Raw genomic sequence first — 72,089 nt, forward strand, 5'->3', positions numbered from 1 at the left:
CTGCGAAGGTTGATGACTGCAGCGAAGCTGTTTAGCACACGACACAGGGGTGACACAAAATTATGAACAAAGGTACGAACATATTTATTGTCCTGATCGTGACGCTAGGTACGCACACTTATGCGCGTATCATCTCTGTTATTAAATGCGTCCGTCATGTAAGACAATTAACTGCTCATACCCCCTTAAGCAATGGCTCATACCCCCTAAATGCGGCCTCCCCATTACGACGACCGAAGAAAAGTGAAATTCTACGCTGCAATCATGAGCGCCAACGGAGCCATCTGTGGAAGAAGACGACGACGACGTTTATGATAGACATGTTCGGTTGGGTGATTCCCAACGACGATACGCCTATTCTCACCGTGGGGGCAACATTCGCTACAGCAGACCCACCATCGTCACCGCTGCGCTGTCTTCCATCTTCACTGTAATGGAAGGGCTCTGAATTTTTTTTGTGTGTGTGTCTGTGTGCGTAAATAAACGTTTAGTTAGGCTCACGAGCGAAAGTGTCAACCCACCTGCGAGCTCGGTATCAATGCAGAACAGCGAGAGCACCTCTGGATGCTGGCCGGGTGGACCGACTTGGAAGTGCACTAAATCGACCAACACTGCGTGGCTTCGTTTACTTCCATTAATGATATTCCTTGCAAACGATTTGTGAGCATAGCAACAACTAAGGCAACACAAGTTCGCCGACGAATAGTTCACAACGGTACATTTGAGAAATAGTGAATGCTCGCCATTGTCTCTAAAAAAGTATTTCTTCCTTCCCTTCTTAAAGAACAAAGTCCGATTTCAAGAGCAGCTGTTCAGCGAATCATGTTTACCCTTCAGTGCGAAACGCAGAACTGGCTGCCCATTCATGCCTTGCTCAAGCTTTAAATTATAGATCTTGTCGGCTGTTACATTTGCTACAAAAGACAGGTGCAAAATGCCTGATACAAGACTGCTAAATGGTATTATCTTTATAAAGATGCGCACCATGGTTTTGACTTGCGTCAGGCTGTCAAGCGCTGAGTCGATCGTTTTTTTTAGCTACAGACGCAGGCGCAATGCTACCGTCAGCAGAGCACACGCCTACGTAAACTGCTACGCTTCATGTGGAATTATTGCTTTCATTTGTCTGTTCCCATTGTCCATCAGGGCACGCTTACCATAGTTCTCCAAAACTTCTGTTTATATTCTATGTTATATTAGACTTTATAAAAGTATTACTATGTCAACAACCATCTTGCTTTCCAGTTACCTTAGTCGTTGTGGATGGACAATCCAAGCACGATTGCCTGGCCCAGTCGCAAAACATACTGCCGACTCTGTTCAAATAGCCTTTAGGCAACTTTGCGACTAAAGAACGATATAAAAGGCTGGATGTAAATTGGCAGTCTGGATAAGCCCAATGCAACTTAATGATATATATAAACTTTGCTGGAAATTCCACCTAATTCATTTCCTACAAATAAAAAAAATGCTTCCAAGAGAAATCTCATAATTTCACTAAAAAAACGGTTGCCCGAAAGCGGTTGTTACATCAGGTTCTTCAACAACCAGGCATGCTTTTAAACTCTCTACGCTAGTAAATTGTGTCATCCGTTATATTGTGAAACATTATATTGTAAATTTGCGTTTGTGGGTTTTATCTATTCCTTGTGGTAATTAGGTGCACTTCTAGAAAACTTAGAACCAGATGGCGAAGCGGTTAAAAGCTTCAAAAAATGTTGAACTTGTGGAACATTTGTACAGGAACGCTTCCTTTTATAAGTCACTGTATACGACATTGTATGCATAAGTGCCCTGTATAATTTAAATAATGAAACTAAGTAATTATATCTTGATTACAACAGTTTGCAATACTAGGTTTTACCAATCGCAATGTTCAACATGTTACATGCAAGGCCGTGTATAATACCGCACAACTCTTATCAAATAAGCTCTTTGTGACTTTTAACTGGTTCCGACATATTGTGGGTGTTTGAAGCAACACAAGAACTAAAGATGGCCACAACGAGGCAAACATTTGTTAAAGCCTTTTTTGATCGTTCTTATACGCATTGACGTCATATTTAGGAGTATAACAAATGTTCCAACAAAACAAACACACACAACTCTGCTAAGAGTGAAATGAAATAAAATGTTCCCTAAGTCCATCAGGCACGGACAACATTGTCTTGTATCTGAGTGAGTGATTCATTCGAATGACAGTAAAAATGTTGGCAACTGTTGTCCGCGGCTTCTCTACAAACAATAGATTATCGATTGAGCAAAGGATGAGAAAGTCAGGTGATATGAAAATAAACTAAGAATGTTCCGACAATAAGTACAATTTGTAAACATGCTAAACAATATAACAGTCCAACCTCTTCATCTTTACTGTCATTAAGCTTGTTTCTTTCGGTCTCTCTCTCTCTCATACAGACCGAGTATCTATGTGCCTAATCCCATGTTCTTAGAATATTGAACAGTGACAATGATGTCAATGTTTGTTCCGCATGGCCAACATAAGCACTAGAAGCCTTACAAGCATGCGCGCCTTCTTGGTAGCAAAGTGCTTTCGAAACCACACTACCCTCTGCAAGTAGCATGAATGCACAACCGAGTGCTTATTTCACCCTTCGAAACTGTGTCGCGGATGTGTGTTCAGAATACAGCTGTGAATGTGGTTTCTGTGCAGCCAGGTTCGACTATGAGCTAAAGAAGAATGTGGCATTTAGCAAAAGGAAGCACTAATGGGTTCCTTAAACAATTTCACATTCATGATATTAAAAGATATATCAGGAACGTTCCAGCAAACGCTTTAGCAAATGCTTTTTTTTACACATTCTCGCTATTTCTCAAACGTGAAGTCCACACTTTAATGAACATGCGGTTCTCTTAGCATGCGTTATATGGTGGTAAGTTTAAAGAGCCAATACAACAGGCATGTTTCGTATTCCTGTTAGGCGATAGTGCGAAAGAGATTGCTGGCAATGAAGTTATGCTGGATAATTTTTTCCTAATAGCAGATTTCACGTGAAAATACATAGAATACGGAAAACAGTATTTCCTCAAACGTTACTTTATTAAAAATACCGACTTGAGGCGTGTTGGAATCTGCACAGCAGTCATAAATATTGTGTGATGTTTCTGAAAGAGAAAGAAAACATATTTTTCAGTTGTCAGACAGCTGCAGATAGGATTGAGAAATTGCGTAACTTTCAATATTTTCAGAACATTCAGACTTGGTCCCCAAGATTTCACAACCAATGATAATATTCTTTTGCGGAGGCTGAAATAATAAATCGTGAATGCGTCTTAGGTGTGTGGCACTTGCACTACACTTACCTTTATTGTGGTAATTAAAAATCTTCGCGTATATCGCCGGCAACTTTGCAAAATAGACGCCAAAATTATATGATCCCCGATAGATTCAAATTTACCTCTAGGGACCATATATGCCGGATTTTTGCACTCTATGTTAGTGAACACGGCCGTACTTGCTCAATACCTATGATTCGGTGTTGGACAAAGCTAATTTGTTCATCATTCCCTGCTACCACCAACTCTAGCATGAGTTCTTGAATTTATTGGGATCCAGAATAACACCGTTCAAAGCTTTCCAAAAGACGTGTTCTGGTAGCACAGTTTTTGCAAGTTTTTTGATACTGTAGTTATTAACTGAAGAATATATATAAGCTATTACTCTCGCCAGTGGTTTGAGCAATTGAGGGAGCAGAAAACGGAACTTGTCTACTTACACTTCTTCTTACGGAGGAGAAGGTTGGCGTAGTTGAATGGAGTGCCAAGGCCATAGCCGTAGTTCAGACCATAGGCGCCAAGACCGTAGCCATAGCCAAAGTGACCGAGGCCATAGCCGAGGTTTCCAACGCCATATCCGTAGACTGGAGTAGCGGCCACGAGGGGGGCAGCATGGACGGTGGCGACGGCCGGAACAGCGTGGACGGTGGCGACGGCTGGAACAGCGTGGACGGTCTCGGAGACGGTGGTGACCTTGGTCAGTGCTGGAGCAGCAGCAACCACAGGAACAGCGTGGGCAACAGTAGCGACGGCTGGGGCAGCAGCCACGACTGGAGTGGCGTGGGCAACGGTGGCGACAGCTGGAGCAGCGTGGTAAGTGTCAACACGGGTCACAGCCGGGGCGGCAGCAACGACTGGAGCGGCATGAGCCACAGTAGCAACGGCTGGGGCGGCTTGGTACGTGTCAACGCGGGCCACGGCTGGGGCGGCATGGTAAGTGTCAACGCGGGCCACGGCTGGGGCGGCATGGTAAGTGTCAACGCGGGTCACGGCTGGGGCGGCAGCCACAACTGGGGTAGCAGCCTGGACGGTAGCGAACTTGGTCAGAGTTGGGACAGCAGCGTAGGAAGCCACGGCTGGAGCGGCCGCGTAGGTCACAGCTGGGGCAGCCTGGATGGTGTCAACCTTTGTCACAGCTGGGGCAGCAGCGTAGGTGACAGCTGGGGCAGACTGGATGGTGTCAACCTTAGTCACGGCTGGGGCAGCAGCGTAGGATACAGCTTGGCTAGTCTGGACGGTGTCAACCTTAGTCACAGCTGGGGCGGCCTGGACAGTGGCTACCTTAGCGACAGCTGGAGCAGTTTGGTAGGTGTCCACCTTGGTGACGGTGGCGGCTGGGGCCGCAGCGACAGTGGCGACAGCTGGAGCAGCATGGTAGGTGTCAACGCGGGTGACAGCTGGGGCGGAAGCAACCACCGGAGCGACGGCGGCCACAGCCGGGGCAGAGTGGTAGGTGTCCACGCGAGTCACGGCCGGAGCAGCAACGTAGGAGGCTCCCAGGGCGATACCCTGGCCCAGGCCGACGCCGGGTGCGACGACAGCGTGGCTGAAGGCACTGGCGACTAGGGCCAGGATAAGGCTGGCACGGAACTGCAGGAGTAGGGGAACAACGTCGATTCATTTTGTTGCTCTTTAAGATTCCCAAAAAGACGCGCAAAGAAGTGTGCAACTCAATAAGTGCCAGACTCGTGTATTGGTTCTTGGCGTAGTACAACGATCTATCCTGAGATAACAGATCGCCGTTGTGAGACAATTAGCTTCCCTCACGGTATTCTGTACTGACATAGCACTGCGCTTTATATCTCGACCTGTGATAAAGCCATTCGTAAACATATTATGGTTGCTGCATTACATTTATTTTTACCTCGCAAAAACATTACGTCCAACGGTAATAAAAATTGTTACTAATCGTGGAGTACGCAGTTAATTTCGCGCTAAGCTGTCCATACTCCCAGTCGGCATTTCAAATAATTAAATATTAGCTCGCTAATCTACCTTCCTTACTAAGTTTCGAGGTTCATTGTAGCCATAAAGGTGATTGAGTAGACTAGTAAATGGCACTGTATACTCACGGCGACCATAGTTGCTGCAAGTTCCTGGCCTGTGGAGGTGAAATTGAACTGCTGAAGTGCATGTGGATCGAGAGGCTTTTTATACTCCTCTGCCACCAAGATGTAACGCCTACAAGAGATCCAAAAAGAAGAAAAACAATTCAAGATAGGAACCTGAGTCCGGATGTCTTGCCACTCGTTCAAACGCAGAAAGAAAAGTATCTAGTCTGCATGTAAAACGATTTCCCAATCTACTTCCTTTCGCAAACACATAGAAAAGAAAAGACTAGATTTGAGGGCTGTGTACAATTATGTAAAGTCTCCTGCTGTGCCTCAGAAACGTGCCTTCAATTCAAATAAATCTCGGGGTAGTCCCGCTGTCCTAGTTACGCTAAAGCTCTTCGTGTTTTACTGAATTTATGGGTGGGGTTACCGGGTAGATGAAAACCTAACGTCGCATTAGTTTCGAGATCAGCTTCGAACGCAGCTTGGAGGCATAACTTGCAGCGAATACGAGAGCAAATATTTGCATTTTACTGAGTACTGGACTTACCTTTTCGTAGTCATACTTATGATTAGTCCATGCCCACGGCTCATTATTAGGCACTACGGCTCATGCATGTATATGCTCATTTTCGTATGGCCACTAGTGCGAGTAGCTCAATCAATTCTTTACTTTATTACTCGATCATTCTGTGGACTGCCTTGCACTCTCACTGAAGAGCTCTGTCATAGTTCACACATTCAAGAAGTGTCGAGCCATTACCCTATTTCTCCACTGGAATGGCAGCAATCAAATCACTTTGGTCTACTGAGCTTTCCAATGTTGTGGTTCATTACTCATCACATGGATATACGACACTAATCCTTTCCTCATCTATTCAATCTTTGATTACTTTACATTCCAACGAAACTTGTCTGCATATCCGACGAACCGCTTTGGAGACATTCTTTGTCTCCCGTACGGCGTCACCTGCAGACGTGCTTCGACTACGTATCGCGCGCTCACGCGCTGCGTGCATCACTCAAGCTAGCGGCGCCTTTGCCAGTTTTTTTCATTTATGATTTTCATCGACTCGTTGCGTTTAAATGCACAGCCGACCGAAAATCCCCTTCGCGGACGTCCGTTTCCATAAAAATTCAGCTCGCCTTCTTTGTTTTTAGTGAAAGGCGCCCTTGAAATCTTGCAGTACTGGTCGGATGACTCACCTTGTAATCGATTAGGTCTCAAGTATTGTTCTCTGAACCTGCAATCGCTAACCCGCCCTTTATTCTAGGCTTCACGTCTCTTTCTTTACACTGTAGCCTGACCGTTTGACCACTTAGTTCTCCTATCCGTGGAACCATATATTTGCAGTATTGAAGGATATTGTAGTTTCCAACAATGCAATGCAAGTTTATTGAAGTATTTTCTCGTGGCTAAACAGAATGACACTACTAACTGATACCACATGAAATTGTAAGTCATTCCTTACCCTGTGCCCGTGAATTCTCTGATCTCAAATTAAGCATGTTGCTTATATGTAAGCGGTGTGTATTGCAATTTCTCTAGGCAACAATTTTTCGCAGTAGCATACAACAGCTTTCCCATAAGAAAATCTTTTCATGCCAGAAAGCAAAAACCCAGCTTCATGCATTATTTCTGGCGGTTTGCCTTGGTGGTTTTCGTGTTACAACCAGTACAGGCACTGATAAATTTTAGTGGAGGATTTTCTAATAATTTTAACAAACAAGTCATTTTTTGGCATGCATTTAAGCTCGTGTAGGTGAGCATGCTTTAATACTGCCTCTATTGGAAAACAGTGACAGCGCCCAGGAGTCGAACCTGTGACCTAGAAGGTCACAGCCACTGTGGCACCGCGACGGCTCCTTTCATACAGTTACAATCTTATCAAAAGTCATTATTAGAAGTGGTATTTTCTAACCAAAGTTTCTTTCGCCAGAAGTTTTGCTTCATGTTAGTTATTGTAGCTTTCGGGAAGTAGAAACACTGGTGCTTCATATATAGGAATGCCGGCTTGATGTATACTGATAAAGCCATTCATCCTAGCGGTTCCACCTGATGAGGTGCACATCATAGACGTAGATATCTCACGTGTGCAGGATCAGGCTCTTTTCATATTCCCGTGACACTCAATTTTTACCCGCCTTTATATTTTATAAGGGTGTTTTATTGTTTCGCCGTGCAAACATCATTTCCAGGATAAACACACAGTTGACCTTCTGGCGACGAGCGACCGCGTAGACCGGTGAAGTCTCGGCCTTCCGAGGGAGAGAACAGACCGACACCGAGCTCCTAGAGTAGCATTTTTTTATCTGTCTCGGAACGCTAGCCCGTGCCGGTGCGTACCAGCCGCACCAGCCCCCCGCGTAGGCGCGAGCGTCTGCGTAATTCTGATGCAACGCCGATGCTGCTGCCGCTACAACCTATTAGAAAACCTGTCTTCGAAGTACTCGAATTCCTATAATCAACTTTCTAGAAAGAATTGCAATATTTGAAACAGAACTGAAAAAAAAGGGCCGAGACCATCGGGAAATAATTGTCGCAGTGGAGCGATAACATTGTTCAATATGTAAACCTGCTATGATGCCCAATAATAGTCTTTAATGCAAGCATGTGTCACTACCTCAACATAACGACAGCATGGCGATGACGGAATAACGCCGACGGCACAATGAACATGTGACAACGACTTAATGACGATGATGACGGGACGAGGGCGAAATGAAGACTGCGGTATGACTGCAACGAAATGACCGCAATAGAAAGACAATGATGAGGTGACGACGACGGAAAGACTACAGGGGCAAACACTACTGCGAAATGACAATAGAACCATGACGATGGCTCAACGACGACCGAATGACAAGGTAAAAACGGCGACAACGCCAATGACGATGGCGTGACCTAGTTATTTGGCTTTCCTAATTCGTTAACGCTTCTATTCTTCAACTGCTTTAGTTTTGAACACATCAATGCTCACTCCACCTGCGACCATAGGGCGGCCCAAGAAAACGGGGGGATGCTCTGCATGAAAGCTATCGCTTGAGTACGAAGGTTCCTACTTAGGCAGGAACCACTTCACCAAAGTGCGACCGAGCGAATCAAAGACTGACTGCCTTCATAGCTACAATGCAGTACACGAGGGACAACTAGCGCCAAGTTAAAATAAGTGAAGCCGGTGACAAGAATTGTTTTTTTCTCTCGAGAATAACGACTTTTGAAGGTTTCGCTTCGTAATCTTCGGTTGAAATTCTGTAGTACTGTTGCACTGTCCCGTGGAGTATCAGGGCTATGGGCTACAGTCGTTGGAACCTCCTTTTTCTCGCTTCCTTGTTGCGAAGGCACTGTTCCAAAGTGCCGCCATGCCACATGTATTGTGCACTGCTGTCGTTTAATTATCTTGGTTTGCCTGTCATTGCTTTGCTTGAAAGCTGAGACAGCTACGCATATTATTCGTATGTTACAATAATTCTGTTTACCTTTATGCCCTAATTTTTATTATGGCTGTATATACCCGACTGTCTGTTATTGATTTCTTGCCGTCTTTTGAGGGATCATTAACATTTTCAAAGCAGTTACATAGTAGGTTTACGTGAACGCTCCTCCCTTTCACTGTAATCAAAAATACGGTGCATTGAACAGAAATTTTGCCGAGACAGTCGGCGATTATCTCTGTGGCAGTGAGAAAACAAAGACCAATTGAAAAGCAATATTTTTTGCGACTATTTTAATTATTTCCTATCTTAACACCAAGACCAATTTCTCACTTATAAAACTGATAAAACTCCAATTTCGATAATGAAAATTTTAAAAATTGAGTTGAACATCCGTGTGATATTCTTTGGCTCACTCCTTTGTTTTCCCACAATTTATTTTTTTGCCATACTTGCTACACTGTATGACCCATTACTTTATTCGATTAATGATCAGTTTATTTCACATTTTCATATGTCATTTTTATTCCCTAATGCCACCCGATTCTTCGGCTATCCAAAACAATGACTATGTGCCCTTTTTGTGGAGATTATGCATCATTGTCATCAGCTGAAATGCAAAAAAAGGTAATAGCGTAATCAAGTGTCATGGTGTAACAAATTCGTCCACAGCCGCGAAAGCTTTTTCTTAACGTTCTCGATATTGCGACGTTGGAGGGTGTGAGGGGTGCAAAATTGGTCAACAGGAAAAGCAGCTTTACAGTAACTGCGCAAATGATGTGCTTGTGATGACTGTGACTGCTTAGCCGTATAAAAGTAACTGTATTGTTTTCATATATACGGGATTCTTGAGTGCAATTTTTTGGCCTAACGCAATCTAATTCATCAATTTATTCAGCCGGACCGGAGCTCAATTACTAAGGAAACATTTCTGCGCTGGTTTCATACAAAAAGAGTGTCAAGCAAACGGTTCACATTGAAGGCAAGGCTATCCGTCTTAGTTGTATTACCCCTCTGCATAATTCTTATTACTCTGACAAATTCACTCCTGTTTTTTTATCGATAAACGCTGGATGATTGCGGAGCCGTACGTTTTCACGCATGTGTAGATATCACGCAGAGAGTTTACTTCTTCAGCTGCTGGGTCGAAGATAGTTGCAGCAGCATTCAAGCATTGAATTGAATTGCGATTGCTGAATTGAATTACTTGCGATTGCTGAAGAGTAAACAGTGGTGCAATCTTACGTGCAATCTTGTTTCGTGCCGCTTATTCACTGTGTTTTCTATTGCGCTTGTCCTTCTCTCCCACAGAGAACTTGTGCGTCTCCCATTATTATAGAAGGGCTTGCGTTCCTTCATTTCTCCCAACCCATCGTACGACTCGATATTATTATTCTATATTATCATTATGCCTTTTGTTTTCTCCCCACAAAATGGCGCTTATTGTATACCCCTTGCCAACGGGGACACGATTAATTTTTTCTCACGTCTACGATGAAACGTTGCTAGCGCTTTGTGTAAATGTTTCTCTCCCGCATGCTACTTTGTTGGTTAACAAAAAAAAGTAATTTTAAACTGCAGAATTATAGGTCTTAATTTTGTAAACTGCTGCTTGGTTATTGAATACTTGGGATTAGAAAAACGTATTGACAAAATGACATGGTATTGGAATAAGCCTTTCCAGGTGTTCTTTTTTTTTTCAAGAAATGAAGGGTTGTGAAGCATGGTAAAAGTGCTTCTGCATGGTTCCGACAGTTTTTCTTTCACAGCTTTTATTTCATGCATTTCTTATTGGAACCAATGCAGTATTTTGAAACATTACGCCACGTCAACTAGGAGGGAATCTAACCAACCAGGATGTTGAAAATCTTGCTTTCTGTGCTTAGCAACAAAGAAAGTTCTTTCTCAATAGCTGTGTTCAAGTGTTCTCTGTTCCCAACTGAAATGTCGAATAATGAAAAGTGCAGGTGTAAAAAGAAGTTATATGTCTTGAATGTTCTTTTTCAGTTTAGCGCTGCCCAAATATCGACGAACAGCATAAGATTGATCTACCTACGAGAAAATGGAGTTTTAATCTTCGTATTTTGGTAAGCTTTGGCTTATGGTGCGTCCAGCGTCTTCCCCCAACCATGTTTCCAGGTTTCTTAGACAGATGAGGCAGTGGTTTTTCAAGCGAAGTTTGTATAGCTCTCGCCTGCGCCGGCGATGGATGATATGGATGGATGAAAAATTTTATTAGGGACCTTTATGGCATGTACACGCTCGAGCCGCCCATCGCCGCAAGCCGCACCGCACGTTGGCGGTTCAGTGGCGGCGGGCGGTTGGAGCAAGCGGGCACAAAATTCGATTCACGCTGGGACCGCTCGAGCGGTGCCGTACGCATGCGACCTCTGGCTGGCAGAACAGATAACCAGCGACTGGCAACATGCAACAGCGCGGTCGCAGCGTTTGTGTGCTGGCGACCAGCAAAAGTTTGGCCCTAGCCAGGATTTTGTTATTACGTTTGTTCTCTTATTAGTTAATTTTCGGATTATTTAGCTCGAGCGGTTCGCATGTGCCGGCATCCATACTCCGATTTGGGGACGCGACGTCTGCTGAGAGCTGACAACCGAGAGGCGCGGCATAGATGTTCCAAGTCGGCAACTATCGTCAACAGCAGACGACACTGGCATATTTTTGTTGACGTGGGTTCAAGCTTTCGTGTCACGGCGAAAACGCGACTCTTGCACTGTCACACTCTGTTCTGCGACTGCATGTGTGGCGTTGGCGCGGTGACCGACCTTTAGAACACTGTGCCGTGATCTTACCTGCACCTTTTTTTTTCGTTTTCTTTTTTTTTTGATTCATTGCTACCGCATAATGGTTTAACAACATACAATCGCTATGTACTCGGTTGTGTGCGGCGCGATGGCGCCTTTTTTGCAGATATGCTAGCGAAAGCTTGCAAGACCGCGCGTGCACGTGAACACACTCGTTTTTAGCCAATGAACTAGGGATTTGTCGCAGCAACAGCGTAGCACGTACGCTGAAGCGCCGCAGCGTTATACATGGTGTTCATTTTCAAGTATTAGAGATTTTTTATAAATCGTCTGTGGCAGGTAGCATAATTATTATCATTGAGTTGGGTTATTCGATGAGGCGGACATTAGTAACACGAGAAATCGAAACACAGATTGAGCTAATTAACAAAAATTTACAAATGAACTTCTTAGTTAATTACTTTATGACACATATTGCAATTTACGAATTGGAGCCGGTGAGCTTGTAAAGCGTATCCACTTAGGACGAATTTCCAGAATGACGCCAGTTTGGAGATATGCGCCATCAAACTCGGCGTAAGAATGCATTGTTGTTCCACTTATTTTTTACCAAAATGCTGTTTTATACATTGAAGCACCAAAGTAACTGAAACGCCAATGTATTTCGTCCCACACTTTGGGAAATAGTATCTCGAAAACGAGACTTCATTAAGCATCACTATGGCTTGGGTGCCTCTTTGTGCATTGTACAAGGAGTAAAGGTGGGCGAATGTAAATGTTTTCAAATACGTATTAAATAAATTATTATGTATCAAATATTCAATACTTATACGACGACACATGTACCTGTAGTAGCAATATTTATTCCATATAATTAAATTAGGTACCACACATTAACTCGTGTAAGAAGAGAGCTAAATATTGGAGACAAAGGATGAGTTTTAAATGCAGAACTACTAATTGTTACGTGAAAAAAATCGACATAAATAGTCTATCAACAACTTTAGAGCCTGGCTGCAAAGAAGCTTTCCAAGAAAGAATGGCTGCTGAATGGCTAGCTTTCAAAAACGTGCAATATATTGTTCCCAAGAAGACATCAAAGTTGTAGAAAAAAAAAGAAAAGCTGATGAAGGACCTACGTGTCGTAGACATATGTAAAACTACTCGTTGCAAGGAAAACAGCACAGACTTGTAGCATAAAAGATCAGTCTGCTAGATATAGAGATGTGTGGTCACCTTTCGTGTGAAAAAACGCTTATGGGAAAGTTTTGTTGCCAATATGACTGAAATATACTTTCGTCAACGTGCTTGCCTTTGGGAGGCTATACACTTGTTCACATACAAGTACCTGCCGCGTATTCATTTTTAACGAAGTTCAATTAATATAATGACACGAGAGCCTCCTCTGATCAGAAAAAAATAAGAGTTGTGTGGTCATATATAGATAACATTTAGAATATCAAGGTACCTTTTCCCACATTATGCAAGTACTCATGAAACACAAGACTGCAAGAAACAGCATGCAAAATCCATAACTGATTATGTATATGACATTTCCATTTCATGTCACAAAGTGTTCCACAGGGCAGATAGGATGTGACATCTGTGATTCAGAGATACGTCATTGTACCAGTGCACAAATATTGTACAACTGATAATTTTGGGAATAAAGAAATAACAAGCATTGATTCCCAGTATGTCACCATGCCACGTGTATCTTAAAAAGGACTATCATTTATATGTCAAGCTTGCACCATCATGTTTATGTGACCATACATGTGTACCCCATCTGTAATGAACCGTTGCTTTAAGTTATGACCACTGTCATGTAATTCCTGTACATTAATTGTGGTTTTGCGCAATACACCTAGAAAACTTTTGAGCGGCATTGCAGTACTTTTCCTTGTATGTGCACATCGGCTTTCTGTCACAACACCCACTTCGCGTCCATGATAAATGCTGCAGTCAAGCAAAATAGAGTTTCAGACTAAGGTACGTAAACTGCTTTCATTCCAGAAAACCCAAACCAAGGTTTAGGTTCTTGAGGGCACAAGTTACTTGCGTCCTTTGATCTAAGGCTGTTTTCTGCATGCAATGAATTTTAGGATGTCTGCTGTGCAAATCAATGTTAACCTGATAAAAGGCATGGCGAGCCATAACTTGAATTTGTGATACTAGTTACTACTGGGGCCAGATTAACCTATGGGCTAAGGGGGCTGCAGCTCCAGGCCAGGGTGCCCTGTGAGAAAAATGTTTCCTTGAATTAAACTTTATTTCTTGCGTACAGTACAGAGTAAAACATAATGTGAACAAATACATTGGAATCCCTAGCTCAAGGCTAGTTGCGATCCATAAGAAAACTATGCAGAGGAAGCAAAGCAATTAGTTTAGCACAGACACATGTACTTAAACTCAGCAATAATATGCACTTTACATTAGAAGAATTAGAGTATACAATACAAAGAATCTTCAAAATGCAAACGGTATCATTGAACATCTACAAGTAAAGGAAAATGCACTAGAAAAAATAAAAATGAAGCGGTGAATGTATTAATAAACATACGAAAGAAGATCACGAAAATGCAGTTTTAATTATCTCTAAAAATTAGCGGCATTTCTAACTTATGTGGGCTGAACGTTCCTCTCGACTACTCCAACACTTCAAGTTCTCCGTTTACCACACACATTACAGGCCTTTGGAACCAGAAAATTTTGTTTTAGTGCACTGTGTGTACAGCGTCCTGATTCGGTAAAGTTGGTAGCAGAGAGTGGGTAGTCAGTAACGATCGATGCTATTATTAACCATTACAAAAATTTAGTAATGAAGTAAACGGTAAAATGTGTACGTGTTGAAAGAGCGGTGTTGTGTTAGCATTTTAATGTGAGGAAGTCATAAAGTGGACAGCCCTCTTTTGAAGTTTTACAAATAGCTCAATGTATGAATGTCCCCGAGATGTAACACAGTACCACAGATGGCTATGGAACAAGCTGAAATAAATTTCTCGAAGGGTTTCTGTATCAAAACAATTTCGGCACTTGAGGAGAATATAACAAGCCTTGCTGAGATTTTTGCAAAGCTTGTAAATGTGAGATTTACATAGAAACGACTCATCTAATTTGTACAACCCCTTGATGGGCCCCTCAGCAATTTAAGAGGACCGTTCGCCAGGGCCCTGTGGAAAATTTTAGTTATACTATAAAAGTTAGGAAGTGTCTTCCAATGGGTATAATACCACAAGAATTCTTTAAAACGGTATAGTAGCAGCCGAAATTGAAGCAAAGAATCTGTAGTGCAAGAAGGTGACCTGCTGTTCGTGTACAGAGGCATTCTTTCTTTGCCCGACCAGCAACGCAAAGGACCTTTCTCTCTTGCGTACTCCCATATAAGAAACGAGGGTTCACCTCCTACTCTATTTTTTTGCAAAACACCTGATGCACCTTTCTTCCATTTAAAAATAAATTTAGATCATGACAATGGCATATACATCCATGTTAGATTGACAAGTGGAACTACAATGAGTTTGTTGACATGATGGCAGATAATTAATGTAAGGAGATGAATCGTTGCGAAGGTGCATGAAGCTAAATATTGTTCCCTCGTCAATTCCACGCCTTACGTCTCTCATGTTGCCTAGCTTTCTGTTGTCCTTTGGTGAGGCTACAAGGTGACGTTCACAAAAGATTCACAGATGTTAGGCCCTTCTCGCATGCCCATCTTGTACTATGAGTTACTGTGGCGGTTAGCACTGGTAACATTAGTAGCCACCCTAACCGTGATTACGCAGCAACATGACACCACCCATGCAGCCCAGACCACCCACTTCAATCCAATACCAATTTGCACTTTTACTAGCTGTACGGCCTGAAAGCAAGAAATAAATGGTAAAATCCATCACTGCTTAGTCTCATCTCACACTGAGCACAAAGCATTAGGCATTTTTTGTTGTTCTTATTGAGATCAGCTGTTTGTTTTGACACTGCTAGGACTACACATGCCGTAAAAGTGTTTCGATTTCTATTTAGCAGATGGCACCACAGCAGTAGCGATGATGATGCATTGACGATGCAGAACGCTACGAAGGTTTCATTGTTCGCTACATCATTAATTTCCTACTCTGCTCTAGTATGGTACATGATGACAGTGGTGAGAAAACGCCAAATATGCGCTGAGCAGATGGCGCGGTGCATGTGAACATTCATCAGTGGGTTCGCTTTTACTAAAACTGGCTAAGGAGGCTGCATTGAACTGCTCAGATAGCGTGTCGATGAAGCGAAGCCCCACAGTAGCCTTCATGGAAACGCAGCTTATATAGTTACAACACAGGAACATTTGTTGCATCACTACACCAACAGTGGTGGATGTATCGAATGGATGGCAAGCAGACACTGAGCAGCTGACTCAGCGCAGATGAACACATCTTGAGGGGCATTCAACCTTCCTATTGGCTAAGAAGCCCTGTAGCTGCCCCAGTGGTGCAAGGACCTACTGAGATGCAGTATAACTCGCAAAGCACATTGTTCAGCATCAAAGGTTGGGCAGTGGCAGAGAAGGTGCGTTGCTGTGGCGTCACATCCGCAAAAAATAGCATGCGGCGCATTTGCATTGTTTACATTACAGCACATGACACCTAGCACAAAATTAATAATTGCAATACATGCAGCAGTGATATAACTTTTAAGCTGTTCCCTAGCCTCTCCTCTTCGTAAAGAGTAAAATGTGCAGAGACAACAACACTGCAAACAAATAACACGTGTACAAAGCAAGGAAAGCTGGTTTGATACAATACCTACACTGAGATGCAAAGAGCACGAACGACCAGCAGTGCTTCTGCAGTGTTTACTTCAGAGCACATGCATAAAAAGCACCCTAAATAGCTTGTAGTGTGTATCCAACTCAGCAGTTGCTTAGCTACAAGAAAGTTCGGCTAAGGAGAAAGAGGTTTCATTATTTTTCAATGTATGTGTACAAATACGGTTTGTTCCTGCCTCCTTGACTTTTGGGTCTAATGTTCTGTACAAACCGTTCTGTATGCATGGTTCACTTCAGAGCATATGCACATCGCACAAAACGAAATCTTATACGCCGAGCACCACTGCGACACATTGCACGTATACGTAGCAGTACCCTTCACTTCGTGAAGTAAGAACCCCAGCACTCAAACGTTCTGTACGTGTTCACGATCACCAAGGCGCATCGCAGCCCCCAAAACAGCTCACATGAAGCCAGGCACAAACAGCACATTCAGCACATTAAGAATGGCTGCGATGACGCGACAACAAAGCTCATCGCTATAGGTCGTATCTTCACTTCTTAAAAACAAAACACAGCACTGCACAATGCACATACACGTACGCGCTTCGCAGCGATGAAGCGCGCGCACAAAACACCTAGGCACACCATACGCTGAGGTGGGCGATCGCACTCGTTTTCATCCAGGCGCGTACTGAATGCATGTGTCATGCTTAGAATGCGCGTGTATGTGATGGTCTTCGCGTTTCTACTGCGGGTACTGCACACGCGAAATACGGCCCAACAAACAAGAAATCGCCGGTTTCATTGCTTCCGAACTTCGCGTAAACACAACACATTTCCGTCTGTTGCCGTTGACAATAGCACGCACTGAAGAGGTCAGGCAGGGTACAGCGGATTGCTGCGTTCGACGACTATGTCTGCGAGTGCTCGATAACTCTTGCAATGATCCCCAAAAAACCACAAAAACAAACTGCCACAGCAGCCTAGGCGCCTAGGCCTCACGCTTCGCTTCACTTCGAACCAGCGCCATGTTTGTGCGGTCGCCGCATACATGCTGCATGCTCGCAAAAGTTCACGACCGCCTCTCGTGACGTCAGAGCAGCCATTTTAAGCGGAACGCGCGAGGGCGGTGCGGCTTGCGGCGATGGGCAGGCTCGAGCGTGTAACAGGTCATTAGGGCGCGCGAAAGCCCTCAGCGGGACCGCTCCCACATTGGGACAGAGAGGCCAAGCCTCTCCAGCCGCGTCGCGGGCCCTGTCCCGCTAAAACACCGGCTCCAGGGGCGGCTGGCCGGCGCCGGAGCGTGAGTCATTAGGCACGGTGCCAGCTACGTAGGCGCGCGCTCACGCCACTTGCGCAACCAATCATAGCCGTTTCGCTTTCGCAGGGGAAGGAAAGAACAGGAAAGGGTTTCGCGCATGTGGCGCCCGCTTCGTTTCAGTTCAGTTTAGTCTCAGAAAACCGATGGGATGACCGCGCATTGTGCGTACCCCCGAACAACAGGCAGCTCTCGCCGAGTGCCTAAGGGAGACGTCGACGGGCCGATCCTATGGTGCGAGCCGCTGAAGCTGCGGCACTCCGCCAACGCCAAGCAGATCACCTGACCTTCCCTTGGTCACGGTCAAGTTACACGCAAGAAACATAAGCGTGAAACCCAAGGTGCACCCAGGACAAGCTTCGCTTGCCCCCATTTTCCGGTAGGGAAAGGTCCGACGACTTTTATGGATGTCCGACGTTTTAATTTCTTTATATTTCATGTTCGGATACCTCAAGCACAAGCACGATGAAGAGCTTAATAGGCGGTGGCCTCTCGTCACGGCTTATTATGTCTGTGTTGTGGTGCAACGTACCTGTTTCCGCGTCGTCCGCGAAGATGAACGTGCTCATCATAGCTGTAACTGCCGCATCTTCTTCCATAGCGTTGGTGTACGCTTTCACAGCAAGAAAAACACATTCCATTTGGTGCTCCTCGATGCGAAACTACGAAAGACATGTGCTTATAGCAAATAGAGCAATGCTGCAATTACATTTCGCAACCGATCCGCTAAGGATTGATGGAAATCCGCTCGTGAGGCAGCCATTTCACAATTTCGAAGTTAACAAAGTTGAAACTGCAGTCCACAAATTAGCAGAATAGTTAACTTACTAAAGCAGAGAAGCGCAACTCTTTCTACATTATTTAGGTTCACAGACAGCTTGTCAAGGCGCCTTCAGTTTTTGTTCGCGATGCAGGTGCTATGACGCTTTTCGTACTGTTTGCTTTGTCACTCAAAGCACTGCTTTCTTCACGCATCTTTGGGCGACCCTGCTTGGCAGACTCCTAATAAAGAGCTTAAAAACTGGTAGCACGAGTTACGGTGCGTATAAGACGTCGTGATTCAGCATACGTTTAAAAGCATTTTTGGCTGTGTCAGTATAACAAACACCTTCATGCTGCTTCGTCTACTTAAAGTAGTAAACGCTGTATAGATCGTGTTACACGCAAACATGTTCGAGAATACACGTAAAGTAGCTCACTTCAGTGGTAATCAGTGCCAACACTCATGAGGGGTGAATTTTCTGACGGAGCATGCGGGGCTTGTTTGTTGTCAATGCGTTCTACATTAAGGGTTAGAGAGTTGCTTTTTAGGAACACCGAAATCAACAAAAATGATTCGGCATAAAGCTGAACATTTTTCAATCGGTGGTTAATATTACAAGTATCAAAATTATCGCAAGTGGCAGTTTTCTTTAGCGTTGCATTAAAATCTCAAATTGCTGGGCTGGGTGCCTGAATTGGATGCCAACTCACCAGATTTTTTTTCTTATTTTTTTCTGTGCTGGTTTCCCTGACGTAGCGAAAGAATGTTCACCTTCCAGATCTGACAGAGCAAGATGACTGGAAGTAGTACAACTGCCGCACTGCCACACGCATTGGACAGCCAGGTTACGCTTTTTCGTAAGTTTTTTCGCAGCGTTCTTTGATGCGTGACATAGCACATGGTAAAACGGCAGAATAAACGTATTCTAGAAGCAGTGCAATAAGCGTACTTATACGAGTGACCGGGTGGTGCATTAGAGCTGGATGATAAGCATCCCTAAGGATGCGTTGGTTGCTCTCATTCGCCGCTATCAGATCTAATTGGTGAAAATGTTTTCTCGAAAAAATTAAGAGAGAAAAGAAAGCAAACTTAAAGCCGCAAGAACCCACGCCCTGTGGGAATCGATGTTATGCGAAGCAGTGTGCGGGGAGCTTACTAAGTTACCGAAACGACCATGAGACCACCAAGACGTGGGCGGCTCTTTCATGACCTACATGACACGCATGTCATGACATTCATGTCATGAGTCCTCAGAAGTCCCTTTCGCGACGCCTAAGAGACCTTAAGGCAATAGCCTTAGTCATGCTCATGATTATGACTTCGACCATCAACTATTAGCCTTTTCCTTCACTTCGTAGCCACGTCTAAACTCATTTTTGTGCTTTTTTGAGTGTTAATCTTTTATTGCTGAGTCATTGTGATTTTTGCTAAGTCATGCTCATTACTTTGACTTCTACCATGATCCTTTAGTGTTTCCTTCACTTGGTACCCACGTCAGAACCCATTTCAGTGGTTTTTAGTGTTAATCTTTTTCCGTTGAGTTATTGTCATTTTTGCTGAGTCACGCTCAAGACCATACCTTCTACCATCATCTTTTAGTGTTAACTTTCCTTAGTGCCCACGTCCGTACTCAGTTCAGTGTTTTTGACTGTTAATGTTTTTAACTGGGTCACTGTCATTTAGGCGGCTGTTTCATGAGATAAGTTCCACACATGTCATGATATTCATGTCATGACCCATTATTTATTTTCGTCGTATACTCTTGTCATAGTAGGATAATTTTGGTAAATATCAAGTTAACGAAGCGACCATGAGAGCACAAAGACGTAGGCGGCTAGATAGATAGATAGATAGATAGATAGATAGATAGATAGATAGATAGATAGATAGATAGATAGATAGATAGATAGATAGAGATAGATAGATAGATAGATACTGTCAAAATTGCAAATGTTCGCTAAGAAATGCTTCGCATTTAATGAAACGAAATCAACCAAGGAAAAAAATTCACAGCCCTTCCCCTGTCGAGAAAATGGGGATAAGTGAAGCTTGTGGCAGGACGACGCTGCTGCAGGCATTCCGCTTCGTTTGCCCTAAACTCAGGGTCGGCGGCTCTTCGCTGACGTTTGGCCTCAACATCGCGCTCCCGCAACTCGGGGTCTGCGGCTCTTCGCTCACTCTTCGCCTGGGCTTCGGAAGTCCTCAAGCTAGGATCGGAAAACAAGCTTAGCTCACCCCCCTTTTCTCGACAGGAGAAGGGCGGTTGATTTTGTCTCTTTCGGTCCTATGCGTGTGTCAAGGATTGTTCAAGGGCGCGTTACAGGTCCCTGAACTCACACACGTATATGCCATACAGCTTGGATCCTTCGTGCACTATCACCAGGATCGGCCCACATGACAGGTGTATGTGCCATTGAGCTTGGACCCTTTCTGCACTATCAACGAGATCGGCCTACTTTTCAGCGTGACAGCACCACCACCACCACCGCCGCCGTTGACACTTGTGAGTGTCGGCGAATATTGGATACATTATTTCCCAAAGTGTGGGACGAAATACATTGCCGTTCCAGTTACTCCTGTGCTTCATTGTATAAAACAGCATTTTGGCAAAAAGATTACTGGAAGAACAGTGCATCTTTAGGCGAGTTTGATGGCCCATATCTTCAAACTGGTGTCATTCTGGAAATTTATTCCAAGTGGATACGCATGACAAGCTCACCGGCTACAATTCATAAATTGGGATATGTCATAAAGTAATTAACTCAGTAGAATATTAGGGCATTTTTGTTAATTATTTGGATATGTGTTTACATTTCTCTTGCTACTAATGTACGCCTCTTCCAATAACCCTGCTCAACGATAAGCATTATGCTACCTGCCACAGGCGATTTCAAAAATTCCGCAAAACTTAAAAATGAACACACTGTATTAGCGAGCCCTCCGTCACGTTAGCCATGATTGTCGTTGAAAATCATTCTGGCGCGTACTTCTACGTCTTGTTTGTGGAGGTTCCTAGCACGTAAACGTGATGACGGCAAGGTATGCGTAGGTGGTGAGCCGCTCTGTAAGCATTTTGAGCACTGCATAATGAAGGAAGTACGAAGCTTCACGGAAAGCGGTTTTGGAAGAGGGTACTCCTTATGGATTCGCCATTCTATCATATCTTTAAGGCGATACAGATAGCTTTAGACACTTGGATTTTGATATAGGATTGGGAACATATGGTCATAATATTTTTACAACCAACACTTCCTCCTTAACATGAAGATGACAATAAACGACTTCTGTTTAAAAGTGTAGTCAGTGACACTGCAAATTTCTTTGGTCATAATATATACAACAAACTTGATGAATACAGATATTCCTTTGCTCTATGAAAGTTTGCAGTCTGTCTCAATAACCGAAGTATTTTCTAGAATATTGGTAGAAAATTGTTTTTTCCTACATACATAAATTTAGATGTTTAACTAAAGTACCTTTTCCCGTGTTGTGCTCTGGAGAACAAATACGTATATCACCACAAAAAGTACTAGGTAGCGAATATGCATGCTGTAGCTCCTTATGTCTTCGGATTTGTTATCAAGTGCTTCTCCAGTAAAATTACGTAATGAATAGATTGCGCTCACCATGTGCTCAAGATTACCAGGGGAAAAGCTGCTAGAGAAGATGGAATAACAGTCGATTTAATCAAAGATGAAGGAGATATCATGCTTGAAAAGCTTGCGGCCCTTACCACGCAATGCCTCATGACTTCAAGTGTACCAGAAAGCTGGAAGAACGCCAACATTATACTCATCCATAAAAAGGGAGCCGTTAAAGAATTGAAGAAATATAGGCCCATTATCTTTCTTTCAGTAGTGTATAAAATGTTTACCAAGATAATTTCCAATGGAATCAGGGCAACACTTGACTTCAGCCAACCAAGAGACCAGGCTGGCTTCAGGAAGGTATATTCTACGATGAATCATATTCATGTGATTAATCACGTAAGAGAAAAATCTGTGTAGTACAATCAATCTCTCTATATGGCTTTCATAGATTATGAAAAAGCATTTGATTCAGTAGAGATACCAGCAGTCATAGAGGCATTGCGTAATCAAGGGGTACAGAAATCATACGTGAATGTCTTGACAAATATCAACAAGGATTGCACAGCAACCTTGGTACTCCGCAAGAAAAGCACAAAGATACCTATCAGGAAAGGGGTCAGGCAAAGAGACACAATCTCTCCAATGATATTCACTGCGTGCTTAGAAGAAGTGTTCGAGCTCTTAGACTGGGACATCTTAGGAGTGAGGATTCACGGCGAATATCTCAGCAACCTTCGGTTTGCAGATGACATTGCCCTATTCAGCAACTTTGAGGACGAATTATAGCAAATGATTGAGGATCTTAACCGAGAAAGTGTACGGGTGGGGTTGAAGATTAATATGTAGAAGACAAACCTAATGTTGAATAGCCTGGCAAGGGAACAAGAGTTTAGGATCGCCAGTCAGCCTCTATAGTCTATAAAGGAGTACGTTTACCTAGGTCAATTACTCATAGGAGACCCTGATCATGAGAATGAAATTTATAATTGCATAAAATTGGGCTGGAGTGCATACGGTAGGCATTACCAAATCCTGACTGGGAGATTACCACTGTCGTTGAAAAGAAAAGTGTACAATCATTGCATTCTACCAGCGTTAACACTTGGAACAGAAACTTGGAGGTCAACAAACAAGCTGGAGAACAAGTTAAGGACCGCAGAAAGAGCGATGGAACGAAAAATGTTAGGCCTAGCGTTAACAGACAGGAAGAGAGCGGTGTGGATCAGAGAACAAACGGTGATAGCCGATATTATAGTTGACATTAAGCGGAAAAAATGGAGCTGGGCACGCCATGTAATGCGTAGTATGGATAACCGGTGGACCATTAGAGTTACAGAATGGGTACAAAGGAAGAGAAGCGCAGTCGAGGACGGTAGAAAACTAGTTGGGGTGATGAAGTTAGCAAATTTGCAGGCGCAAGTTGGAATCAGCTAGCCCAAGACCAGGTAAATTGGAGACCACAGGGAGAGGCCTTCGTCCTGCAGTGGTCATAAATATAGGTTGATAATGACGATGTTGATGACCATGAGCTCAACTTAGTGAAATGTTTTTATTGTAGCAAGCACAGGGTCTCCTAAGGATCCCTCTTTAAGCTTCACTTCCACTTCGCTCAATACTCTAATCTCTACCACATTGCCCCTCCCTATTTTATGCTTATTTCTTCCTCCTCTGCATTCGTATAGGATCATCATCATCATCAGCAGCAGCAGCAGCCTATATTTATGTCCACTGCAGGACGAAGGCCTCTCCCTGCGATCTCCAATTACCCCTGTCTTGCGCTAGCGTATTCCAACTTGCGCCTGCGAATTTCCTAACCTCATCATCCCACCTGACTTTCTGCCGTCCTCGACTGCGCTTCCCTTCTCTTGGTATCCATTCTGTAACCCTAATGGTCCACCGGTTATCCATCCTACGCATTACATGTCCTGCCAAGCTCCATTTCTTCCGCTTAATGTCAACTAGAATATCGTCTACCCCCGTTTGTTCACTGATCCACACCGCTCTCTTCCTGTCTCTTAACGTTACTCCTAAGATTTTTCGTTCCATCGCTCTTTGTGCGGTCCTTAACTTGTTCTCGCGCTTCTTTCTTAACCTCCAAGTTTCTGCCCCGTATGTTAGCACCGGTAGAATGCAATGATTGTACACTTTTCTTTTCAACGACAGTGGTAAGCTCCCAGTCAGGATTTGGCAATGCCTGCCGTATGCACTCCAACCCAATTTTATTCTTCTGTAAATTTCTTTCTCATGATCAGGGTCCCCTCTGAGTAATTGACCTAGATAAACATATTCCTTTACAGACTCTAGAGGTTGACTGGCGATCCTGAATTCTTGTTCCCTTGCCAGGCTATTGAACATTATCTTTGTCTTCTGCATATTCATCTTCAACCCAATTCTTGCACTTTCTCGATGAAGGTCCTCAATCGTTTGTTGTAATTCCTCTCCATTGTTGCTCAATAGGACAATGTCATCTGCAAACCGAAGGTTGCGGAGATATAGGATATCTGCTTATAGCGTATGCGTATAAGATATTCTGCTTCAAATTATTGTTTGCTGCTTTTCTGTTTCTTTATTATATTTTCACAAGGTGCGCAGCACGCCGAAGGAACATTGTAGAAAAGACCTGAGGCCTCCTTCTATGACGACGTGAGTCAACTTGTAAAACAAGGTTAACCCCCGAGTTATCGTTCTTGTTGCACAAAAACTTGTGTTCAATTTCGTATCCCTACGCCGTGTTGTTGCCCCATAGTCTAGAGTGAAAGCCTTAGTGCACTCGACCATATGTATCATGACTAGCCGTTTATGTAACGATTAAATGCTAGCTACGTACCGCTTGGCTTTCCCCGGTGGCTCGTGCGAAGCCGCCCTTTCGCTATGGCCAGGATGCAACACTTCGCGTGATTCAAAATTGATAATAGACTCGAAGCGAAAAACTCGGGCAGCTTACGATAAAATTGGGCCACATGTTAGTACAGCGAGCACCAAGTTAGTACAGTATAAATATCTAGTTATTGAGCTCGCAATCTAGGCCCGTATCTCTGCTCTCAAAGTCCCGGAATCAGTCAAGTATAGTTAATGTTAATTGACCAAATGACGACACATTTACTATCGCTAGCATTTTAGGCGTTTATTTTCAATGGGATCTTTTGCAGCTTCTGAAAAAAAATGCAGGAAAGTTGAAAAGCTGAGTGGGTGCTGCTATCCTAAGCGCACAAAACGTATCTGATACAGTGATCGCTGGCAATACGACGCTAGCGCTGTTTCCGCGTTTCTCCCTTAAACGCAAACAAAGTCATTGCCAATAGACACTAAACTTTACAATTATAGCCTTTGTTGCCAAAAGACTGTTGTGGCTTTTCGAAGGAACACAGCTTCAACAACTTCCTGTTTTCTCATACGTTATCAACACTTTATGCTCTCTGTGTCTTCTTTGAACACGGCTGTCGCAAACTTGAGTTGTTGTCTTTAATATTTAAAAAAGCATGTCGCGTGTCAGGCTGCAAGGTAAAGTTGGGGACCCTGTGACTCAGGAAATGTTGAGCACTCATGGTTGGGGCGGACTGCCCTGTGTCCTGAGGGCAGCCTGGTGCTGGAATCACGAGAGGCGTTATAAAGCTGAATTTATATGGAATCCGAGAGGGAAGGATGTCGCCATACCAGCCGTTGCATATTTGAAATCATGTCCAAGCTAGAAACTCTATCTGTGAACTGATAAAAAATAGCAATCTGAGCCAATTTTCTCGGCACACACTGAAAGCACGCACTAGAGTGGAGCAGCGCCAGAAGGTCGCCGCTTCAAATAGCTGAGCGGCCAAGATGCCTATCGCTTATTCGCCCATGCTACATACCTTCCTTTCTTTATTGCTGCCCTCCGGTCACCCCTGAAACGCGGGGAAAATATCGCTAAGCGAAGGTTCTAGTACATGCGACCAAACACTAGAGAAAAAATGAGCACTTCGGGATTACTGATGAACCTTTGTCTCGTGCTTCGTTGACTTTTCTGCCTTCTTTTCACGACGCAGTCCAAAAAGCCAGTCTCCCAAGTATAGAGGTTAGATAACGGTAAGACTGAGTGGACCTCATTGGAATGACCGCACTGAGACCCAACTTTATTTTCAGTTCAGCATGTTATACTGTAAGGCTGTCTAATTAAAGCAGCTCGGAAATAAAAATAATCCACGACAGAAACAGGTGATATATTTTGCCCTGATAAACGCCATCATGGTTCTTTTTTTTCTGAAGGAATTCCGGGCAGCGCCTCCTTTAATTTTCTCCTCATGGAAAACAAGAAAGAGACGCTGGCCTCACTCTAGGTCAGGAGACCGTTTCCCAAAACGCATATGTTTTCTTTGTCCGCCACTAATAGTAAATTGTAGGAGCAAATTATTTCCTGACGGGGTTCGTGTGTTTGTCTTTGCTGTTAATATTTTTGTGTCAAGGACGCAGTGGGTTAACATTGGGAAACTGAATCAGTTCGAGTGCTCAGCAATGTCGGTGTTTCGCTTCAATTATCGTCACCCTCTATAGTGTATTCTATGTCCAGTGCAGGTCGAATCCTTTCTCGTCGATCTCCAGTTACCCCAGTCACACACCAGCTGACCGCATCGTATGCCTGCAAACTACCGTTCTCTGTCATCCTCGACAGCACTTCCCTTCTCTTCGCACATATTTCACACCTTTATTAGACCATCGGTTATCTGCCCTGCGCAATGCATAGACTGCCCAACTCCGTTTCTGCCGCTTAATATCCTCTAGGCTATCGGCTACCTGGGCTTTTTCGATAACCCAAACCAGCCTCTTTCTATCGCTTTATTTTTCTTGTATCATTTTTCGTTCCATCGCTCTTTGCTTGATTATATGTGTCATGTCCTTGGCCTCACTGTTAGCGTCCTCATCAAAGAGATAAAGAGTTCGGTAACAACAATAAAGAAACGAATCTTCCTAACTAGTTTACGCATCCTTGTTCTTGTCATAACATAATATAGAGCGCGAGTTGACATTTGAATAAGACATTGCTTCATATTTGATGCAACGGAAATGGTTACGAATCACGCGCACTAGCGTGGAGAGAATCACCAAAAGCTGGTTTTACACTTAGGTAAACATAACAAGAGAGCCTGGCTAAGGCACCATACGCGCATATAGGCTCAATAAAATGTCGTAGCCCATTAAAGTATTACACTGCCCGAACAACGCGTGAACCTGTATGATATATAGATATCTACAAACCAATGTTTACAACCTGAGTACTTGTTGACAAATGTTTCCTGCATTTATTTTAAGAGGAAGCTTGAGCTCGGGGACAACTCCGATGCGCCTATTCAAGCACATGTAAAATGCAGAAACACATTTATCCGACAACCGCTCTACCGATTTAAGTCAAATGTGTTGCTTTTGAAAGACAAAGTTCAATTTCAGTGAATGTGAAATGCAGTGTTCTGATTTGTGTGATGCAATTGTTTACAAAAATTGCAGAAAAGTTGGTACGTAAGAAAAATAGTGCCATGCAGATCACAAACCCGTGACTCAGGACCAAATAAAAAAAAGCAAAGATATGGCAGTTCTGTAAATTTTATATGTTAGAAATAAAAGCAGCCGTGTTTTATACATGAATTTATAGCTTCTGTGACTTTGGTAGAATGCTTACAAGGGTTTTGCAAAATTTGAGCTCCCACATCTGCGGTACATTTCAGTCATGTATATTACACCATTTTTTCCGCTGTAATTATATGAACACGCGTACTTAGCTTTCACCAGTGACTGCTTTTTCCGGGCTAACAAAGGTTAAGCGTCATCGCTTGGCGCAGGACGCACATGCATGTATCGGAATTTTCTGGAATGTTATCGATGCTTCTATCCGTTGTCCGTTGTCACCGGCGCTTATGTAATCTGATTGTATGAATGACGCGATTTGTGTAGTACTTTCTGGAAAACATGCGGGCACCAGGAATTGCTTTGGAACCCTCAATGACTGATGCATAAGAGCCGACGCGATTGACCCACAGATAGATGCCGACGATCGCCGGCTGTGTTCGCCACTATCGTGGTGCTTCAAGTGTCACTTGCCTTGTGGGCACAATTTCGCCCAATGAAAAGTTAGTTTCATCATTCACAATTTTGCTACAGTGTCATTGACCGCCACTACCACATTACAATATCATTAGATGCATTTAAAAAATTGTGATATTATTTGTCAATGCCGAGTTACAGGGTTATAAACATACATCATAGTTGCCTTCTTTTTATACTTTTGCAATTTTCAAGTCTTCTTCAAATACAATTGTTGGCTAAAATGAAAAATCTGCTGATGGATTCACTAGATTTTAGCTTTTTCCTTTAAATGCAACAAATATCATCAATTTAGGTACAGTGATCGCCAAAAAAAAAAGACGAGTTCCTTGATCCTACGCATAGGTAGCAATCCCCGATCTAAGATGTCCAGTATAAGCCAAGTCGGAATGCTCCGTGAAATAAACCACGCACCATCGTACCGCAAGCCTATCGCTCGCACGTTTATTGCTCTAATCGCTGACAGCCGCCTCTTATCCACTGGCAAGTTAGAAATGAGCGTGTTACGGGAATTAAAGTTAAATTATGGGGTTTTATGTCCCAAAACCACGATTGGATTATGAGGCACGCCGTAGTGGGGGCTCCCGAATAATTTGGACCATCTTGGGTTCCTAAACGTGCACCTAAATCTAAGTACACGGGGGTTCTCGCATTTCGTCCCCAACGAAATGCTGCCGCCATGGCCGGGATTCTATCCCGCGACCTCGTGCTTAGCAGCCGAACACCATAGTCACTAAGCAACCACGGCGGGTGTATTACAGGAATGCCTTTGTCTAGTGCAGCTCACGTTTCGCTCTGACACTTTCCACAAGTGGGAGGGAGATGGTCTTAAAAAACGGGTCCCAAGGAAAGCTAGAACAAATCGACAATGATCGCTCCAAAATTATGCAGTTATTGCGGCGCTGAGCAAGTCTCGAGTAAGTCTCGAGCAAGTCTGGATGCATTCATTGGGTTCATATGTAAAGCCGAAAAGTCACAGGGTCCCTAATGTTTTCTATAGCGCGACTTGAAGGCGAAAACCCAAATGCCGACACCTTAATTAGCCAGTTTAATTACAACCTTGAATTTGCCGAGTCATCCACTTTAATCACTTTGTCATCCCTTCTAATACACTTTCACTCCTCTTAAATCATCTGTCATCCTTCTTAATTCGTTTTGATTCCTCTTAATTAACTTTGATTCCACGTAAATCGCATTGATTCATCTCATTTCAGTTTGATTCCTCCTAAATCGCTTCGTCCTGCTTTCTAAATTGATTTGAATTTGTGAATTTGCTTTGATTACTCATAATTATTTTCGATTCCTTTTAATTCACTTTGATTCCATGCACTTTAATGGCGTTGAGTCATGTTAATTCAGTTTGATTCCTCTTAATTCGCTTTGTCATCCACGCATGCCCAATCATGCTTTGGCTTGCTTTAACGGCCTTTAACTCGCTGGAGAGCTCACTAATGTTGTTTATACGATAGGTGCGGACGGCCTGTTTTCGCTCAAGGACGTTGAAGGTCGAATGAACGATGCGACATATAAAGCTTTCGCCTTAATAAATAACAGTGGCATAAGGCACTGGTAAGCATATAGTATACATATACATAAATATATGCGGAGCCACACGGCGACGCCGACGGCGATAATTCACTTGAAGTGTTCATACAACTGCTTTGTCAATAAAAAAAGAATATTCAATACATGTATACAATACAAGGGAGTCACAGGTGCGAACTAGGAAGCGATTAGGCTAAAGCCAACATTTAGACAAGAGCGCGCGTCTGTGTCAAGTTCGGCTGCAAATAATGTTTGTCAAAAAGTTGGTTTCAGTCACAGGTTTCTATTATTGACCGATTGTTATCACATTGTAATATTTGTGTAACTCGCCGGGGATGCTTTGTGGATATGGTGTTGGGCTGCTTAGCACGATGTCGAGGGATCGAATCCCGGCCACGGTGGCTGCATTTCGATGAGGGCGCCATGCGAAAACACCTCTGTTCATAGATTTAGGTGCGCGTTAAAGAACCCCTGGTGGTCCAAATTATTCTCGAGTCCCCCACTCCGGCATGCCTCACTATCAAATAGCGGTTTTGGCACGTAAAACCTCATAACTTAAAATACTTGTGTACACACTGGAAGGTTGCGAAGTGCCGTCTAGGTATTGGTTCCTCGTAATAATTTTTCGAAAATGCTAAATATAACACGAGGAAATGTAACGTCTCCATCACGCCCAGGGGGTGATCTTCACTGCCAGCATGACACTCTCCCCCTTTGCCTGGACTAGCGTCCACGAGCGACCTTCCTTCCGTGACGTCTCTTATAGAGGAGCTAATGTACCATCCACGTTGATGGAGGGAGCCCCGCTGGCGTCGTTTTTTATTGCAATCGTAACTATACGGATGCTCAAGGTGCATTCACGACATCGTGCTGTCTTGCTATCGAAGGCACATGCGCCGCTAACGTGCGGAACAATGGAGGGTCTCAGTGATGCGGAGTGTGTTAGGCTGCAAAAAAGATGAATGAAAGCGGACGCTCCATCAACACCCCAACACAACGATCAGCTCCAAGCAGTCTCTTCTTTCCTATCTCTGTCACCTTTCCTTCTCTTCACTCCCATCTTCATCCTGCTGACCAATGTTACGGCGTCAGCTGCGCTAGACAGTTGTCGTGAGGTAAGCAGCATTTACTTTTTGAAGGCGAAGCTTTTCTTTGCAAACTTCGCCGGGTTTCGGGCCTGTGGGTCTGTGGCCTGGCTGTTCCCAACTGGCTGTTCCAGTTACTTTCTTAAAAAACGTCGTTTTAAGGCGAAAGCTTTTAATCGTTCATACTCACGGCGTCCAGCCGTCTGTACGTCCATGCCCTGCAACAGGGCCAGCTGTGGCTTCTCCCCCTCACACTCTCTCAGCAATCACGTGATGGCACAGCGGCGGGCGCGGCAGCGCTCCTTTGTCAGACGTATCGCTGTAGCAGTCAAGTTAGTCGGATGGCTCCCAAGCGGCCCGGTGATGATTCCACGGCAAGCGGTTCGGAGAAGCGCGCCGAGAATGTGTATTCCCCCGATACCAAACGCGAGAAAAAGAATGAGCGAATGCGCATGCTGTGGTAGTCATTCGAATTGGCAAAGGCTTTCGCAGAGCACACTCTAGAATTCACAAAGTGTCCTTCAATTTTATGCATTGAAGCACAAAAGTAACTCGAACATCAATGCACTTCTCCGCAAAGTTCTGGAATTAATATCTCGAAACTGGTGTCATCCTGAAAGTTCATTGCAAGTGGATCCGCCTTGTGAGCTCCAGGGCTAGAACTTCTAAATTGCAATATGGGTCATAAGGTAACTAGTTAAAATTATTTTGTGTATCTTTGTTGATTAGTCGAGCATGCATTTCAATTTTTTGTGCAAGTAATGTCCGCCTGTGCGAGTAGACCAGCTGACAGAAGCCCGCGTAATACACGCAAAGTGCCTCGAGCGGCCAGTCGAGCGGCAATTCTGCGTGTATTCACGAGCTTCTTTCACACTCGGAAAAACGCATTTATGTAGCACGTATTGAGCAACAGAGAGCTGTATCGTGGGTTTTTCATGTTACTCTACAACTTTCTCATTGACACTTTGATAATTAGGACAGTACTTCTCGAGTTAGATAATTAATTACAATTACCTAATTAAATCTCAGTAACGAAAAAATTAGTGGCGCCTACTCCGCTGTACTGGAAAAAATACGCACTAGGTTTGCTTCGCGTAACGCCGTTACTCTTTTTTTTTAATCGTGCTGCATGATAGCTGGGACACCCTGCATATATTAAACCGGCAGTAGCATGCTAACCCTTTTGTTCAGCCAACCCCTCCAACAACCATTATTACAATTTCTCTCACGAGCACGCACGCATTTTCATATACTGATTCATATACAGGGTTTCCTTATGATACATTCTTTAAATACGCAAGTTGAGTGCACCGTGGTTGAGCTATGCGGTGTGAATGGCACGTGATGGCAGTGCGCGTTCAAGAGATTATTGTCTTAGGCTAGCAATCTGGAATAACGCAGCATCAACATTCTGAGCAGTTTAGCTCAAAGGAATGACATGAAAAATGTCATATTTTATGCTCACTACTGTAATAGCAACACAACTAGGACGACGCTAGACAGCGCTTACTCCCAAACGCGCTTTCTTTGAGATGGGCCATTTTAGATAATTTTGGATTTGTGTTTCGTCATCGTACGTGTATGGCAGTGTCTCTATAAACGTTATAGGTGGCTACACTCCGCTCTCGACCTCACTCGGGGTTAGTTTTATCCGATATTGCGCTCGCATTCGATATTATGTTCATCGGTATAGGCGTCGAATGGGGGTGTTTTACGTTCAAGCGCGTGGTGGGCTACCTGCATCATGAGCTCTGTGAATCTTCGAAAAAAAAAAGAAAGAAAGCAGCCAATTTAATTATTTATTCAAGTTCCATGTGCATCTTTGAACCTTATTATTCGGGCTAATGCAAGACCTCGTGTGGCGTTCCACAAAGCCATGTCTCAATAGGCCCCCTTTAAATACTGTGTTTGCATGATAATAACGGGATATTTTTTTCGAAACTTCCAGCCGCAGAACGCACCTCGTGTTATTTATTTATTTATTTATTTATTTATTTATTTATTTATTTATTTATTTATTTACATACTGTCAATCCCAATAGAGATTATAACAGTAGGGCAAAAGGAGACAGGGATTTAGTACAAGGCAAATAAAGAACAAAAAAAAAAACAACAGCAAGCAAACATGGTGCAACTAGACGTCGTGCAGTCTACAGGTGCAAGTTATACCGCAAGTTCTACAAAGGTAAATTGTACACACAAAATGACAAAAAGACATTGGCACTTGAGGTAAATGAGAACAAAGGCAAAACTATAAAACTGTTTTAAAATTGTGACACTGGCTAATCGCTTTCGATTAGTTTAGAGAAATGGGCTAAGGATGTGCTACTGGTAATGGAGGGGGTCAAGTTATTCCATTCTCTGATCGCCAGGGGAAAAAACGAGAGTTTGAGGGCATCTGTGTGGAATCTGTAAGAATCAAGTGTATGGAAGTGTTTTTGGGCGGGTAGTTCTTGCTTCGGATTGCTTAATATAACGGGACTTGTCTATATTTATGTGGTTGTGTAACAGTTGGTGCATTACCTTTAAACGTGCCAACTTCGCCCGGTTTTTTATGGTTAGCAATCCGGCCTTCTTAAGTAGTTCTGTAAGTGAATCTGTTCGGCTAAATTTGTTAAAGATGACCCTAAGCGCTTTTCTTTGAACTCCTTCGAGCTTGTTGGTTAGTTTTTTTGTGTACGGAAACCAAGCAGTGTTTGCGTATTCCAGGATGGGTCTGATAAGTGTATTGTAGGCCAGTGACTTTGTGTCGGGTGGTGCTAGCTGCATTCGTCTTTTTAGAAAAAGCAGTCTTTTTAGTGCAGATGATGTGATGTATTGAATATGAGAATCCCATCGTAGGTCTTGTGACAATATGACACTGCTCCTTAACTTTAGACAGGGTGGTTGAATTAAGGGTATAATTAAAGTCGGATGAATGTTTTTTTTCTAGTTATGGATAACAGTGCGGACTTTCTTTCATTGATATGCATGTTGGCGTTCATGACTTGCACAATCGTAATATATATTTTTTTCCGGAGAGACGGAAAGTCCCCATTCAAGATGTTTTTGTGGTTGAATTTTGCGTTCATATATGGTAAATGAAGTGCAACATAGATGTATTGTTGTAGATTCGAATGTACAGGTTTTATTGACAATAAATACTTCAATAGAAGCAATCTTCCATACTTGAGTGCGGTGTCGGTTATGTCCAGGTGACCAGTCTCTGTAGCATAAGAAGAAAAAAGCAGTGTTACTCAATTAGGCTCTGCCACAACAAATTAACTTCCATGCGGAAATAACGGCGAACACCAATTGATCTTACTGCCACTAAGACAGAATCAGCTAAAGTGCTAGGTTATCATACTTACACTTCCTCTTGCGGAGGAGGGTGGCGTAGTAGCTGACGGGAGTGCCAAGACCGTAGCCGTAGTTCAGACCGTAGGCACCAAGACCATAGCCGAAACCGTAGTGGCCGGCGCCATAGCCGAGAGTGCTGACGCCGTATCCGTAGACTGGGGTGGCGTGAGCGACGGTGGCAACAGCTGGGACGGCGTGAGCGACGGTGGCAACAGCTGGGACAGCGTGGGCAACAGTGGCAACGGCTGGGGCATGGTGCACGGTAGTGGTGGTCACAGCCGGGGCGGCGTGGTAGGTTGCGACGGCTGGAGTGGCAACAGCGGTGGCAACTGGGGCGGCGACGACTGGAGCGGCGTGGTAAGTGGCCACTGGGGCAGCAGCGTAGGTGGCGACAGGGGCAGCAGCATAGGTGGCGACTGGGGCAGCAGCGTAGGTGGCGACTGGAGCATGGTAGGTGGTGGCAACCTTGGTTACGGCTGGGGCAGCGGCGTAAGCGACAGCTGGAGCAGCGGCGACCACTGGGGCGGCATGGGCAACAGTGGCGACAGCTGGGGCGTGGTAAGTGGTGGTGGCGACAGCTGGAGCAGCAGCGATGACTGGAGTGGCGTGAGCGACGGTGGCGACGGCTGGGGCGTGGTAGGTGGCGACGGCTGGAGCGGCCAGGTAGGAAGCTCCGTAGCCATAGCCAAGACCATAGCCGAGGCCATAGCCCAAACCATAGCCGAGGCCGGTGTAGCCAGCGAGGGCGCTGGTGGCCAGGGTGAGGATAAGGCACGCACGGATCTGTACATTCAGAAGAGAGGTAGGGGTAGTCGTTGTGAACGCGCATAATTTAACTGTGTAATACGTCCTCTATACAGTGTTTATTCCCGAATCTGGAAGACTACTTTTCTGGATTGTGGGGGCTATCCCGCCTAAATCTTATTACTGAAATCTGCGATAAAATCTTTTGCACTCAGCATCAATTTCAACAGACAAATTCTTATTCCTGTTATACATATTAATATACGATGACGGCAATCCATGCGATGTTGTGCATTTCACTTAAGAAAACTTCTCTTGTTCTACATGGTTCTACATGGTTCTCTGGTTCCACATGTTGTAGACTTTCAAGCTGAAGTTTTGGTTTGTGTAACAGCAGAGTGGGTGGAAGGGGCAAATGCCGGCAATGCCTGAAGGGATCCTTTGACGGTAACTTTAGACTTAATGAAACTGAGGAAATGCGTTTTTATAGCATACCAAAAGTGTTGAAACAAATTTGCTTCTCTGAGTGCTTTTAACTTTTCCTGCCATGCGTTACGGCATTCAATGCAGGACGCGCGATTCATCTTGTTTGTTCGACATATTGTAGGGCAGGGTAGCGCGGGAAATGACTTAGGATGTTACACATTGATGCGTCGCCAGTGAAATGAAGACATAATACTAGAATAACATTCCTAGCAACGGAACAAATGCCAGATATTCGGTGATTACTGCACGTTGTACTATATATTGCTGATGGGGCCAGCGTGAAGCCATAGGCATGTGGACTCTCGAGAAATCACCTTCTACGTATTTTTTTAACATCGAACAGCTTTCAGACAAGAAAACTGCGAAAATGATATAACCGTGTGCGTAAGGCATTAAAGTCGACCAATTTCTAAGGAAGTGCATTAGTGTTACGATGTCCACTTGGTGTTTACACATGGTTTAGATTAAGCAGGATACACGTACAAATATATTGAAACTATAAGTGCTTCATTCAGCGCCAAAACATTTGGCGAGTTCATTCTTACATTTTATTGGAGCCACTAAAGCACGCAGTAGTCTTATGCAGATGACAGACAACCTAAAGCAATCGTTCTGCTTTTGTTTTACGTATTCTAATGCCAATATTTATGTATACACCTCAATTCTAATACGCATACCACAAAAACATTAAACTGTTTCTCTTCTTGCAGGTTCAAAAACATCAACATCTTTACTCTATATTCTAATCTGCAATCTAGTATTTACTGACCTAGGGAGGTTTACTGCTGAGGGTATGGGACACATCTGTGCTGTCTCTGTCCCCCTTGAAAAAGGTTTGCAAGAGAACTTGCAAACCTCTATTTGTCTAAGGAAAAATATTCGCAATGAAGTAACGTTATACCTCTCGCAACCAGTAGACAAAAGCTTTGCGCAACTTCTAATATAACTTTTTTTTTGCGCACGCTCAAAAAAAAACACATTTGTTGCTTTTTTTACCCACCTATTTGTGCAACAGCTTTTGTTTCCCGTGATTTCATGGATAGCGTTTATGTGGGCCCAAAGTGATGGCACCTGATTCCGTAAGTGTGTTCCTCCTGATTGGAAAATGGTTGCCACCTGTCATTTATGTAAATAACGGCATGACTGCGGCACCACCACTCGGGTGATCGTCTTCTGATGGCTGCTTTTCCGTATATGTGAATTTCAGAGAACACGGACTCTTGAAAATCTTATTTTGAGTTTCTTACTTACTTTGACCTTACAATTCCACAGTGGTAACGATCGCCAAAAAAAGGAAAGAAAAAGCTGTTTCCTCCATGATAAATAAAATTAGGCGTTAATTAGTGCCACGGACAACGGACGGGTCGGTACGAAAAGAATCAGCAAATAACTTGGTGTCGCACACAAAAAGAGTCTATTCCGTTTTTTTTTTTTTTGCCGTAATTAGGGCGCATTTGGAACTCTAATGCTCTAATGTACTTGAATCCTTGGCGGGCGTGGGGGAGTGGGAAAGAAATGAGACGCTAAAGCGGAGCAGCTGCCGGCATGCTTTTGCAAGGCTAGATCCTCCTGTAGCTAGGGCTATCATCTTCCTCCACATTGGTACGAGGTCTTAGGCTATGTTTTGTGGCTGGCCGACGTCTACAAATATGCAGTTTTTCCATGCTGTTCACTATCTTTCCACGTGCTGTCTTTTGTAACTGAAGAGCATTTCCTCCCAATTGTATCTCACTGTGATCTGCTCGCTACTCTTGCAGTACATCCACTCCACATTGTCGCGCATTTCCTTTCAAAACCGAGTAATTTCCCGAGGATGCGGTACTCACCATTACTTCGCTAGCTTCCGTCCGGACGTGGATGAGACTGCAGCTGAATCCGCAACAGGCGCACAATGCTTTTTATACGGTAGCTTTCGAGAAAGGAGGGCCAGCAGGTGCCATAACTCTCCCCCTCCCCCCCTCCGCCTGTCCACCCCTGCCTTGCGCAATGCGTTAGAGAACCAATTCGAACACTTTGAGGTGGTACCCAGCACCCTGGCGACAACGGCTTTCGCAATCGATGTGACGTACATCGGACCTTGCTTTCTGCATGGCCTGAAGTCACCTGGTGTCGCGAACGGCGCCCGCGGTGACAGGTACCGCTAGGTACACGCTTCTCGATAAGAACAATGTCTCCAAGATTCATATTTATTTTCTTGCGGTGTCGAGACTTCTTCAGCGTCACCTTGTACTGAACTCGTGAGAATGTAAATCAATCTTTCACGATACGTGCTTCCAATAGGTATTGGAGGGGAAAGTTGCTTTGTGCAGTGCTTCACTGAATAAGAAACGAGCGGATAGGGCAACATTTTTTCGTGATTCGTGTTGTCACGAGAACTGCAAGCAGCTGTTCAGCGAGAAACGGAAATAAAAGGAGGCGCCGAATTAAAATTCGTGTCCTGTTAAAGCCACCCGTCTCAGCCTCAGGCAGTCTGAGATGTCTGCGATAGGATTACGGCGATCTGAGGAAAACACAAAGAAAAAGAAGGAAAAGGTTGAATGAAACTAGGAAGAATCGATTTTATCGCTGCTATTAGGCGCAGCGCCATAATCCAAGCTGGTCGGTATTCTGGTCAGTGTCCAGCTTGATACGTTCTGTCGGCAAAACGCCCTATCTTATTTCGCGCCGAGAAATGTTTTGCGCCGACAATATTACTCGTTAAACGCTACGCCCTATTATGTGGCAATTGTTCGCTGCTTTTATAAGAACTGAGTTTGGAGTATCAAGACTGTGCGTGACCCTTTCGATGTACTTTCTTTTCGTTATGTCGTTTTACTCGTGCAAACCGAACACGACGGTTTATTGCTTCGCAGCTCAGAGCTAAATGAAGTGTGGAACTTCTATGTATAACTTATCACTCGCTTAACCACGGTTGCCCTTTTCTAACTCTTAAATTGTAGTATTATCAAATTGATGGGAGATGTGTTGACGTGCGTACGTTAATCACTCTAACTGGGACCATGAGTATGAGCACATGTGCTCCAAGTCCTCCGTTCTAATCTCCATGGAAGCTACGACAGTTCCGCAGGGTTTATGGGCAGATGATTAGGGCGCAGGAGCAGCCGAAGTGGAGACCGCCGTATAGCACAGGTTCCACAGCCGTAGGAACGTCCACTTCTTGCAAAAGACACTCATTTGCTTGGTGTCCTCTTACCCAACAAATGGACCATCACGTTGATGCAAATATTTAGTGCCTGCTTAACTTTAGCCTTATTCTTGTACAAACTGAGCAAACTGAGAATCCCTGAGCAAACTATTACAGTCTTAGAGGCTTGATTGCCACGTGAATAAGGGCACCCACTTGTCCAGGTATAGTGGAGCCACAGGTGCCGCGAAACCAAGAACGGTCTCTTGTTGCATAGGGCATTGACTTGCTGAAACACAAATTGACCACTCTGGCGCGACAAGCGGAACGCCACCAGGAGGGAAATATAGACTTTTCGGGGAGCAGAAGCTGTGACTGAACGTTCGGCTTGTCGCCACTATAGCACGCTCCGATAATGCATATTGTACAGCACGTTATGCCAGAGTTCAGTGGTGCTCTAACCGTCCGCTATTTTTCATTTGAACTTTTTGTTTTTCCTACAATCTTTAGTCACTGTCACACTGAAATTTGCTTTTGATGATTCGCATAGCCAGCGCAGTGGTGACCTATTTACCACGGGCACATCATTTCTTAAAAACGTAGCACATTTTGCACGCTCATTATCGCTAAACATGCCACTCATCATGAAATTCGAACTATTGTAATTGGCACTGATCTTCAACAAGTTCGGCGAACATTTTGTATCGAGGTCAAGAGCTGAGCATGGTTTCTAAATGATGTTCCTGTTTTGGGCACCCTGTGCAACGTGTTTCACCTTGAATGCACCGTGAAGGATGTTGTTCATCAGGTCGAAAAGGCTGCGCGTCTTCCACCGCTTCCGCGCGAAAGCGACGAAAGCACGCAAAACGCACCTAACAATGAGTACACGAAAAGACGCCTATTCTGCTCCCATAAAAAAAGTAAACAGGGGCCTTCTAACGTAAAACTATTGCAATGTGGTTTTAGTTTAATCTCTTGACGTCAAACTTACGTAACCACCGACGCCAGCATCGGGCGGCGACCCGCGGCGTTGTGTGAAGTGCCCAGTCAAACGCTCTCCTCGTTTATGGGAGCATTCATTGCTTTCAAAGTGTATAGAATTGCCCACCTTGACACGTTTTTCTTATCTAATTGGCTGACAAGAGGCGAGGAGGACGCAGAAGTGGAGAAGGTTTATCTATAGCCCAGATAGCGCAGTGAAAGTAGATAGCCGCATGAGGAGGCTGCTACCATGCAGCGTCTGCGATTGACTCCCTTCCCCTGGGCTAGCTTGCGGTGACTGGTCGAAAATCGCGGCAGCGAGCAACGGAAGGTTAAAAATGCCACTGAAACAGATCTTCGGCGAAGAAGAGTTGGTAAGGCAATGCCGTATACGTGGCCGAAAGCTCTCGACAACATTATAATGCCATGCAAAACTTCTTATTATATATAAGCTAACAAATTCGTTCTCCTCGGCAGCTCCTAGTAGCCAATGCCAGAGCGATCGGCGGGCAGCAATCTTTTAGTCCTTTCAGAACGGGGCAGTATCTGGCTATTCCACAAAAAAAATCACGTTTGTTCTGCGTATAAAAGAATATAATGGGCAAACGTTACTTTGCCGTGGTGAGTTGTCGCGGTTTTGGGACGTTGCCCGAGAGGCAGGTGAAGTGGGCGCCACCCGAAATCTTTAAACCAATGCCGTAGGAATGACTAAAAACACGTATAATGGGAGATAGTTATTTTCGTTTTGTTCGGACTTTATTTGTTCTTTCTTTGGTTGTACTTTTCTTTGTATTCTTTCTATTTGTGTGCTGTTTTGTTGACCGTACCCACTCCTGCACGGGCCCGAAGAGAGCCTGCAGTATCTGTAAATATATAAATGAACAAGCAGTGAGTACACAACTTCTCAGACGGGGATCGAGCTTTCGCAGTTCTCCTGACGTCGCGTGACAAACAGGCGAAGTGGTTGGGGCCCCAAAAATGTTTGACCAATCAGTGGGGATTGCAGGAATTGAATAACTTTACGTTTTAGCACCCTCTGTAATGTTTCTTTTCCGTGTTTTTTTTTAGGTTTTTTATGTTTACCTTTTCTTTTACCCCTGCACCTATCTTGCCACCCACTTCCTTTGGCACTATCAGTGAACGCGGATGCAAGAGAGAACTAAAAAAAAGAACCCACTTGGACATACGTTCAAGATCGTGGCTCCGTTAGCAGTCCAATATCGCACCTGTGCTACGTAGAAGAATCCTTCGCGAAAGACTAGCGAAGAAGTCGCACTGTGCCATCGAAGAATATAATCTCACGTATACACACGCCGTACTCTCTGGACATGATTTCATTTACGTTACACGCGCTCTGCGCATGATGACGCCTCCTTCTTTGCCGCGATAATTCGTTGCGTACTGCTCTGAATATATGCAATATATAGGCAATGATTAGACCATGCTAAACTAATAGATTAGAGTTCAAAAGCATCTAAGCCATCACCATTACCAAGAACAGAACTTTTTGTGGTTTAAAAAATGAGTTGAGTGTATATAGCAGAATTTCGTACTCGGAATGCACCTTCCAGTTGGATGGCGTCTACTCCCTCACTATAGTTATGTCACTAGTAGCCAACCACTCAAAATAAGGTAAGTTGAAAAAAGTCGCAGTATTGCCCGAAAGGCGAAGCATCGATTGCGATAGCAAATTAGTAGAGAGCCATACGAGGCAAGGATAGTAGTTTAATGGGCAGTATGAAGTTGTGCGCATTCACTTACAACTAAATAGACAAGCACGGTGTCAAGCGCGCACAGGTAAACATGAACACATCACGGTCGATGACTCCGGAAACGAGCTGGTAAAACGCCGGAGTGAGAAATTGCGCCGTCAGCAGCGGGCCAATTACCTTCGATCTGTCTCGCTTCAACGCAAACTAAACGTCGAAAGCATAGCGCATACGAAGCTACCGGCACTCGGCGCATGCACTTGGTCCGCATCGCAGATCGCTTTGAAGATGACGCCCACGCGGGCGCGCACCTCGCCCACATCGCAGTAAAGTCCCCATATAAGAAAAGTACCGCCATCCTTTGACAAACGCCGCTTCTCTCTCTCCTGTATCTCCGATTGGACGATGATTGCGCGCGCTTTTCACTTCTTTATATTTTCTTTTTTTCCGCCTCAGAGCCATGTTGAAAGTCCTCTGCGCAGCCGCAGTCGCCGGCGGCGGCGGCGGCGCGCGCCCGGCCTGAAAGCTTCAACGTGGACTTTCTAGATGCGCCACCGTCGACTTGGCTTTCGCAAGCAAAAAGTAAAGAACAAAGCAAGCGCTTTAGGAGAGGAGGCGGCGGAGGAAAGAGTAGATGGCGGTACTTTTCTTATATAGGGATTTTAACATCGCAGATCGCTTTCAAGATACGGCTACCGCGAGGCCGCGCTGTGAGCAGCAGCCGACGGAGCAAAACGCACTCCCCCTCCTGCCTCTCTCTCTCTCTCCGTCACCTCGCCCCCGTGCCTCGCACGCCAGAGAAGACCCCGCACTTCCGGCCGGCCTTCCTTCCTCGCGTGCGCTACAATGAGCCGCGATTGCCCGCGTTCACCCTCGTACGCTTTCACTCGCACACAGCGTAAGGCATGCGGCGACGATTTTATCGCCGTTGGACTTTATACGGAACTTCACGGCGACGGCGACGCCGATGGCAGAAATGTGCTTGGAGCGTCCATATAACTGATAAAATGCTACTTCTCTACTATGATTCATTCTAAGAAGCAACCCACCGGTGCTACCATGGATTACTGTGCGGTGGTCGAAAAGCTACCTTTTAACACGAAAGTGTTTTATGCCGGGGTCCACCAAGACTTCACTGACGTATTTCCGTCACGGAAATACGTCAGCTTACAATGTACACCAACCTAATACAAAGAAAGAAACCAGAAGAAAAAGTTCCACAAACATGCAAAATTTGGAAATCGAACCCACGACCTCTCGGTCCGCGACGATAGATCGCCGAGCGTTTAACCCATTGCGCCACAAACGCATTTGCAGAGAGCTACACAGACGCGCCTTATATATCTAACACTCCTCCGTGTACCCGCGCTCTTGCTCGGGGCGGTGCCGCCGCCTACGAGCAGAAAAGTTGTCGCAGTTTCACCTGAAAGGTGAAGCATCAATTGCGATAGCAAATTTGTAGAGAGCTATACGGAGTAATGATATTAGCTTTATCAGCTGTATAAACTTGGACATGCAGCAGCACCGGCAACGCGCAGAACTGTTGTCGACGCCGTCGGCGTTTTGCCCGCGTTCGCTCAAAATGCGTGCGGCGTTGGTGACTGTTGCCGGAGCCTCTGATATAAATAGGCACTTGGTGCCGCAGCTAAACGTCGCCTCCCTTCCCTCCCCCTTCCTTCCCTCCCCCATGGCCTCTCGCGCATCGGAAGAAGGCGCGTTTGCTCCACATATATGGTGATTGTAAAGGAGGAAAGAGGCGCCTACTTCTGCAGCCCTTAAGCAAGCACGACGCGGAACGCGCGTTTGTTCTCCGCCGTGCGTTCACTCCCCGTGAAAGAGCGCGTCCCTCGTGCCCTTTCACTCGCACATACAGCGTTCGGCGGCGCGCGGTCACGATTTCATCTCCATTGACGTCATACGGAACCTCACGGCGACGGCGACGGCGACGCCGACGGCGGAAATCTGCTTTTGAGTGTCCATATAATTGCTATCGCAATAAAGAGAAGTACTGCATTATGACACTAACGCGCACCGACAGTGAACGCTTCGGTGGTCTCAGCACTACGACGCCTCGATGCCAGCATTCGAAGGGACGCTGGCATCAAGAAGCACTACCAACGCCACCTAGGTGGCGTTCACCGTACTCAGCACAGCGGAGCGTGGTCTCCGCAATTAGCTCTGAAAATGTTTCTGAAGTTGATCGCGGAGGCTGCAATTACGACGCGCTGTACGCGCTGATTTGACTCGGTGACGATTCAGTTACGTGCTTTGTCTTGCGCGTTGTATTAGTGTGTCAGTTACGTGCTTCGTCTTTCGCGTTGTGCTAGCGTGTGCAGCGTAGTGCAGCTTCCATATGCACGACGGTTGCTCATGGTCATCGACGTTGGTAGTCGTGATGGAGGAGACGTGCCACCAGGCGTCAGCGTGGGTGCATCAACGCCTAAGGGCGCTTTAGCCACAAAACACCAATAGACATTATATATCAATGTGCAATAAACATTACACTACTTCTGTGAAGACACGTTTCACTTTCGTGTTCTATACCGATTCCTATATAAGAGGGATCAACCACATTTTTTTTATTCTTTCTTTTATTTGATAATACTGTCAGCCTCGGCAGGCGCTTACAGGAGTGCGCACAAAAATAACAAAAAGTGCAAATTGCTAACAATACTTCATCAAAAAAAGGGGAAAATTGATCTACAAATCAATAATAAAAAGTCAAAAATAGTACATACTAAGAGGAAGGGGTACACGTTAGACACCCGTAGTTCGGAATAAGAACTGCGAGCGGCATACCCATGAAAAACATACACGAAAAAGAACTGAGGGCGGCATAAACACGAAAAACATACACTCCGTGAATAGCATTTTTGGGCCATCATTGATAAATTAAGGTTATTTTTTTTCTACAGCGGTGCAACTTATTGACCAAAAAAGTTTCAATCTTGCCGGAAATTGCGTTCACAGATTCCGAGGACACAATGTCGCGTGACAGTTTATTTCATAGTTCTATGATTGACAGAAAGAAGAAATACGTGAATGTGTAAGAGCAGTCTTGATAAACTTTTTAGAGCGCAAACAAGAGACAAGGCACAAAAGGGAGGTCAAACACTGTGTTTGACCTCCCTTTTGTGCCTTGTCTCTTGGCCCACTAGGCCCACAGAAAGTTCTTCTAAGTGTTAGAACAGGAGATAAATGGCGTGATATTCTTGTCCTGGTTTGTTCTGGCTGAGCGCTGGTATGGTGGTTTTAGGTTCTCATGTTTGCTTATCAGAATGTTGTCATGATGCAAAAGGTAAATAAACTTTAAGGCCGCAATGCGCCTCAGGATTGCCAAAGTTTGGATGTTTGCCCTGTTTCGCAGTGCGGTTATGCTGACGTCACGTCAATATTGCGAATACACAAACCGAAGAGATCTATTTCGATTTCCCTCCAGTTGATTAAGAAGGTAGGTTTGGTGCGGATTCCAGATAATGCTGCTGTATTCAAGGATTGGCGGTACAAGATCTATATAACTTGCTAGCTTAACTTTGGCAGGTGCCAGTACAAGTATCCTGTGAAGATATCCCAGCTGTCTATATGGTGTTGTGCACATCTGGTTGATTTGAGCATCCAATTTTAATTTGTTTGTGGTGGTAACATCCCCGTATTCAACTGTGTCGGCTTCTGTTACATGTAATCCCATTAGGTGATACACAAATGTTAAGCGTACCCTTTATAGAGTTATATACATAGAATGAGTTTTTGCTACGTTAATTTCCATTCCCTTTTCTTGACACCATCTGGCATTGTTAAGGAGGAATGAAATCGTATCTGGCTATTTTTCGTCCGTACTGCGGTGTAGAGGGAGCAGTCATCTGCAAACAGCCTCACCGTTACATCAGGTTCAACGTGAGAATGAATGTCGCTAAGCAATATTAGAAAAAGAATTGGACCCCCCACAGACCCTTGTGGAACACCGGAGTAGACATCTAACTCTTCAGGTTCCGTGTCATTTATTTTAACGTACTGAGTGCGGTACCATGTTAGCGTCAATCCCGATAGTTTTCAGCCAGTCAATTAATTTTGCATGGGGCACCTTGTCAAATGCTGTGGAAAAGCCTATGAATATTGCATCAGCTTGAAGTCTCGAGTTAATTACCGTAGCAATGTAACGCGTTATTTCAAGAAGTTGAGTTACGGTCGAAATACCTTTACGAAATTCAGGTTGCTTTACAAAATCTGTGCTGCTGCAAAGGAAGTCGTGAATTTTCATTGCGTAGTCGTCAGACGCGTTTGACTTCCTATAAATACCACCTACCAGAACGCGTGTCTCATGGACATATACAGTGCACCACACTCTTTCATGATCTGAAATTTGCGACAAGATAAACCCGGCCGTACTACGATAGCGACGGAGCGATGATAGCAACGGAGCTACAAAGAAAATAAGAGGAACTATTTCTGAAATATGAACATCGGCGTGCAGCCATGTTTCGGTTATGACGACAATGTCAGGAGAATCCATGAGCAATATATGTTCGAATTTTTCAGCTTTGTTCACAATACTAGTTGCAATAAAGGATAATAAAGAAAGTTAATTTACAACTTCCTGTCATTATGCGTTGTCAGCACTGGAATTCATGGGGTCGTCGCGACTCACGTTGGTCAAAGGCAGCCTGCATTTATGTACGTCATTCCATACATACAGTTGATCATTTACGTTAAGCTGATCAAAAATAAGTGTTACCTTATAACCCGCGTCACGTTCTGTTTTGTAGGACGACCAAAGTTTTCAGCGTATGTCGCGTAATGAGGCCGATAAGTCATCTCATATAGATATCGAGCTGTTTTGAAGCTTATTAAACAGTTATTTCTTCTGTGAAGTTGTAAAACCTTATAATTACAAAGTTTGTGCTGCTTTCTTCTTCCAATGTGGCGTACATGCGCGGCTTCTCTACTTTCTACACAGAGTTTGTTTTTGAATACACCTTTAACTACCGCTTGTTCTACATCTTTACTACTTTCATCGCTTGTTTCTTCCCACTCGTAAATAATAATGTTATTTCTACGGCTTCTGTATTCCTTGTCATGTAGTTTTTTGCTCAAGCTCTTGCTGTACATTCTCATTACGGTGACCTGCTGTTCACACGGCTTCAGTTTTTCATGATATTGTTTAAGCGATGCGAGAATAACTCCTATCTCTGCCAGTCTGGATGGAGCACCTTGCAATCCTTCTTATAAAGTGCGCTGCGATGTTTTAACTTCACTGCACGAGGTTTATAGCAAGTTTCGGTGTGCTTTCGATTAACTAAACGAAGCGCTTGGTTTATATTTGGGTAAATCATTTGCAGTTTATCAGAGATGCGTGCGCAAAGATTGAAGTTTGGGGTTCAATAGTGGCGTTTCCTGTAAATTACGTATACAAGCACTCAAGAACGTTATAAGTGTGCTTCAGTAACGGCACAAAATTTTGTCCGCTTTCTAAGACGCGCTGTAATTTTACAAAGCAAACATTTTGGGAACATTATGGTGAACGTACCTGCAAAGTTAACTGCGTATGGATAATATTTCTGTAAAAAAATTTACCAAGTGCTTAAAGCGTTATACAGCCAATATATGTTTCCAAGTATGCATATATAAAGATGTTGGAAAGATATAGATGTCACATCGAGCTCATATTTTCTGTCAAAAGGGGTGTACTAAATGTACTGTGTGGCGAAACATTAGCAGTTCTGGATTTAATATGACCTGTTCAAGTAGTGGCTAAACCCTGGTTCTCTCCCAATTGTTATGTGTTCTATACGAGGCACCCATAGGGCCCTCAATGAACTACACAAGTCTTCTTATTTCGTGGAAATCTAGGAAGGGTGATAAGCAGGCACAGTTCAATATGTGTGGATAATTTCGCTCTCCTTTTTTCAGTAATTTCTTTATTTAGGTGCTCCAGAACGTTCTATTAGTTTATTCTATTATTCTATTAGCCACCGAGAACAAATTTGTCTAAATTTGAAGGAAGGTTGTGGCTGATCTTCATGCAAAGGTAATGTATGTGGTTAAAGTTCGACCTCTGCGGTAAATATTTTAAGGAAGTACTCGAAAGCGTAGCGAGCAACATCTCATATGAGGTGTCGTATGGGGGAAACGTGTTAAACACATTTGTTTACTCAAAGGCAACCGAAATTTCTAATGCCACTGTTGAAAAGAAAGACTTCTTCTGCTCACTGCACTGTACTGTTCCCACTAAGGAAAATGTAAATGAAACGGACACACATAATCGCACACTTTCATCTGTTTACTTTAGCTGGAGCACTAAAGGACGGGACAAAAAAAAAGACAACACATCTTCGTAGTCTAGAAATTTTCCCGTCGTCTAGCGCTCATGCCAAATTTTTAATGTACCAACAAGCTCAATTTTTAAGCCTTCAACTGTTCACTGGTTGCAGGCGCATGTAAAATATGTACAAGATAGGTTGACACAAAATAAATGCAAAACATGAAATGAAAGGAAAGTGAATTATTGCTCGTCGATGAATTTAGGAGCTGTTTCGCGGTAGTTTTGTGAAAAGTAAGGCTCAATTCTACTTATTCTTCATTGCCTCTGTGCATGTGCTATGCCGTATATGACCGTTTTTTTCGAGTTTGAGCTGTACTGATGGTACTACTAGGTTACGATTTTTTTCTTCCGTATTTCTATCCTAAAAATGGTTTAACTAATCTATAGCCCTCATGTATAAATTATATTTTTTCTTTTGCACACACGTGGGAGCGGCCCGCAGCTCTGCCCTAGGGCAGGGCTTCTCAGGACCTATTTAATAAAGTTCTTTGTCGGTCTGTTGTGCACACAGATTACTTCTTTTTCTAATTATTTCAATGTACTACTTCCTGCTTCCATACATAACTTTTTTAACACGAAAGTGTTTTATGCCGGGGTCCACCAAGACTTCACTGACGTATTTCCGTCACGGAAATACGTCAGCTTACAATGTACACCAACCTAATACAAAGAAAGAAACCAGAAGAAAAAGTTCCACAAACATGCAAAATTTGGAAATCGAACCCACGACCTCTCGGTCCGCGACGATAGATCGCCGAGCGTTTAACCCATTGCGCCACAAACGCATTTGCAGAGAGCTACACAGACGCGCCTTATATATCTAACACTCCTCCGTGTACCCGCGCTCTTGCTCGGGGCGGTGCCGCCGCCTACGAGCAGAAAAGTTGTCGCAGTTTCACCTGAAAGGTGAAGCATCAATTGCGATAGCAAATTTGTAGAGAGCTATACGGAGTAATGATATTAGCTTTATCAGCTGTATAAACTTGGACATGCAGCAGCACCGGCAACGCGCAGAACTGTTGTCGACGCCGTCGGCGTTTTGCCCGCGTTCGCTCAAAATGCGTGCGGCGTTGGTGACTGTTGCCGGAGCCTCTGATATAAATAGGCACTTGGTGCCGCAGCTAAACGTCGCCTCCCTTCCCTCCCCCTTCCTTCCCTCCCCCACGGCCTCTCGCGCATCGGAAGAAGGCCCGTTTGCTCCACATATATGGTGATTGTAAAGGAGGAAAGAGGCGCCTACTTCTGCAGCCCTTAAGCAAGCACGACGCGGAACGCGCGTTTGTTCTCCGCCGTGCGTTCACTCCCCGTGAAAGAGCGCGTCCCTCGTGCCCTTTCACTCGCACATACAGCGTTCGGCGGCGCGCGGTCACGATTTCATCTCCATTGACGTCATACGGAACCTCACGGCGACGGCGACGCCGACGGCAGAAATCTGCTTTTGAGTGTCCATATAATTGCTATCGCAATAAAAGAGAAGTACTGCATTATGACACTAACGCGCACCGACAGTGAACGCTTCGGTGGTCTCAGCACTACGACGCCTCGATGCCAGCATTCGAAGGGACGCTGGCATCAAGAAGCACTACCAACGCCACCTAGGTGGCGTTCACCGTACTCAGCACAGCGGAGCGTGGTCTCCGCAATTAGCTCTGAAAATGTTTTTTTTGTAAATTGACGTCTACACACCTGTGTACTCACATGTGAACACCTGCTGCCTTCACTTGAATTTGATGGGTTTTTGGGCAGATAAAGTTGCCTGCTCGCGCAACGTTTTACCGAGAAATGCATCATAGGAATACTTTTTATGCAAAATAAAATTAATAATTTAAATAAACAGAACGACTTCATATTGACTAGCCCCAGTCCAAGCCTCATCAAAAGCAGCTTCGCTGGAAATAGGGCTATCAAACTGGAAGTGGGAGGAAGCATGTTTCCTTCTTTTTAGTGGCACCAACATGCAGCAGCAGTTGTAGCCTAGTAAATATTACAGCACGAGTAACCAGTAGACTGGCGCCACACTACATAAACGCGCCATATTATGCTTGCTCATATCCAGGGTGATCAAAGTTAAGTTGACAGGTATTTTTTTTTAATTAGGCGCTGAGACGTACGTGAAGACCACCTATATAATAGGGTTATGTATCGAAGGGGATACAAAGTGAGATGATGACTGTCTTGCATGCGTAGTCATGCAAACGGAAATTAAAATAAACTTTGTTGTTCGATATCTCGAAACACGGATACGCTAGAAGAATTCTGCCTAGTGGAACTCTGTAGGAACACGACTGCTTCTAACTTTCCAATACAAAACGTTCCGGCTTACTGCAGCCAGTCAAAAGCTAATTAATAAATTTTTGTTGATTGCACTGCTAACAGCGATAATTATCATCTCACTTTGAGTCCCCCTCGCCACATAACCCTACTGTAGAGGTGGTCTTCACGTACGTCTCAACGCCTAATGAAAAAAAAAAAACCTGTCAACTTAACTTTGATCACCCTGTGTATAGCGTCAAGTTCCCGTTGTCTACTACAATCAGGATAGTGTTTTTTGCTTCTTCAAGAAGCATTATTTATTTTTCCAAATATGCGTCCAAAAATGCAACGTATAACGTGACGCAAGCGTTCTAAAATGGCTGGCTTTGAAACTTGTGCCTCCTGTCGCAAGACCATCATTGTCGATAAAAACAAAAGAACACAATATTTATACGTGAGAATTTGAACTTGTTCTGATTTCTTCAGTTGTCTCTATGCTCCCCTCAAACATGGCAGAAAGTCTAGCCACATACACATCGCATACCACAAGAAGACGCCCCCACTTTCATTTCTTTGAGTCAACATATGTGTACGATACAATATTATTACAATTTTTACTTTAAGTAAACTGTAATTCTTAAGTATTTCCACCGTTTTGTCTGCATTTCGTGTTTCTGAGGAAGCAGTTTCGCTTATTGCGTAGTTGGTATGCTTTAAAACACTTTCGTATCTCTCTACTCGTGAAGTCGATTGCCGACAGCTTCATAGGTGCTTCGAGCGCAGAAAAAAGGGGATGTGCATGCTTTCCACGTCTCTAGGGGCTTCGAGATCCCGGGAATCTCGGCAGGATCGCCGCATTATACGGGCCGGGTCTCAGAAAACGCGATTTGCTACTGAGGTAAGCACGTGCATTCGAACATCCATTCGCTCTTGTCTTAGAATCACCTCTACAAGCAGATAACGGCGCATAATCCACGAGCTTTCACGCCAGATATATAACCACCCACCTGGTATCGTCTTAATTCTAGGCAGCAGCAATCTTTTGTGATTCTTTCTCTGCAGTGTAAGGTTGAGAGCGTCCACGAAGGGCCAAAGCCTGATGGCTCATTCAGTTCTGAAGGACCCTTCAAATATGTCAGGGACTTATATTACTGCTGATTTCACTTTCACTGATTTCCTATGTCAAGGACTTCCATTCCTACACCTTTCTTGCTTGAACGCCTAATGTGCTCTCATTGATTTATTTTGATTTAATTTGCATATTGGTAAAATATTTTCCGTTTTCATCGTGTCTTCTCACGCAATTGTTTTCGCCCCATCTCAAGTAGCGAGTCCTGCATTTAGAAGGGCCGCCGTCTTCAGCGTCGAAATGCAAAAACGGCCGTGTATCGTTCACTGGATGCACGTTCAGGAACCCCTGGAGGTGGAAATTCATCCGGAGAACCCCACTACGGCATGCCTCGTTATTATATCGTGGTTTTCGCACGTCAGACCCCTGAACCCTATACGCGAGGAAAAATGGACTGTAACTGTAGTTAGTTGCGCGTAGGACGGCAGTATTATAGGCAATCGTGAGAAAAGTAAGAATGGAGTCCGAGTTTGTGTGATCGGGTAGAGTATAGATAGAGCTTATGTCAAATAAAAGTCGATGAAAGCGCTTAGCAAGACCATTTGCTTGTGCATGTTATGTTGATGTGGTTTTATGGGTAAGGCTAGAAGACTAGAGGAGATAGAGAGAGAGAATAAACATATTTATTATGTAAATGAAGCTTTGGAGAGGTGTCCTCATTCCAGAATGCCTTGAGCTCGGGCCGCGTCCTAGGCATTTGCAATCAGCTATTGCTGATCCTTGAGGTCAGAGCTCGCCAAGGCTCTCTCCCAAAGCTGGTTGGTTTCATGAAGCTTCGGAGCATTGAATTGCGCCTGTCTGCAATACCCTATTATGTGCTGGAGGGACACAGGTTCTGCTCAGAAGCGGCAATGCGGACAGAATTGTATAGGGGCTATGAGGTGATTTGTGGTTGTGTGGGGGAATGTATTAACTTGTAGAGCTCGGAGGAATCGCTCCTGCTCTCTAGGTAGCGACTTGTGTGGGGGTGCGTATGTTCTGCGGGTTATCTTTTAATGCTGTGCGATGTCTTGGTACGGGACTAAAGGGTGCATGCGCTCGGGTTCGGATTCTTCGGCGTCGGCTCGCTGGGTCAAATCTCGAGCACGTGGCTCGAGATTTGACCCAGTGGGGAGGTCCAGGCGTTGGACCTCCCCGCTTCCGTGACCACCAACCTAGCTAGACAAATGTGCCTCGATCAGCTCCTCGGGCGGGTTATGCACTCCTAGTAAAGTAGTATGCGTTTTGTGGACGTACTGATCGGAAGGCCCATCGCCTGCTTTTATGCCTTTAATATCACTGCGTTTTTTCTTGAATTCCGTCGCATTGATAAGTGTGTATGAAATAGCGTAAATTATTCGAGACAGGACGAAGGCTTGGACAAGCCGAAGCCTGTTAACCTCCCCTGTGGCTATTGTCTGAGTTATTATTCGTCGGTTCATGTGGGTAACTTGCGCGGATGTATTCTTAAGTTCTTTAATTATTTTTAGTATATTGGTGTGGATGCGATACGACTAGAAAACGATTTCCACTATCCCTCCAGTTGTATGTTGACAGTCGGCAAGTCGGATGCGTGATTCCTTTGAGGTGAGACCAGAAGTAGCTCCGACTTTTTTTTTTTTTTTGGGGGGGGGGGGGGCGCAACCGAGGCCGCACGACTTAGCATAGTCACTCACCACATCTTCCGTTTTTGCAAGCGGCTCTGCATTACCCCGATTGACACTGTGGACGACCAGGTGGTAATTGCGTCGGCGTGTAGGCATGACGGATGCCCGGCATATTATCGAGGAGTGGCGGAAGGCCTACTGGGGCGATACTGAAAAGGAAAGGGAATAACATTGCGCCCTGCGGTGGGCCGCGCCCACCGCGCCGTCCAGTAGGAAGGGGTTTGTGGCTTGGTCCCCGACCTTTAGGATGGCTTTTCTATGTGAGAGAAAATATCTGATATGGAATACGTCCTGGCCCCACAGCCCAGCATGTTTAGCTTCTGTAAGATTGCTGTATGCTTGACATTATGAAATCCGGTTTAAGATCTAAGGCGAGGATAGCAGGGGGGAGTCGCGTGTCGCTGGTACAATGACCTCTCTCAGCTAAAGTAAGATGTCTTATGTTGAGAGGTGTGGACGGAATTTTATCGTCGATATTGTAAGTTTCCGCGAGTCCTCCAGGATTGGTTGTAGCCGGATGAGAACGATGTGCTCAAGGAGCGTTCCCACGCACGAAGTGAGGGAGATAGGTCGTAGGTTCTCAATGGCTGGTGGCTTGACTGGCTTCGGTATGAAACAACATTCTGCCATTTTTAAGTCCTCCGCAAGGTTTCCTTCCCTTTCATACGTTGTAAACATGAGCGGTAAGCTCTGGTAGCGAGTGGTTGTCAAGATTGACCAGCGCCTTATTGGTGATTTGGTCCATTCCCGAGGCTGTATGGCGTCTCAAGACCCATTATGGCCGCTGTTACTTCATGTAGATGAATGTCCTCATCTAGGAGCTCGTTTGGGGTGCCGGTGTAGGATGGCAGAGGCTGCGATGGCTGTTTGGGGATGTATCGGGTTTTGAGAGTCAAACGGAGGTCCCCTTCGTGTTCTGAAAATTGGTGGATTACTTGGTTCATGTTGTGGTGGGATTCCGTTTTGCTGTTGGCCGGGTTGATTAGGTATACCTCAATAAACTCCCCGTCTTGGAAGTACTCAGTCTTCCTCTCAAACTGTCGCAGAGGGATTGCCAATTTTCTTGGCGTAGAATGGTAGCGTATTCCGCAGCCTCTTGAGTGAGTAGTGCGATTCGCCTTTTGAGCTTGCGATTTATTCTTTGCCGTTTCTAACGCTTCAGCAGGCTGAGCCAGACTTCCCACATGTAGAGCAAGCGAGCGTCGACGCACGGAGTGGTGGTCGATGTTTCAAGCATTTTGGTGTGCGCCTTCACATCCTGCATGGTGAAGCTGACTGATCAATTCTTAATTGACTGATGCAGTTGGGTGTGCTTGTTTGTAGTTCTTTCTGCTCTTATCTCCCGCAGCTTCGTCCAATCCGTGAAGCGATCAGTGCCTTTCCTGGCTTCGTATTCGAGCCCATGGACAGTTGTGGCTAGCAGCGCATGGTCGCGTGGTCGCCTGGAGGACTTCAGCAAGAACACGAAAGACGAGAGTCTTGTGACGAACACGCGGCTGGACGCGAGGTGAGCTCTTGCACAATACAATAGTGTACAAGCAAAACTCGACAACTTCGGAGGCAGCTCTACAGCGAAGGGCTGCAGACTTCGTGTAGCGCATTAGATGGCCTATGGCAAAAGCAATCCAACAGTTAGTGGCTGGGTGAGAAGAAGGGCTCGCCCTGGCGTCATATAAGCATGTGCCCACATAATTGAAGGGGGAATATGAGTCAGAACAAGACGGAGACGGTCGGCGCGAAGGCACGTCGACAATTTCCGTTGTTAGAATAATGTACAGTACCCAATGTAGCCTAGCCGACATCGGCGTAAGGCCATGTCACAAACAGCGAGTTTTGGTGGGGTTGTATGCCCCGCAAAAAAAAAAAAAGAAAAGCCTTAGTAGCCAGGTGTTGCGCCATCGTGACAAGCTTCTAAACCTTGAAGTCCAGGTGCGTAGGGGATGATCGGCACGGATCACGACCGATCGCTCACCGGCAGCAAGCTAGAAATGCCGGAAGAATGCTCCGTGTCGATGTGAAAAAAATTCTGTGGAGATTTAGCGGGAAATGGGAGAGAAATGCGTTAGCATTAGTCGCACCTATTTAAGCGACGTTCACCACATTGTTCAGGCTCTCAGTCTGCGCACGCCGCTGTGTGGAATGAGCTACTGAACAACATATATATATATATATATATATATATATATATATATATATATATATTATTTGAGCAGTAAGAAGCTACATGGTCGTTTTATTAGAGACCAGTGGCCCAGTCTAGATAGGAAAGAGGAGGAAGAAAAGCCGCGTCGTTCTTTTCCACCACAGGGACGCGCCACTTCGCCCAAGGCATTTCACGCTTCTGTCACTTATGCAAAATACAGATATTTATCTCAAACCTGCGAATGTTCACTCGAAGAAACACCTCACCACACAGGCCAAGACTTACTGCGCATTATATTTCGCCAGCTATGGCATCCCTGCTTCGCCTTATGGGCTAAACTGTAATTATCTTAAGGCGAAAGCCTTATATGTCTCATTTTGAGGTGACCTTGAAAAAGTGGAGCAAACAATCTGACAAGACATCGGTAAAAATATGCACCAATTATTCACAACTCAATGAGTATAAAACAAACATCATAACATAAATCGATACGTAATTACATGATGAATATAAATAACGATAAAAGATTATGATAGCCATTAAATTATTTCAGACAATGAGCATGACAAAGCGGAAAAGAGGGTCAAAAAACCCCCAAAGTGACAAAGAATCGAGAATTAATTATTGTAATGAGTGCAAGTATGGTTATGATAGTAACAATAATGAGTGTGGAATACAAGTATGACTCAATAATGACCATGACTCAGCAAGAAGTGACAATGACTCAGCGAAAAAAACACTCAAAAACCACTTGAATGGGTTCGGATATGGGCACTAAGTGTAGGAAACACTGAAGGATTGTTGTAGAAGTCATAATCATGACCATGGCTCAACAAAAATGACAGTGACTCAGCGAAAAAAGATTAAAACTCAAAAAACCGATGAAATGGGTTCGGATGTAGTACAAAGTGAAGGAAAAGGCTAAATGTAGATGGTCGAAGTCGTCGTCCTGAGCAGGACTAACGCTTTCGCCATAAGGTCTCTTAGGCGTAGCTAAAGAAACTCCTGAGTTTTTTTGTTTCTCGTCAAAACATATCTCGTCTCACTTCGATATACCACACAATGTATCACATCTAAAAGAAATTCGAACATATCTGTTGCTCGGACGGACCCTCGAGAGCTAAAGTCTAGTGACCCCCAAAATCACACTGGAGGAATTTTTCATTGTACAGCATGTTTTGTTCAGTGGTATTTCTTTTTTCATCGCACATTGCGATGAACGACGAACAGGCAAGAAGTTGAGCAATATCGCTGCGGTGGCAGCCGAAATTATTTTCATTCGGAATGGTACTCGAGTTTTCGCTTAGCGCCATAAAGGTGTGAGCTGGCGCTTACATTACGGATGGCTTGCAGTCGACCCTTCGCGCAACTTTCGACGTGAACAGCACAATAATGACCACCCAGCTTTCTCCGACCAGAAATAATGCCGGTGCCAAGTTCGCATCCACTCGGATCGAAATGGATTCGTTTTAAGCCGGATGTAGCACACTTTCGCCAGCGGCTAACGGTGCCGTTCGCTATAATATATAGGACGGTCGGATAAATGCCAGCGTTTCCTAGATGGGTCCACACAGGTCAGTGGTCTCGCGTTAACAGTGAAGTTGCGACACTCATGAGATGTTAATGTTGTACTATGGTAGGCAGCGCAAGGACTTAGAAGGAAACTAAACAAAGAACCATACGCAAGAAGCGCTAACATCAACCATATATACATACATATGGGCCATAAAAACAGAAAAAAAGAGAGATTATACGAAAAAAAGTAATCGCGTGCCATGCCAAGCGCGCCACCCATCCTACACTATCATTTATACCTGCCGGATATCTTATTCTTTTCTTTGTGAGCAAAATTGACTGTGCGCTCACGCAGGATAAATCATCACGCTGTATTTGTCTGCCTCTACTATCAGTTAACAAGGCTGCTCTGTGTTACGATAGACTACACATGTGTTATCAAAATAGGGCATACAACCCCATTCATGACAGGGAGCTGCTAAGTGTCCATCTGCGCTCTTCCTCGCTTTGTTGCCATGCTCCACTAGACGCTCATTAACTGACCGCTCAATCTGACCAACGTAGACTCGACCACCGAATAGCGGAATTTGATAGACTACACCCTGTGTACACGCTACATACTTGTGCCGGTGTCTCACCCTATATGCCTTTTTTTTTCTTATTCTTCTTTTGGAACGGCACACGTTCTCCTACATAGACTGGACAGCTTTTCAGGACCTGACATTACTACTTTAACGCCAGCTTCGTTGCCAATGTTCTTGACGGATATGCAGTGTATGATAGTGTGGGATGAGCGGCACGCTTGGCATGGCATGTGGTGACATTCTTTTGTATCATCTCTCTTTTTTTCTGTCTTCATGGCCTATATATATATATATATATATATATATATATATATATATATATGCACTTTCTGCGATAAATTTCAGCTCAAGCTAGCGCTTGTGGTGTTTGGTTCTTTATTTTGTGTACCTGTAAGTCATTTCACTACCTACCATCATGGATTTGTACGAACTAGACCGACCCAATCGCTTGTTCATGTTTTAGTTAGGTTGCATGGAAAAAAAACGCAGCCAAATGGCGTTATCAGGTGATATTAAATAGACTAAAAAGAAGGTAGCGCAAACAAGCGACATTCAATATTGATGCAAACAGGCACTCCACCCTGGGTAGTGCTTATTTACATCGAGTTTTCATTCTCCTTATGCTGTACGATGCTTAGCTGACAGACACATATCTATGTCTATGGTTTCAAAACCCATACTCTATGGTTTTGAAAGGTCCCTTAACAATTTTGTTTCACTAGATCTCCGTGATACTGCTGCTGTGAGACACGATCCGATGTTTAAACAAAGCACCTTCACGAGCAGTTCGAAAACCTTTTGGAATTAACGTGTTTTCTAGGAGATACAAGGTGGTCCTGTGACGGCGTGCTAATTCTATGGCAAAATGTAATCCGCTAATTTTATTCCACACGTAATCAGTGTTTGACTCTTTCCTTTTCGCCTCATCACTGCTGTCTTAATTGTGACAAGGCTTCGACGCTGTTCTCGACAAAATACAATTGGGCACGGCATAGTTTTTTTACATAACTACATTTCCCACATCGCACGCCATCACGTCAAACACGTCGAATGTACACATCATCATCATCATCATCAGCCTATATTTATGTCCACTGCAGGACGAAGGCCTCTCCCTGCGATCTCCAATTACCCCTGTCTTGCGCTAGCGTATTGTACACATATCCACGGTTAAAAACAGTCCAGTATCTGCCAGTCTGCTTTTATCTTTGTAAGTCGCATGCGTTCATTTTCTCACACGAAGAAGCAAAATGATTGCTGAAGTGGTCATGTGCTTACGGCGCACCTTTTTTCAGACAATACCGAACGCATTTATTTGCTTATTGTTCGGCGGCAAGTGTTGATTTCAATGAGTAGATATGTACATATATATATATATATATATATATATATATATATATATATATTGTAATAAAGAGAAAGATGCACCTAGGCTCACGCGCTCGAGCTGCGGGCGCGGACAGAAAGAAGAGGCAGAAGTAAAACGGGCATTCTGGCCATAGAGTTTCACAGTATGAAACCTAGAGGGAAATGTGGCGCTGCTGCGCTGTGGTATGCATGGGAATGCCGGTGTATTGTGTATTCGGATTGGCATCGTTCTTGGAGAGCTAGAACGCCTTGAAGACGCGCCTGGCTAGCACCGTTCAGTCTGTCACAATGATTCTTTTTCTGCTAAAACAGGACGTAAAAACTGCTTTAGCTTTATTATTACACAAAAACATATTTTGTTTAATTTGAGGACGTACTATTGGATGAACAATTATATAAAACGTAAAAAAGTATCAGCTGGGCGCTAAAGTTGGAGGGCATACGACAAGATTCTCGCTCGCTTTGGAACAACTTGTCGTCTGTTCGTGCTTTTCTTCGCTTGATGCTGTATTGTAGGTGAGTAAACTTTATTGAGAGATGTAATATGGGTGAATGAAAGCCTTTTATGTAGATTTTATTTTAGGAACGCGTTATTTGTGTAGCCATATCCACGTTTTAGACGAAGCCTCGTACAACACCAGCCAACACAAGCCTCGCAGACACATATCCCGTCATTCCCATGAGGGCACGGCACCCCTTGAAGAATCTCGCATAGACGGTGATGCCAGTTTACCCTCTAGGTGTTATAGTGAGAAACTCTATGTTTCTGGCGGATGGCTGGCTGTCTGGCGGATTCTCACATTACCCCCCCACACACACATGCATATATATATATATATATATCTTGTGAGACGACGCCCGGGACAGAGGCAGAGCTCTTGTATTGTCACACAGCGCGAGACAGCCCCCGAATACCAACCCGACAACATGATGATGATTATAAGGATGGGTATATACACATGAAGACGATGACGAACTGCACAGCTCACACTAACTCCCCCCTCACGAAAGCGGCCGGTAAGGCAGCAAGTCAGAAACGGTCGGAACGCCGAAGATACGGCTTCAGGCGAGAGACGTGAACAATTTCAGTGCTGCGGCAACGGCGGTCAGTAACCGAGCTAACAGGAGCTACGCGATAGTTCATGGCAGATGTTCTTTCAAGCACGGTATATGGGCCGCGATACCTGCGCAAAAATTTTTCACAGAGCCCGGACACTCTGTGAGCCCGGACCACTTGTCAGGGGGCTCACAGAGCCCGGACAAGTGGTCCCGGACACGGGACCACTTCGCCGCCTGGGCGGAACGAAATGACACGACGGGTCACATCACAACGGACTTTCCGCTTGTCCTGAATGGTCGCGGTGTGGGAGCATGCAATTTCTCTTTAGTGGGCTACGCGGGCGGCGAACTCCTCTGGCATAGATGCGGATGGAACAGAAGGCGTAGAGAGAAAGCTGGTGTCCTAAACGAAAGACGCTGTACAGCCGTAAACGAGGAAAAAGGGGCTGTAGTTTGCTGTGCGTTGAACGGCAGTATTATATGCAAACGTGACGGAAGGAAGTATAGTGTCCCAGTTTGTGTGGTCGGGTTTCATATACATGGAGATCATGTCGGACAGAGTTCGATGGAAACGCTCGGTAACACCATTGGTCTGGGGATGGCACGCAGAGGTGGTCTTATGAATGCTGTTTGAGGCTTGCAGGACTTCAGCAAGAACATGGGAAAGAAATGTCTTGCCACGGTCACTTAGAAGAACATGGGGCATACCGTGGTGCAAGATAATGGCTTGCAGGACAAACTCGGTGACCTCAGAGGCCGCACCAGAAGGATGAGCTGCCGTCTCAGCGTAGTGAGTGAGGTGGTCCACGGCGGTGACAATCCAGCGGTGACCCACCGCTGTAAGCGGTATAGGTCGATGCCCACGAATTCAAGGGGAACGGATGGGCACGGCAATGGTTGTAAAGGGCCGGCGGGAAGATAGGTCGAACAGTTTTCGATGTTGTCATGACGCACACGAACTGACGTTCTCGGCGACACTAGTAGACAGGCCAGGCCAGAAACAGCGAGTTTTATTGCTGTCGTAGGTTTTATGAAATCTTAAGTGCCAGGCGTTGCGTCGTCATGAAAAGCTTGTAAAATTTGCAGTCGAAGTGAGCGAGGGACGACGGGGACCCATCGGTGACCGGTAGGGTGGTAAACTTGCCGCAATAATGAGCCATCATGAAGTTTAAACCGTGCCACTTGTCGTCTTAAGCGGCTGTTGGGAGGACGGGATAAGCCAGTAAGCCGGTCGATAATTGTGCGGCAGTACGTATCTGCACGTTGGAGGGAGGCGAGGTCTTCTGAGGACAGAATGTCAACCGAAGTCACGAACCACACCGGGGCCATGGTTGTGGTCGGTAGGCTGGGGGGTGCCGAACGGAGGGAAGGTGAGACATGGGCATTTGGCGACAGCGGGCAACGAGACAAAGCTTCAGCACCTTGATGTTGCCTGCCAGACCTATATGTGACAGTGTAGTCGCACTCCTGCAAACGCAGAACCCAACGGCCGAGGCGTCCGGACAAATACTTCACGGAGGACAACGAACGCAGAGCATGGTGGTCAGTCACAATTGTGAATTGGCGGCCATATAAATAGGGGCGAAACTTTTGTATGGACCATACGATGGCGAGGCATTGTTGTTCGGTGATGGTATAGTTTCGCTCAGCAGGAGAAACAGTACGACTCGCGTAGGCCACGACTTGCTCTTCAGACGCGTGTTTCCGCTGCAGCAGGACAGCGCCTATTCCATGCCCACTTGCGTCAGTGTGGAGGATAGTAGAGGCTGTGGGATCAAAGTGACGAAGCACTGGTCCTGATGTGAGGCATCGCTTGAGGGTCTGAAAGGCGTCTTCACATTCATCCGTCCAGGTAAAGGGTGTGGTCGTGGTCAGGAGTTTATGAAGAAGAGCTGCGATAGTCGCGAAGCCACGGACAAAACGGCGGAAGTACGACGCTAATCCGAGAAAGCTGCGAAGGTCTTTAGGTGTGGTTGGTGTTGGGAAATGCTGTACAGCAGCGACCTTGTCGGGATCTGGCTCAATGCCGTGCTTGCTGACCACGTGACCTAATACTTTGATGCTGCGGCTCGCAAATCGACACTTCTTAGTATTGAGCGGGAGACCGGTCTTGGCTAGACATGTTAGAACGTCGTCTAAACGTTTTAGGTGCTGGGAGAAGCTGGACGAAAAGATGACAATGTCGTCCAGGTAACATAGGCCGGTTTTCCATTTGAGGCCGTGCAGTACGGTATCGATCATTCGTTCAAATGTGGCTGGCGGATTGCACAGACCAAAAGGCATTACGTTGAATTCAAAAAGGCCATCAGGTGTTGCAAACACCGTCTTCTCTTTGTCGGGCTCATGCATCGGGATCTGCCAATATCCAGAACGCAAGTCGAGGCTCGAAAAGTATTCAGCACCTTGTAAGGTATCCAAAGCATCGTCAATACGGGGCATAAGATATACATCCTTACGGGTAATTTTGTTTAGTGCCCTTTAATCGACGTAAAAGCGTACCGAACCGTCCTTTTTTTTAACTAGGACAACAGGAGACAACCAAGGGCTTGCTGAAGGCCTTATAACATTCCGAGCGAGCATGTCGTTGACTTGGTCTTCTATAACACTCCGTTCAGCAGACGATACACGGTAAGGGCGGCGACGAATGACGCGGGATCCGTCGGTTTCGATGTGATGAGCGGCCATGGTTGTTTTACCCAAAGCAAGTTTGGTGTTTTTTTAAGATGGTCAACAAGGCATCAGTGTGAGTTGGGCTCAGATCTGAACTCACAGTGGCGCTCACAGCACTGGGTGAACCGTCCCTGTGCGTACACTCGGCGAAGGAAGAAACAGGCGAAGCAGTCACGACACATACTGGTGCTGCGTCGATAAGCATGGCAACAGTGCAACCTTCCGGCAGCAGAAGTGCCTCTGATGTCATGTTGTAGGCGGTCAGACTGGCGCAGCCGCGTGAGGAACGCACTAGACAAGAAGCGATGGCGATTCCCCGAAAAATGCAGCGCTGAGAAGCGGAAACCACTGCGTCGCTGTCGGTATTTTCGCTTGATCTAATGATGTGAATACGGGCTTGGCCGGGTGGAAGAACAAAATCTGCCGCTGTGACAAGGTGGGGTGGCGAGGAATCGGCAGCGTCAGAGACCTCGGTGTCCGTAATATGTATAAGTGGTTGTCCGCACGAAATGACAGCAGATGCAGCTGACAAGAAATCCCAGACTAAGATGATCACATGAGTGCACGACGAAAGCACAGTAAACTGTATATGATGGCGAATTCCGTCGATGAGGACACGAGCAGTACAGGGTCCGGTAGGGTAAATCGGACTGTTATTGGCGCCACATAAGACCGGACCAACATACGGAGTTTGCAGTTTTCGCAGACGGAAGCATAGCTCGCGATGAATAACAGAGATGGCGGCGCCAGTGTCAATAAGAGCGTCGACAGAAACACCTTCCACACAAACAGCGAGTAAATTAGTCGGGCGAGCAGGAGGAATCGGGACAGTTCGCAAACAAGCAGTTTCTCCTGCAAAAGCTATAGCGTATAGTTTTCCGCATGGTTGTCGAAAGAAGTGGAGGCAGGACTTAGGGGCGATGAAGTACAGCGGAACGGAGACGGGGAACGACGACGGGGTGAGCGAGAAGACCGGGACAAGTTTTGGGACAACGGAGGTGAGGTCGAGCGACGTGACGAGGATATATAGGCTCCTGGAACGTAGGCGTCCGATCTGGGCACGTAGTCTCTCTCATAGGCGGAATAGCCACGTCGTTGATCATGCTGGCGCCGGCGGCAGAAACGAGAGATATGACCACGTATGCCACAGTAGAAACATACTGGGCGGGAAGGGCGCCAGGTAGAGTCGTATGGTTGAACGAGGGCCTTCGCTGCCATCGAGGCCAGGTGGTCGCAGACAACGGTGGCAGGTGCAGATGGGACTGGGACCGCAGCCCGCGAAGCAATCTCGGCGTAAGAAGGTGCAGAAACAGGCGCAGGGGACCGGGCATGTGTGACACTTCGTATGGACGCCAGTTCTTTTTTAATGATCTCGCGCTAATTGGGAGGAGGAGCACGCAAAGACGCAATGGCGGTGTTGGCTGGAGCATGGCCGTGAAACTCCTCTCGCGCAATGATGCTGAATGAGCGCTCGCAATTCGTCGTTGTCGGTAAGGTGAGCGTCGCAGGAGGCACGTGGAAGACGAAAGGAGCAGATCGTTGCAAGTCGTTGGCAAGTCGTGATGATGTCACTGACTGAAGTGGGGTTCTGAATAACAAGGGCGTGAAAAGCAACGCAGTTGATGCCCTTCATGATATGGTGGATACGTTCCACTTCGGGCATGTCTCTCTGAACGCGGCGGCAGAGAACTAGAACGTCTTCAATGTAAGAGGTATAGGATTCCTCGGCTCCCTGGATGCGGGTAGCGAGCTTCTGTTTCGCTACTTCGGAGCGCCCAGCAGAGGTGCCAAATATCTGTCGCAGCTGCGCAGTAAATGCTGGCCAATCAGGGAAGTCGCGCTCATGGTTGAAAAACCAAGTTTGGGCGACCTGCCTAAGGTAGAAGGCAACAATACGGAGCTTGTGTGACTCGTCCCAATGGTTGCAAGCGCTCACCCTGTCGTACTGGTCAAGCCAGTCTTCCATGTCTTCGCCGCGAAGGCCAGAAAAATCCTGAGGGTCGCGTTGGGGTGTGGTAACGGACCAACTAGGCCCAGCTAGTGGAGCTGAGGTGGTGGTAGCAGTGGAGACGGTGGTTTGTGCCATGACTGGTGTTGGCGAGCACAACCGTCGACCACAACGGAGCTCCACTGGTGACCGGTAGAGCAAGAGGACGGGGATATCAACGCACGCTCCACCACTTGTGAGACGACGCCCGGGACGGAGGCAGAGCTCTTGTATTGTCACACAGCGCGAGACAGCCCACGAACATCAGCCCGACAAAATGATGATGATTATGAGGATGGGTATATACACAAGTAGACGATGATGAACTGCACAGTTAGCGCTCACAATATATATATTTTTGTCTTCTGGTGGGCTGGCGGAACTGCACGTATAAAATAATAACCGCAGTACAGTGCCGTTGATATTATAGCTCATTTTCTTACGAGAGTGCCCCATTGAACTTCATCGTTGTTAAAGAATGCCGAGAATGTCATTAACCTTCAAGCACTGATACTCTGGGAGAACAGTCTTTTGTCGTACTCATCGAGTTCGTAGGACGTCCTATTGTTTGGTTTGAAGTGGCGCATAGCGCCTTGTTGTTTAAGTCAGTAATTTGCAGGTGTCAGATGTTCAACACTGTTGTCAACCCAGAACTACACAAGAGGTTGTTGTGAACGAGAAGAGAAACAGAGGGGCTCAATTTTTGTTAAGCACGACCTCATAAACGTAGCAGGCAATGAAGGTAAGGAAAGCGTAGGGGTAATTAGTGGTGGTTGAAACTTAAATGTAAAACATAATGAAGAAAAGTGAAATGAAAGTGGATGAAAAGTTTACTTGTCGCCGGTGGGGAGCAAGCCCACAAATTTCAGATTGCGCGAAGTTTGTAGTGTACTAGAGGTTGCGAGGCTATGTAAGCGCCCTATCGTATGTTCAATTCAACTCAACCTCAGCGCATCTACTCAACGTTGATATATTGAAAGAACCTAGTGTGCAATTATGGACAGAATATTTTGATTTGCACAAAGTCCATGCCATGTGGCATGGGCGCCAGTGGTACCATCAAACGAATGTTACAAGTATAGTTGCAGCGTGAGCTCTCGAGAAGAGTGAAAAAAAAAGCTTCAGAACCCTCTCAAGTATCCCAGCAGTAGCAGTGCCCCTTTATAAATAAAAACAGTATGCTCTCCTAAGAGAACTTGAAGAGGAAGAATGGAATAGAAGGCAACAATCCTACATCACAACAAATATTTTTCAACGAAAATTTTATTTGGAATCTGTACAACAGTGCAAGAGATGTCAACCATGGCACTTGCTTTAGGTGCAGTGGAAGATGATTTGCTGGGACTCCGCCTTTGTTTCTAGAAAGAAACAAAAAGAACAGGTGTTTGTTATCAAACTGAAGCACGTGAGCCAGACAAATTGCGCTGATTCAATGCCGTGATTTTCTGCGAAAAAATTTCTATAGAAAACAATTGGGGGTATTGCTTCTTGAACGATAACGTGAGCAGATGCTAACAAAGAACTAGAAAATATGTTGGGAAGCATAACGCTACTCCAGCAAGTGATGTATCCAAAAACACAAGCTGCTCTTTTCTCACTCGTAATAGTGCCGCTACACGTTCACTATATAACCAAATACGCTCACTTGCAGCGTTTACAATTAACCAACACACCGGTTTGTGAGTAAGTTTGCGCCTTGCAGTTTTCGTTGTGAGTTCAAAGAAATATGATGTTTCTTTCCACAGCGGGATCTACTATCGATTGTTTCTCAGCATAGCATAACCTATGTTTAGATTAGGGTCACCTGAGATGAGAGCTACTTACATTTCTTCTTGCGCAGAAGAGCGGCGTAGTCGAGGCCAGCTAGGCCGTACTTGTAGTTGAGACCATACGTGGGCAGAAGCCCGTATCCCACGCCGTAGTGACTGACGCCGTAGGCAGGAGCCACAGCGGCTACGGCCGGAGCAGCCGCAACCAAAGCGGGGGCAGCCGCCACGGTTGCAACGGCCGGGGCCGCGTGGTGCACCGTGTCAACACGAGTGACTGTTGCCGCTGGTGCCGCGGCGTGGAAGGTCGTCACCGCTGGAGCGTGAGCCACCACAGCTGGAGCTGCGTGGAAGGCGGCCACCCTGGTCACGGCTGGGGCTGCCACAGCAACGGCTGGAGCTGCGTGTACTGTTGCGACGGCAGGGGCGGCGTGGTAGGCGACCCTGGTGACAGCAGGCGCGGCATAGGCCACTGCGGGGGCGGCGTGGTAGGCGACCCTGGCGACAGCTGGTGCGGCGTAGGCGACCCTGGTGACCGCCGGTGCGGCGTAGGTGACCCTGGTGACCGCCGGAGCGGCGTAGGCTACTGCAGGAGCAGCGTGAACCACCCTGGTCACGGCTGGGGCAGCGACTACGGCCGGCGCTGCGTGGTAGGTCTGCACTCGGGTCACGGCCGGGGCAGCAACGAAGGCCGGAGCGGCGTGATAGGCGGCGATCCTAGCAACGGCAGGGGCGACGGAGAGTACCGGCGCCGGAGCGTGGTAGGTTGCCACCGCCGGTGCCACGGCAGCGACGGCTGGTGCGGCGTGGTAGGTCTGGAACCTGGAGACCGTGGCGACGGATGGAGCAGCGTGCACGGTGGCCACTGCCGGGGCAGCGTGAACGGTGGTTACTGCAGGGGCGGCGTGATAGGTGGCCACTGCCGGGGCTGCAACGGCGTAGCTGGCGGGGGCGAGGCCAGTAACGGCAGCGCCGTAGCCACCACCGATGAAGCCAGCGAAGGCGTTGCTGGCCATCGCCAACACGAGAAGAGCACGGAACTGCGAGAACAAATAGACGTATAGCTTTCTCTAGAGAGATCTACAAAGACTGTTAAAGGAACACAAAATCAAAATGTATACTTTGGTAACTTGTTTTGTGATAGACCATCAATAAATAAAACTTTTCGCTCATTATGTTGGGAGAACTGTTGGTGACTAAGTTCTTGTTTTGAAGGCATCATAGAGTTTCTGCTTCTGCGTCGGGCAGTGTGCCATAGCGGTTTCGTTATGGACGTGTTTACACACGGTTCGCGATTTCCTCTTCTTGTGTCCACCAAGCTCATGCTTTTCAATATTTCTGTTCTTGAATACTTGTATTGCGAGACAAGTACTCTGACGGTAATGGGTGTGATGCTCTGCTGCTGAGCGCGAGGTAGTGGGATCGATTCCAGACCGTGGCCACAGCATTCCGATGGGAGCGTAGTGCAACAGCGCTTGTGTACAGCGATCTGGAGACGGGGTAAAGAGCTCCAAATGGCGAATGCTCCATGGGAGCCTCCCACTACGGCGTCCCTCATAGTAGCGAAGTTTGGGGTCGCGCAGCCACAAACAAAGAGCGACAGCGATTGCGCAAAGGGTAGGCAAATTAGTTACGCGGAAATGCGTAATGTGACGAAAGTTATGATGCAAGGGAAAAGTGTAATTGGTGCGAAAAATTTTTACCCAGCTTTCAGGTTGATACTATTCGCTTTTCACGCAAATGATCAGCTTCGCACTGCGGTTCAACTCCCTTTACAAGGCGTGTATCAAGGTTTGAGGCCCAGCTAGTGGTGTTCCATTACAGGGCACACCGGAATCAGGATTTGGTTGTATCATTTTTTATGATGATATATTTCACGTTTGATGCACATATACGTTGCTCGCGGGAAATAAAAAATAAACGAGACAGTTGGAATTCAGAGCTTGTCCTCGTCATTTCCTGTCCTTGTCCCGGTGTGTGCTGTAATTCCCAGTGTACACTATAGCGCCGTTATTTAACTTTGCTCAGCTTTATATTTGTCCCTTGTTTGTTAACCATTCAATTTTGTCTTGTACGTGTCGTACGACACTGCGTTAAATATTATCCCGACGATATGCTATTCCCACATTCCTAAGCTGGATCGATATATTTATATATATCCCGACGCTTCGGAATATAAAGCTTTCCGCTAGAAAAGTACTGGTAATTTCTGAACGTCGCCCAAGCACCAATCCACCATTCTCGCGGGTACCTTCTTATACCTGTGTGATTAGAGTTCCACATTCTCGCCATACTAGGTTCCGCGTGCATTTACCGGAACACTTACATGTAGGCATGCTGCCGCATGTTTTTTTTTTCCTTTTTTATCTGAGCTTTATGTGAGCAGTGAGAGTCCTCGAACAGTCTACGCGGGAAGTGCTTCAGTTAAGCAAGGACGCGTTCGGATATAGGGTTTCTCCAGCTCTGTCGCATTCTCGAACTCCAGCTGTGCGATGTACGCAGCAGAGCCCTCATAATAGGGCCTCCAATTTAAACGCAAGAAGAGCAAACCTTTCCACGCGAAGCGCCTCTCAGCTTTTACTGATGTATGAGTTTCGTTTCCCTGTCAGAGATTTCTTTATGGCCTATCCTTCGGACACGAAAGGACGCATTAGTCTTCCGTTAGCGCAACTTGATTTTTTTTTCCGTTCTCGCGTCGCTCCCGTCTAAACGAAATAGCCGACCAATCGCTTTCCAAACCGGTGCATTATTTCGCTGCCCCCTTGACGACACCGCAGTTTTTAGCCAATAAATTTGATGCAGCTTAAGATAAGATTATGTCAGTGTGCGCGATATCGATATCTGCCAATTTTGTTTTTAAATATAGCCTGTAAGGTAGTGAAACTGAACAGTGGGTTGCGATTGACGCCGTACAGAGGTGGGGCTCCACAATAATTTTTACCACCTGGGGTGTTTTAAAGTGCACCCAGATCAAGCTACATGAACGCTCTTGCGTTCCGCTTCCATATAATGTTGGTTGCCGCTGCCGGAATTCGACCAGGGAAACGCCATAGTCAGACCGACACCCCGACTAGTCGCATTAAAGTTGTCTATGTACTTCTCTGCATATTATTACAGTTCTGGTATGCGATTTAGTCCACCAAAGGAGTCAAGAACAGACACGTTAACTAAACGTTCAACTATCACTGATTCGTCACCGAAGGCAATAAAAGTATTTCAACCACTTCCAAGCCAGCAATGGATGTAATCTCGGTCGTGTGAAATGCAACCGTGGGTGAGCGGTATTCCACGACTCATACAGGTTTTGGGATTTCGAGCTGGTAACGCTGAATCACAAAGTTAGTTGTATCGCACTACTCTTCTCCATTGCACTGCTAGGCACCGAGAAGAAACCCTATGGCTCTGCGTCACTTTGAGACAATGTTTTGCCCAGCAATTATTCGACAGACGCCAGCATTCTGTAGGTCTCTGAAACTCACCATGGCTACCAGTGTGTCTGCTGTACGTTCACCACCAACAAACAGCTCCTGTCTGATACTCATGAAAGTAGCTTCCGGATGTTTTTATACTGGGGCTTTGGGACAAGGATGACGACAAGACGCAGCGATAATTGAAAAAGAAAGCCGAAAAAAAAACGATCTCCAGATCAGCAACGGCCACTAGTGTTGTTTGCTGTATAGACAGTATCGCGCGTGGCCCATACACGGCACAGATTCCACAGGTGCCGAAACGTCCCTGAACCAGAAGCACTCTGGATCTCCGTTCACTAGGGAGGCGCTCGGAGGCTTATACTTCTTTCTTAGCCCTGGGCGGTATACACTCATCGTTGGTTGCAACTACACGGCTTCATGAAGGCCAGAACGTCAGCGTCTTTTTTGGCGTAGCCACTCCACGGTTTGATAATGGGTGAGCCTATAGAAGCGAAAGATGAGGGGAAAAAATATGTCCCCACGATAACGAGTAGCTTGGAGCTAATTCTTACAGCGTCTAATGGAGAGGACGTCAATAATAATGACATTTAGCGTTCGACAATTTGTGCACAGCGAGTTATTCTCGCTTTTGAAATGAAGTAGGTAAATGAATAACGCAAGGATTAGCTATAATTTCTGCACATCGTGATACCTACGGTATTTACGAAGCGCGTAGTTTTATTATAGTACTTGGAATCAAAAAAGCTGCACGTGGGCTTCTAATTACAGATGGAAGTCAATTTAGTTTGAAACCATATTTGATAATGCCCCAGGTTCTGCATGCCTTATTTTGTTACAGTACCAGACAGGAGCGCCTCCCCATACTGCACCTTTATTTATATACTACTGTTTTCCCCGAATCATGTCAACCTGCGAGTATTACGCCGAACGTTGCCACCGCGCACTTATTTTCTTGCTGACTCACGAGTGCGGCTTCATGTCCCTTTGCTGCTTGCTACGGATAGAAAGCGAAACTGTGAGAGAACCACACGACTTCCCATCCATCGTTATAAATCACTCCGGTGCAGTACTGCATAGAAGCTCGGCGTTAGTGTATTTCACCGGGTGGGGAGAAGCCTACGACTTTTCGCCTACTGCGACGGCACGCAGCTTTCTCGCTGTTCCGTTAGGGTCCGCGAAAGCTTTCACAAAGAGCCTTCAGTTCATTCCGAATGCCTTTCACGGCACTCAGGCTCTCCTTCTCGAAACAGCACTGCGTCCTCCCAATATGTGCGCCATGCCGCGGTAATTTCCCCGCCGTCTAGCTGTAGACGTTCGCATTCTGAGTTGTAGCTGCCGGAGGCTTTGGGACCGATCGCGCGCACAGATATACGGATCGCAGCCAGTGATGCTCCGGCGTCACGTTATCGGGACGAGCGCATTTGTCTTACAAGGAGTAGATTATGAGGCAACAGGCCGGAAGCGCCACACGCACAGACCTACAAAACGCGCGGTCGGGCGAAGCGAGGGCTGCGCACAAACACACCTACGCACAGCGCCACAAACCGGTTTCATCCGCGCTACCCGGACCCATGCGCGGGGCGGATGCGCGTTCCGTGTTACGCGATGCACTTTTCCGTGGCGTACGTCGAAGGACGATATTTCTACGATCGTGTTGATCTAGCGAGCCGTTATCGAAGCCCGTCGCTTTACAATATCCCCGAAATGATCGATCGTCTGATTACGTTTTGCATCGCGAGCCTTACTGCATTGCTTTAGGTTGGACGAAATGCAGCCGCGAGCTACAAGTGCTGAAGGGCAGATATGTTGAGAATTTCCACTGCATACTTTTACTTTTTCTTAATGCTTTGATTCGTTACATCTGCACACAGCATCTTTGCGTCCGCTGGAGCACACGGATTAGAATAGAGACCCGCTTACGGGCGAAGTGTTCCGATAGTGTACAATAAATCAATGGTGCAAGCATGAATAAAGTCGGCATGTTGGTAAAACAAACTAATGCTGTTTCATTTTTCAACAACCCCTTGAGATAGAAACCCTGTTATACATACCTAGTTTTATTATTGTCATCCTCACAATGCCATTGTGTATCGATAAGTGTCTGTGTAATGAGCACTACGGCCTCATCTGTTTTCAAACGCATGCCCTTCGTGATTATGTGGCACTGTGTTAGGAAAAAATACGCATTCACGCTCTGGAGTTGTTGTTACCTTGGTAAAACTTGTTTGCGTTGCCAATTATTTCGTAACCGTAATGGTTGTCCTGCTGTGGTTACTTATTCGGCGGCGCAACAGGGACTTGAACGTACGAATGGATTCCAGGGTAAATACGTGGTTACTCAAGGACCTAGAGATTTCTACCTGTGAAAGATTGCCTGCCTATGGTGAGTACAAGATACAAGCAAGAAGGCACATTTCCTTTCCTTTCACTAAAAACCTTCTGCTCCACTTTTGCGTGCGAAGTACCTTATGCGCCCGGGCTGTCGGCATCTCCTGTCGTAATGATCGTCGTCGTAGTCGTAGTCACGGTAAGCAAGCTTCTCGTGCTCGCGCTCGGCACGCGCTCGTGCCACTGCTCCCACTCTCGTCGTCATCGTCGTCTTCCACAGCTCGCTGCGTTGAAGCAAGCGGTTCGTGCTCGCACTCGGCACGCGCTCGTGCCACTGGTCCCGCGTTCGTCGTCGATGTCGTCTTCCACAGCTGGCTGCGTTGCCGCTCATCATTCCAGCGTAGAATTTCACTTGCCTTCTGTCGTCGTAATGGGGAGGCCGCTTTTACGAGGTTATAAGCAATTGCTTAAGGCAGTATGACCGCATTAGCGGCGCATCACTGCATGCTTCCCACCTCCCCAGGTTTCACGTTAGTGGAGCTGCATTTCGCTCAATGGGCCATTTGAAACTTACGCATAATTGTGCGGGGCGCGTCTTTTTAATCTGTCTCGGAACGCTAGCCCGTGCCTGCGCGTGCCATGCAGCGCCTGCTTCGTGTAAACGCGGGCGTCTACGTAATTCTGAAGCAACGCCGATGCTGCTGCCAGCTGCAATATTATTGCGATAGCAATTATATGGACACTCCAAGTCCATTTTTGCATCGGTGTCGCCGCCGCCGTGATGTTCCGTATAAAGGCCAACGGGGATAACACCATCGCCGTGTGACGTATGCTGTATCTGCCAGT

At 45.6% G+C, this 72,089-nt stretch overlaps 2 protein-coding genes across 2 annotated transcripts; both read right to left on the minus strand.

Moving 5' to 3' along the window:
- Nucleotides 1–3,039: 3,039 nt before the first annotated feature.
- LOC119445870 (ice-structuring glycoprotein-like) lies at nt 3,040–37,014 on the minus strand. The gene is made up of 5 exons (XM_037710175.2): nt 36,964–37,014; nt 34,009–34,784; nt 5,367–5,475; nt 3,735–4,884; nt 3,040–3,123 (listed from the first exon to the last, which is right to left on the minus strand). Coding segments are annotated over exons 1-5 (2,088 nt in total). The 3' UTR covers nt 3,040–3,121.
- A 27,951-nt stretch (nt 37,015–64,965) lies between these two features.
- Nucleotides 64,966–66,509, minus strand: LOC119444839 (cuticle protein 16.5-like). The gene is made up of 2 exons (XM_037709181.2): nt 65,543–66,509; nt 64,966–65,076 (listed from the first exon to the last, which is right to left on the minus strand). Coding segments are annotated over exons 1-2 (960 nt in total). The 5' UTR covers nt 66,501–66,509; the 3' UTR covers nt 64,966–65,074.
- Between the last annotated feature and the right edge of the window lie 5,580 nt (nt 66,510–72,089).

Source organism: Dermacentor silvarum, chromosome 3 (genome assembly GCF_013339745.2).
Source record: "Dermacentor silvarum isolate Dsil-2018 chromosome 3, BIME_Dsil_1.4, whole genome shotgun sequence".
Classification (NCBI taxonomy): domain Eukaryota; kingdom Metazoa; phylum Arthropoda; class Arachnida; order Ixodida; family Ixodidae; genus Dermacentor; species Dermacentor silvarum.

Excerpts from the sequence above, each read along its gene's own strand:
- LOC119445870 (XM_037710175.2), bottom strand. The coding sequence starts at position 37,014 with ATGCGCGACAATGTGGAGTGGATGTACTGCAAGAGTAGCGAGCAGATC. Across the intron at positions 34,785-36,963 it reads AGAGTAGCGAGCAGATCACA|ATCCGTGCGTGCCTTATCCT; the intron begins GTGAGATACAAT and ends CTGAATGTACAG. Across the intron at positions 5,476-34,008 it reads CTCCGCAAGAGGAAGTGTAA|GCGTTACATCTTGGTGGCAG; the intron begins GTATGATAACCT and ends GATCTCTTGTAG.
- LOC119444839 (XM_037709181.2), bottom strand. The coding sequence starts at position 66,500 with ATGGCCAGCAACGCCTTCGCTGGCTTCATCGGTGGTGGCTACGGCGCT.